At 43.7% G+C, this 72,089-nt stretch overlaps 1 protein-coding gene and 2 pseudogenes across 2 annotated transcripts; all 3 read right to left on the bottom strand.

Annotated features, from left to right (window-relative positions):
- Positions 1 to 15,371: 15,371 nt before the first annotated feature.
- On the bottom strand, positions 15,372 to 17,288 carry LOC103889820 (uncharacterized; annotated as a pseudogene).
- On the bottom strand, positions 15,372 to 59,270 carry ACBD3 (acyl-CoA binding domain containing 3). Of its 2 annotated transcripts, XM_063716399.1 has the most exons (9): positions 58,917 to 59,270; positions 36,696 to 36,837; positions 35,615 to 35,755; positions 35,458 to 35,532; positions 32,375 to 32,533; positions 30,052 to 30,226; positions 25,311 to 25,497; positions 22,998 to 23,282; positions 15,372 to 17,502 (listed from the first exon to the last, which is right to left on the bottom strand). In XM_063716399.1, exons 1-9 carry the CDS (start codon positions 59,200 to 59,202, stop codon positions 17,291 to 17,293), a joined length of 1,662 nt encoding a protein of 553 aa, XP_063572469.1. In that variant the 5' UTR covers positions 59,203 to 59,270; the 3' UTR covers positions 15,372 to 17,290. The 2 variants fall into 2 exon arrangements, with proteins under 2 accessions (XP_063572469.1, XP_002809430.4); XM_002809384.5 differs by lacking the exon at positions 35,458 to 35,532 and having other exon boundaries at positions 58,917 to 59,269.
- A 2,115-nt stretch (positions 59,271 to 61,385) lies between these two features.
- Positions 61,386 to 61,738, bottom strand: LOC112129074 (large ribosomal subunit protein eL34-like; annotated as a pseudogene).
- Positions 61,739 to 72,089: the final 10,351 nt, after the last annotated feature.

Raw genomic sequence — 72,089 nt, 5'->3', positions numbered from 1 at the left:
ATCTGATTCAGCAGGTTGGAGGTGGGGCCCAGGCACTGATATTTTCAAGAGCCCTGGGTGATTTGGATGCCGATAGCACTGGCTACATGCTGAGAAACACTGCCGATAGCATCATCTTCCACAGAAGGCCACCCAGGAAGAGGTGATGAAGTGACAGAACTTCATCACCCAACTCAAGAAGGCTTGGGAGGAAGGGGTAATTTATTGGTTCTAAGCCCAGACCATGGACAAAACAGAGTGCTATGGTTCAAATGTCCCCAGCAATGTTCATGTTGAAATGTAATTGCCATTGTGATGGTGGCATTGGCAGGTGGGGCCTTTGCAAGGTAATTAGGTTATGAGGGCTCTGCCCTCAGGAATGGATCCATGCCATCATCTCTGGAGTGGGTTCTTGATGAAAAGGATGATTCTGGACCACTTTGCTCTCTGTCTCACATGCTCACCTCTGCCTTCCATCCTTCTGCCATGGTGGGGCCCTCACAAGATGCTGGTGCCATGCTCTTGGACTTTCCAGCCTCCAGAACCGTGGGAAATCAATTTCTTTTCCACCCAGTCTGTGGAATTCTGTTTTAAATTTTTTATATTATTATTACTATTATTTGAGATGGAATCTTGCTCTGTCACCCAGACTGGAGTGCAGTGGTGCAATCTCTGCTCACTGCAACTTCCGCCTCCTGGATTCAAGCAATTCTCTTGCCTCAGCCTCCCGAGTAGCTGGGATCACAGGTGTGCGCCACCATGCCCTGCTAATTTTTGTATTTTTAGTAGAGACGGGGTTTCACCACGTTGCCCAGGCTGGTCTCCAACTCCTGGGCTTAAGTGATCTGCCAGCCTCAGCCTCCCAAAGGGTGTGAGCCACCGTGTCTGGTCCACTCTGTGGAATTCTGTATGGCAGCAGAAAATGGACTAAAAAGCAGTACAGAGATGTCACTCGGCTTCATGCACAATGGGAGCTGAGGCCTGGGTTCTCCGGTCTCTCCAGGCTAATTTCCCCACCCAGCTGGGAACAATCACCCACAAGGTCCATCTTCCACCAGAGGAACTCACTCACTGCCAAATTAAAAAACCCTGGGAGACAGCCAATTGGGTTAGGTGCTTCTTCCTGGACCAATGAACTGTGATCAGGTGAGTGGGCCCCACATGGGCCAGCTCTGAGTCAGTACCACTCAGGGTCTAAGGGAGGGAAGGGTGGTGGAGAAGGGGTAAAGCCTCACCAGTTTTATTGTTTTTTAAAAACAGTTGGCCAGGCATGGTGGCTCACACCTGTAATCCCAGCACTTTGGGAGGCTGAGGCGGGTGGATCATGAGGTCAGGAGTTCAAGACCAGCCTGGCCAACGTAGGGAAACCCCGTCTCTACTAAAAATACAAAAATTAGCGGGGCGTGGTAGCGCGCGGCTGTATTCCCAGCTACTCAGGGGGCTGAGGCAGGAGAATTGCATAAGCCTGGGAGGCAGAGGTTGCAGTGAGCCAAGATCTTGCCACTGCACTCCGGCCTGGGCAACAGGGCGAGAGTCCGTCTCAAAAAAAAAAAAAAAAAAAAGTTAACACATAAAACTTGTATATATTTATAGTGTACAACATGATGTTTTGATATATGTATACACTGTGGAATGACTAAATCAAGATAGTTAACATATCCATTCCATCTCCAGAACTTGTTCCTCCTAACTGAAACTTTGTATCCTGTGACCAGCATTTCCCCACTGCCCCTAAACTCGCTTACCAGATTATTGGTTTCCTTCTGTGGAGGCTGCTCTCAGCCACTAAGAGTCTGGGCTGGAGACTCGGTGTGGTAGCTAGTCTCTAAGGTGACCCCATAATTCTTGTCTCCTGGTATTCACGTTCCTATGTAGTGCCTCCTACATTGAGCAGGGATGACCTGTGTAATGAATAGGATATTGCAGAAGTGACAGAGTGTGTCTTCCAAGGCTAGACCATAAAAGACATTGCCGCTGCTTCCTGGCTCTCTTGGACCACTGGCTGTGGGGGAAGCCAGCTGCCATATTGTGAGGACACTCAAGCAGCGCTATGCAGCAGGGCTGGGACCAGGGTGAGGTGAGTGAGGCACTTGCCTCAGGCACAAAATGTAACAGGATGCCAAAAAAGTCAGTAATCAAGATAGATAATGCAATATTTTAAAAATAAAAATGAAAACAAATCTATGATGAAAAAATATTGAAACTTTACTTAAAGACAGTCTCAATAACAGTACCATGTTAAGCTGTATTGGAGCCTGACCAATAGGAAAAATCAGTGGTGCTGGTCCTGAAAGCAGGTATAGGAACCTACCAGGAGTTTGGGAGGTCATGGTCCCAGGACTGAAGACTTACTTCCTTAAGAGGTGACTGGACAAGGAGAAGAATGCACACGTGTTCTCCTGGCTCCAGTAAGAAGGCAAACCCGGGGCCAGGTGCAGTGGCTCATGTCTGTAATCCTAGCACTTTGGGAGGCCAAGGCAGGTGGATCACCTGAGGTCAGGAGTTCCAGACCAGCCTAGGCAGCATGGTGAAACCCCAGTCTCTTCTAAAAATACAAAAATTAGCCAGGCGTGGCGGCACATGCCTGTAGTCCCACCTACTCGGGAGGCTGAGGCAGCAGAATCGCTTGAACCCAAGAGGCGGAGGTTGCAGTGAGCTGAGATTGTGCCACTGCACTCCAGCCTGGGTGGCAGCGCAAGACACTGTCTCAAAAAAAAAAAAAAAAAGGAAAACCCAGTAGTGCCTCAGACCTAGGGGTTCAGCTGTGGGCCCTGTGTAGCAGGGAAAGAAGGGTGCTGAGTGGAGGGGTCCACCTAGCTCAGTTTCCTTCCAGCTAAACCTCAACAGGCCAGTTCCAGGGCCATGATGACCATGAATTACCATCATGCATCGTGACGGCCACACCTGCCGAATGCTTCTCATCAGGCCCTCTGCCCGGCACCTTCCATGCATTCCCTCTCCTTCAGAACAACTTTTGAGATAGGTTCTGTTATCAACACCCTTTCACAGAAGAGGAAACAGAAGTTTAGAGAGCTAAGTCACTTGCCCAAGTTTTCAGAGTGAGTGATGGAGTCAGGATTTGACCTCCGGCAGTTTGACTCTGGAAACCTTCATCTTAATTTCAGGTGGAGATCTGGAGCCGGACAGCCCTGAAATGGACTCTCAGGTCTGCCAGTTATTTGCTGTCTATAATCTATATTGGGTAAATGGCTTGACCTCTTTAAGGCTCAGCGTCCCGCTCTGTAAAATGGGAATAAAAAGTGAAAGCATGTTGAAAGCACTTAGCACCACAGTTGGTAGGAAGTAAATGCTCAATGTGCGCCTCTATGATTATTCCAGAGGGTGGAAATGAACATGAGACAATAGCCCCCTGCCCCCTCACCCCGCATTGACAGCTCCCTCCAGTCTCCCCTCACTGGCCTGGCTGACCACCTGCCCTCACTTTGCAGGGACTGCTTGGCCTCTACTCCGGACCTATCCTCATGCAGTGAATCTTAAAAACCCAGGAAGAGGGCCAGGTGTGGTGGCTCACGCCTGTAATCCCAGCACTTTGGGAGGCCAAGGTGGGTGGATCACGAGGTCAGGAGTTTGAGACCAGTCTGGCCAATATGGTGAAACCCCGTCTCTACTAAAAATACAAAAATTAGCCGGGCGGGGCCCCGGGAGGCGGGAGTTGCAGTGAGCTGAGATCACATCACTGCACTCCAGTCTGGGCGACAGAGTGAGACTCTGTCTCAAAAAAACAAAACAAAACAAAAAAACCTAGAAAGAACTATGGGATTCTGGGGAGAGACTGGCAGGAGTCGGGGTATAGGGACAGGAGAGTGAGCCAGCTGGGGAAGGGCATGGCCCTGGGGCAGGAAGATCCCCCAGGGAGAGTCCTGTGGGGCCTCCAGAAAGCAAATTTGATCCTGTTTGCTCACGTAGCTGACCCTCAGGAAAGCTTCCTGAGCATGCACCCCGCTGACACCAATCCAGGGTCTCCTTCCAGTTCCACCCGCAGGCTGCTGCCCCGGCGGCTCCCAGGGCCTCACTAGGTGGGAATGGAGACGAAGGAACAAAGGCCAGGCTGGGACACTACCTAGGACACTGGCTTGAGCCAATGGAAGAGCCACCTCTGCACCTTCTTTCCTTGCCACCGTCCTCAAATTCATGCTTACAGAACAGCTGTGTGGGCGTGAGCTGAGGGCCACTGACCCTGTGTGCCACCAGTGTGCAGGCTGCTGTGAGCGGGCAAAGCTGTCCTGGGCAGCCTCTGCCCACGCAGCGCCCTTCAGCTCTTCTGGTGCCACCAAAGGAACCTGTCACAACCTTCCCCAGCCTGGCAAGTTTCCTGGAAAGACTGGTTCCTCTGTTCTCTTAGTGACCCTCCGCCTCCTCCCTTCCTGGGAAGGGGCTGGTGTTCACCGTATTATTAATGTCCTGTTGCTATGTCAGGAACCGCATGAGACACACACGAAAGACGGCCCTGCCCTCCAGGGCTCGCCAGATCCTTGGTTCCTGTCGTGGAAGAGAGGGGCAGGTAAGAACCAGTGTGGTCCAAGGTCAGGGCTGCGGTGAGAAGCTGTGTGAGGACAGGGGCCCTGTGCTGTGTGCAGAGGGGGTCCCTGGGCCTCTGTGAAGGGAGGACAGAGTCCTGAAGGTCAAGTTAGTCGGAAGGGCGAGGCCCAGGAGGGTGACTGATGAATTTGGGGGCATGTCCTGGAGGCAAATTGGGAGCAGTGAGGAGGCCTGGGAGGAGGAGCTGGAGCTGATGCTGCGCTTTGGAGTGACCTCTGCTTAAAAGTATGGCTTTTGTCTAGAATTTTTTGGGGACTGAAGAGTTTTAAGCTGGGGAGAGACATTAGATCTGCCTTTTGGAAAGCTCCCTGGCTGTGTTGCAGAGACTGGATGGATGAGGAGGCTGGGCAGCAACTCAGCAGAGAACTAGTGAGAGCCCGGGGAGGGAGAGGAGCTGGCTTAAGAGTCCTTGGGAAGTGGAAGCAATAGGACTTGGGCGCTGATGAGGAGGGAGGATAGAAAGAGGACACCACTCACAGACACAGGGATCCAGGAGGGTGGATTTGGGGGCAGTTTTGGACAAAGTTGAGATGCCAGTGGGACTCCAGTAGAATCCAGGACAGCTCAGCGTAACCTGGCCATCTCCGTTCCCATCAGCAATAAGGGGAGCAGCCTCCATTACGTTTCCAGGTACATCACGCAGCCCTCCCTCCAGCACCGACAGGAGATTCCCCTTCCCTTCCCCACGTGTCTTCTCCCAGGTGACACCAACCCACTCAGTGTACAGGGTGAGACCCACTCTGATGGAGTGAGACCCACTCAGTGGACAGGGAGAGACCCGCTCAGAGTGCAGGGACGGACCCACTCAGTGTGCAGGGACAGACCCACTCAGTGTGCAGGGTGAGACCCACTCAGTGTGCAGGGTGAGGCCCGCTCAGTGTGCAGGGTGAGGCCCGCTCAGTGCGCAGGGTGAGACCGTGTACAGGTGTGGTGGCCATGGTCTCAGGCAGAGGATCCAAAGGACTTTTCAACACTGCTCAGGACACCACGTGGGGGGATGTTCAGCATAAACGGTGGCCCAGCAGCACCCCAAACATTGCCACTCGAGACAGGTCCTGTCACCTGTCAGCTCTGTCTCCAAAATGTATCCTGCATTTGACTCCCGTCTTCACTGCTCCAGCCTAGTTCAAGCCACCAGAGCCCCACCTGGACCACCGCCCTCACCTCCTAACTCATCTCCCTGCATCTACTTCTGCTTCCCCACTCTCTATATAGCAACCAGAGAAATGTTTTCAAATAGAAGCCAGATCACGCCCTTCCTGGGCTTCATGCCTCCCCCACAGTCCCCACCACACCTGCAAAGGAATGATGTGCCCTGCTGCTTTCTCCGATCTCATCCCTGCTATTCCCCCCGCCTCTCACTTTGCACTTCACCGGCCGTCGTCCTCCACACACACAAACGTGTTCCTACCTCAGGGCCTCTGCACTGGCTGTTCCTTCCTGGAAGGCTTTGTCCACATCTTCACGGGGCTAACATCGTTCAGGTCTCAACAGCCCCTCCTCATAGAGCCTTTCCTGACCTCTCAAGCTAAGGTAGTGGACCCCGTATCATCCCTTCACTTTTCTCACTGCTTTTCGTTATCTGTTGTTTCCTTTCCTTATTTGGTCTGCCTCTGGCCAACAGGATGTCAGTTACTTGACAGCAGGGCCCGTGCTGGGCTCCATGCCCAGCTTCGCCCGCGTCTGGCGCCGGGAGCGCAGGTGCTCCAAGAGTGTGTGTTCAATGAATTGTTACTGAATGCTGCAGAACCCTGCTCCATGCTGCTTCCTCGCCCTGGCGTTTGGGAGCCTGATGACAGCCCTGCCCCTGAAGACCGCACCTAGGGACAATGTCAGGCTGAGGAGTGAGCCCGGGTGGCCCTGGCTCCGATGCTGCTGCCCTCTGTGCACTGGGCCCTTCTCCTGCGCAGGCTGGGCCCAGGGCAGGGTGCCCTCACAGCCTCCGTGCTAGGCCTGGCCTTCCGCCAGCACTTCTCTCCTCTCCCAGTGCCAAAGTCCACTCTCCTTCCTGCTGTGGGGAAAATGGCACTCCTTTTAGGGGAAACACCCACTCCCCACTCAGCTTGGAGCTGGGCTCAGGAGCCAGTGAGAGCTGCAGGAGGGGAGAGAGACCAGCCGGATGGTGCAGAGCAGTGGACACTCACTTCTTTGGTCAGCATCCTTTGAGAACAGGGTAGAAACTGAGAAAAGGCCTAGGTGTCCACATCCTGCACTGAGGTTTCCAGGGGGTTCACACATCACCACAGCCGATCCACAGGGTTCCAGGAAGGACCGAGGAGCCCTCCTTCCCCCATTGTCTAAGCTGTCAACACGGGTTACCAAAGGCGTTTTACACACAAGGATGCTCAAAACCCTCAAACAACGCTTTGCAGGGGGTGCTCATGTTTCCCGGACTACAAGAGAGAAGGCTCCCAAGCCAGCGGGCCGGGTGGGAGCGCACAGGGGAGGGAGAAGAGGGCTGCAGCCGTTGAATCCCAGGGACCTGCGTTTCGGGGACAGGGCAGGAGCCAGGGAGAGGGCGGGAGAGTGCCCAGGGAGGCAGCAGGGAATGGAGAGCACCGGGTGGAGCCGACTTTCAAGGAGGAAGGGGCAGGAAAGAGGGTGAAATATTGCAAAGCAGCCCAGGATACAAAGGTGTCAAAGGTTTTATCCACAGAAACTGCTGGTGATCTTTGGTGAGGGCAGAAGCCAGCCTACTGGGTTGACAGGACAGACGAGGGGTGTAAGACGTTGCTGAGCAGCCTGCGTCTGTGCGACAGAAAGGAGATGCAGCAAAAGCTAACGGGGGCCAGGCTCCGGGCACATTAGTTTTTTTCCACCTAAGATGAAACTTGAAGGCTGGGCGTAGTGTGGTGGCTCACACCTGTAATCTCAACACCTTGGGAGGCTGAGGCGGGCGGATCACTTGAACCCAGGAGTTTGAGACCAGCCTGGGCAACACAGCCCCCTGCCCCCTCACCCCGCATCGACAGCTCCCTCCAGTCTCCCCTCCGCTGGCCTGGCTGACCACCTGCCCTCACTCTGCAGGGACCGCTTGGCCTCTCATGGGATGGTACCTACTCCCCACCTATCCTCATGCAGTGAAGCTTAAAAACCCAGAAAGAGGGCAGGGTGCGGCGGCTCACGCCTGTAATCCCAGCACTTCGGGAGGCCGAGGTGTAGTGGCGCGATCTCGGCTCACTGCTACCTCCGCCTCCCGGGTGCAAGCAATTCTCCTGCCTCAGCCTCCTGAGTAGCTCGGACTACAGGTGCACGCCGCCACGCCCAGCTAATTTTTCGTTTGTATTTTAGTAGAGACGAGGTTCACCGTGTTGCCCAGGTTGGTCTCAAACTCCTGAGCTCAGGCAATCCGCCTGCCTCAGCCTCCCAAAGTGCTAGGATTACAGGCGTGAGCCACTGTGCCCGGCCAATTTTAACTGTTCTTAAAGGTCAAGTGTTGGGGCATCAATTTTGAACAGCGGAGACCCTGACAAGAGGAATCACAGTCACCCACACACTTTCCCAGGATGGGCCTCCAGTGGTACAGAGCAGGAGGCTAGGGAGAGTCACCCTTGGCAGCACAAACAAGCAGAAATGATCAGCTGATCCCAAGGACAGGCAGGAAAACCCTTTCCCGGAACCCTTCTTTTCTATGAAACAAAAACTTTAAACCACCGGAGAAGGGAAGCAAACCCCTCACATAAAAGATCAGGCAAAAGGGCCGGGTGCGGTGGCTCACGCCTGTAATCTCAGCACTTTGGGAGGCCGCGACGGGCGGATCACGTCAGGAGATCGAGACCATCCTGGTTAACATGGTGAAACCGCGTCTCTACTAAAAATACAAAAAAATTAGCCGGGCGTAGTGGCAGGCGCCTGTAGTCCCAGCTACTCGGGAGGCTGAGGCAGGAGAATGGCGTGAACCGGCAGGCGGAGCTTTGTAGTGAGCTGAGATCGCGCCACTGCACTCCAGTCTGGAAGAATGAGTGAGACTCCGTCTCCAAAAAAAAAAAAAAGAAAAAAAAATCAGGCAAAAATCTACTCTTAAACTACTAGGGAGGAAATGAAATATATTGCTATAATGTTCTTTATTTTTTTTGAGACTAAGTCTTACTCTGACGCCCACGCTGGGGTGCAGCGGCATGATCTCGGCTCACTGCAACCTCCGCCTCCCGGGTTCAAGCGATTCTCTTGCCTAAAGCTCCCGAGTAGCAGGGATTACAGGCACCCGCCACCACGCCTGGCTAATTTTTTGTATTTTTGGTACAGACAGGGTTTCACCATGTTGTCCAGACTGGTCTCGAACTCCTGGCCTCAAGCCATCCACCCACCTCAGCCTCCCAAAGTGCTGGGGTTACAGGTGTGAGCCACCATACCCGGCCTGTTGTAATGTTCTTATGCTGTATGTGAAGTAGTGTAATATATTTCAAAGTAGTCTGTGCTGTGTTAAAGATATATATTTTGGATCCAAGCACACTAAAAAACAACAAAACTAAAAATAAAACAGAAGAACTAATGTAATAAGTCAACAAGAGGAGAAAATAGATCTACAAAAAATACTCAATCCAAAAGAAGGCCATACAAGAGGGAAAAAATAATCCAAAGAACAGATGGGGGCTGGGTGCGGTGGCTCTCGCCTGTAATCCCATCACTTTGGGAGGCCGAGGCGGGTGGATCACCTGAGGTAAGGAGTTTGAGACCAGCCTGACCAACATGGAGAAACCCTGTCTCTACTAAAAATACAAAATTAGCTGGGCGTGGTGGCACATTCCTGTAATCCCAGCTACTTGAGAGGCTGAGGCAGGAGAATTGCTTGAACCCATGAGGCAGAGCTTGCCGTGAGCTGAGATCACGCCATTGCACTCCAGCCTGGGCAACAAGAGCAAAACTGTCTCAAGAAAAAAAAAAAAAGAACAGATGGGACAAAGAGAAAATAGCAAAACTGTATATTTAAATCCAATCACATTGATAATTACATTAAATGTAAATTGTCTAAACATGCCAATTAAGAGAAAATGACTGTCAGATTGGATTTTAAAAAGACTCAAATTATATGCTGTCAACAAGAAACCCACTTTAAATATAAAGACATAGATAAGTTAAAAAGTAAAAAGATGGATAGGTTGGGCACGGTGGCTCATGCCTGTAATCCTAGCACTTTGGGAGGCCAAGGTGGGTTGATGGCTTGAATCCAGGAGTTAGAGACCAGCCTGGGCAACAAAGTGAGACCCTGTCTATACAAAAAGTAAAAAAAAATTAGCCAGGTGTTGTGGTGCAAACCTGTAGTCTCAACTACATGAGAGGCTAAGGCAGAAGAACAGCTTAGAACCTAGGGGGTCAAGGCTGCGGTGAATTATAACTGCACCACTGGGTATAACTCACCGCAGCCTTGATCTCCTGGGCTCTAAGCTGTCCCCCAGCCTGGGGGACAGAGCAAAACCCTGTCTCAAGAAAATAAAAATAAAATAAAATAAAAAATAAAAAGATGGAATAAGATATATCATGTGAACTTTAATCAAAAGAAAGCACGAGTGGCAACACTAATACCAGATGAAATGGACTTCAGAACAAGGAATATAACTAGACATGAAGAGATATGTTACATAATAATAAAGAGTCAGTTCATCAAGAAGCCATACAATCATAAAAGTGTATACACCAACAGAAAACTTCGAAATAAATAAAGCAAAAATGGCCAAACAAAAGTAGGGGGCAGGGGGAAGGAACAAATCTACAATTTAGTTGAATAATTCAAAACTCCTGTTTTGGTAACTGACAGAACAAGCAAACCTTACCATCACTACCAACTTAACTTGGCTGACATTTACAGAACATTCCACCCAATGACAGCAGACTACACATTCTATTCAAGTGAACATGGAACATCCACTAAAAGACACCATTCTGGGACATAAAACAAGCCTTGGTAAATTAAAAAAAAAAAAATGAAATAATGAAATTAAATTAGAAATCAACAGAAAAACACTTGGGAAATCCTCAAATGTATGGAGCCTAATACACTTCTAAATAACCTATGTAACAAGGAAGAAATCACAAAGGAAATTAGAAAATATTTTAAACTGGGCCGGGCTCGGTGGCTCATGCCTGTAATCCTGGCACTTTGGGAGGTTTAGGTGGGTGGATCACCTGAGGTCAGGAGTTGGAGACCAGCCTGGCCAACATGTGAAACCCTGTCTCTACTAAAAATACAAAATTAGCTGGGCATGGTGGCATGTGCCTGTAATCCCAGCTACTCGGGAGGCTGAGGTAGGAGAATCGCTTGAACTCGGGAGGCGGAGGTTGCAGTGAGCCAGGATCACGCCACTGCACTCCAGCCTGAGCAACAGAGTGAGACTCCGTCTCAAAAAAAAAAAAAAAGAATTTTAAACTAAATGCAAACGAAACCCCAACATATCCAAATTTATGAGATGTAAAAAAGCAACACTCGAAAGTTTTTAGCTTTGGATTAAAAAAAAGGGAGGCTCAAATCAATAACCTAAGTTTCCACCTGAAGAATCTGAGGAGCAGGGGAAGCCAAGCACAATGGCTCACACCTATAATCCCAGTACTTTGGGAGGCTGGGGTGGGAGGGTCATTTAAGCCCAGGAGTTCAAAGCTTGTACCAGTGTACTCCAGAGAGACCATGTCTCAAACAGAATATATGGAAAGCTCAAACCACAAAAGTTTAATAAATCTAAATGAGGGCTGGGTGCGGTGGCTCATGCCTGTAATCCCAGCACTTTGGGAGGCCGAGGCAGGTGCATCACCTGAAGTCAGAAGTTCCAGACCAGCCTGGCCAACATGGTGAGACCTCGTCTCTACTAAAAAATACAAAAAATTAGCCGGGCATGGGGGTGGATGCCTGTAATCCCAGTTACTTGAGAGGCTGAGGCAGGAGAACAGCTTGAACCTGGGAGGTGGAGGTTCCAGTGAGCCGAGATGGTGCCACTGTACTCCAGCCTGGGCGACAGAGTGAGACTCTGTCTCAAAAAAAAAAAAAAAAAAAGGCTGGGTGTGGTGGCTCACACCTGTAATCCCAGCACTTTGGGAGGCTGAAGCGGGCAGATCACTTGAGGTCAGGAGTTCGAGACCAAAAACGCAAAGTGTGGCACCAATTATTTATGATGCACACGACCAAAAAGACTGTAGTATCCAGAATATTTAAAGTACGCCTACAAATCAAGACACGTACAACAGAATAATGAACAAAGGATAAAAATATACAACTCACAGAAGGCCAGTAACATATGAAAAGATGGTTATCCCCGCTGGTTATTTTTTATTTATTTTTTTTGAGATGGAGTCTCACTCTGTTGCCCAGGCTGGGATGCAATGGCACGATCTCGGCTCTTGCAACCTCTGCCTCCTGGGTTCAAGCGATTCTCCTGTCTCAGCCTCCTGAGTAGCTGGAATTACAGGCACGTGCCACCAGGCCCGGCTAATTTTTGTATTTTTAGTAAAGACGGGATTTCACCATGTTGGTCAGGCTGGTCTTGAACTCCTGACCTCAAGTGATCTGCCCACCTCGGCCTCCCAAAGTGCTAGGATTACAGGCATGAGCCACCGTGCCCAGCACCACTGGTTATTAAGAAAATATAAATTGAAACCACAGATGAGATTTTGTTTTACACCCCACCAAACTGGTACAATTACAAAATCTGACAATTCAGCAAAGATATGGAAGACAAGAACTCTTTTACTATTGGCAGTTTAAATTGGCACCACCTTTGAAGAGCAGTTTTGTATTGTCTAAAATAGACCTACATAGTTACGGCTTAACAATTCTGCTTCTTGCTATATACACTGGAGAAACTTGCCCATGAGCATAAGTAGACATGTATAAGAATTTTTTTTCTTTTTCAGAATTTTGTTTCTGAGACAGAGTCTTGCTCTATCACCCAGGCTGGAGTGCAGTGGTGCCATCAGCTCACTGCAGCCTTCAACTCCTGTGCTCAAGTGATCCTCTGGCCTCTGCCTCCCTAGTAGTTCAGGAAGGAATAAATTTATTTCTTTATAAAATAAATAAAAATGCCAAGAATTTATGATCCAGTATCCATTTTTTTTTTCTTTTTTTGAGGCGGAGTCTCACTCTATCACCCAGGCTGGAGTGCAGTGGTACGATCTCATCTCACTGCAACCTCTGCCTCCTGAGTTCAAGCCATTCTCGTGCCTCAGCCTCCCAACTAGCTGAGATTACAAGTGCCTGCCACCACGCTCGGCTTATTTTTTGTATTTTTAGTAGAGATAGGGTTCTGCCATGCTGGCCAGGCTGGTCTTGAACTCTTGGCCTCAAGTGATCTGCCCACCTCAGCCTCCCGAAGTGCTGGGATTACAGGCATGAGCCACCACACCTGGCCCAGTATCCACTTCTTGGTATATACTTTTGAAAACCTCATGCAGATTTGCGGGGAGACAAATAACTGGAACATCACTTCTAATAACATAACAGAAAAAATCAGAAGTAACCTAAATGTTCAATAACAGAAAACCAGCCAAAAAGACATTCTATGGAAGAACACACAGTTGATTAAAAGAACACGATAGAACAATATTTAAAAGTTCTCCAGGCTGGCTGCGGTGGCTCATGCCTGTAATCCCAGCACTTCGGGAGGCTGAGGCGGGTGGATCACGAGGTCAGGAGATCGAGACCATCCTGGCTAACACGGTGAAACCCCATCTCTACTAAAAATACAAAAAATTAGACAGGTGTGGTGGTGGGCGCCTGTAGTCCCAGGTACTCGGGAAGCTGAGGCAGGAGAATGGCGTGAACCCAGGAGGCGGAACTTGCAGTGAGCCGAGATCGCGCCACTGCACTCCAGCCTGGGTGACAGAGCGAGACTCTGTCTGAAAAAAATTAGAAAAAAAAAGTTCCCCAAAACACAACCTGGAATTTTAAGTTGCAAAATGTAGACCTTATGAAAAACATGTTCACATTTCCATACTTTGCCATGCCCAAAAAAGGTGTGTTACCTTTAACTGGAGACATTTAAGTTAATGACCTTGGAAAAAGATAAAAATGATTTTTATTGGCCTGGCACGGTGGCTCACGCCTATAATCCCAGCACTTTAGGAGGCCTACACAGGCAAATCACCTGAGGTCTGGAGTTCGAGACCAGCCTGGCCAACATGGTGAACCCCCATCTCTACTAAGAATATAAAAATTAGGGTGGGGTGCGGTGGTTTATGCCTGTAATATCAGCACTTTGGGAGGCTGAAGCGGGTGGATCACTTGAACCTAGGAGCTTGAGACCAGCCTGGACAACATGGTAAAACCCCATCTCTACAAAAAATACAAAAATTAGCCAGGCATGGTAGTGCATGCACCTATAGTCCCAGCTACCAGAGAGGCTGATGTGGGAGGATCGCTTGAGCCCAGGAGGTCAAGGCTGCAGTGATCTGTGATTGTACCACTGCACTTCAGCCTAGGTGACAGAGACAGACCCTGTCTCAAAAAAAAATAAAAATAAAATAATTTTTTTTAAGAAAACTGAAGAACTGAGATATACATGAGACAAAAGTCCAATACTGATAAACATGTAATTTGAAAAGCTAATGAATGGAAATGAAGATCTGCTCTACCCCAAGTAGATACACAGGCACACGTTTAGGTTGCAGACAGTGTTGAACTGAGAAAAAGCCAGAGAGAGAAGCAAAGATGGTTTTGGTTGTAGATTGTTGAACTTTATTTTTTTTCCCCCAAGACACAGTCTTGCTCTGTCGCCCAGGCTGGAGTGTAGTGGTGCAATCTGGGCTCATTGCAACCTATGCCTTCCAGGTTCAAGCGATTCACATGCCTCAGCCTCCCGAGTAGCTGGGACTACAGGTGCGCACCCCCAAGCACGGCTACTGACTATTGAACTTTTATTTATTTATTTATTTTTAGACAGAGTCTCGCTCAGTTGCCCAGGCTAGTGTAGTGGTGTGATCTCGGCTCACTGCAAGCTCCGCCTCCCAGGTTCACACCAGTCTCCTGCCTCAGCCTAGCTGGGACTACAGGCGCGTGCCACCACACTCAGCTAATTTTTTGTATTTTTAGTAGAGATGGGGTTTCACCATGTTAGCCAGGATGGTCTCGATCTCCTGACCTCGTGATCCGCCTGCCTTGGCCTCCCAAAGTGCTGGGATTACAGGTGTGAGCCACCACGCCTGGCCCCTGACTGTTGAACTTTAAGCCCTAATGAATTATTAGCAATTATTTATTATTTTGAACCGGTTGCTTCTCCTGCTCCAAAAGACAGATGGTCAAGACTCAGTAGCATGGTTTCCAATATGTGCTTACCTCAACTGCTCTCCTTAACGCGTCTTCAGTCTGGCTTTATGGTATCCCACACAGCAAAAATACCAAGATGGTCACCTCATCTGTCTCCCCAGATTTCAAAAGAAAAAAATTACGCCGGTCACCCTGCCTATCAGTGGGGCCATCTGGATGTAGCAACCTCATTCTGGGACTCCATATCACACTGATTGGGCACTTCCCCACAAGTGCTCTGCAATCATCCACCCTGAGCAAGCGAGGGCTCTGCCTCTGGAGATCCATTGAAGTGTGCAGGGTCCACATATTTCATGGAACATACTACATACATGGTAGTGTAGAGAAACAACTTTATAACCTAGTCATTTTCAATAAGAAAAATCAGTGCTAGCCTTTGCATTTAAAAGTGTGGAAAAATTTAAATCTATTTTAACTCAGTAAGGTAATTAATAGTAAAACTAAATAATCGGCCAGAAAGAGTTATTTTTCAACTAGAGCCTTTTAAAACAAAACAGATGTTTGAAACATTTCTTTTTCTCCTACCCAAATGTTGAAATACTGTACTAATGCTTCAGAGTAACTATATTAATGAAACATCAACAAGTTACAGATAAACATTTTAATTGATTAAATATATTACTTTCAAGATCTTTTTGAAATTGCACTTGTACTGTACTAATCAACAGCCAAAGGCAATAAAAAAGTTTAAAACCAAAAATATTCTGACATGAACACATGACAGGAACCGCTGCTATGTAAAGTAACATACACTGCTCCTAAGAACAATGATATTTTTAGGAGATAATTCATCTTAACATGTGCAAGGACAAATTTGTAATCAAAGGCTGGAAGAAATATATATTAGTGCCTGCTTTTTAAAAGTTTATTTTACATTTTAAATACAGTATTTTTCTCATAAAAAAAAATCCAGGAAGTGCCTAACTCCATGGTTTCTATACCATATGTACATGACAGCTGACAGAGAGCCTGACAAATGTTCTGGATGTAACAATATGAACACCTATGAGCTAGGACTACTTCTGAATCAAAATTAAAAAACACAAATTAAGCACTGCTTAAGAAAAAAAAATCCAGTTTCTGAACAACCAAAAGAGAACAGAGTTAGATATGTACAAAACCAGGTATTAAAAAACAGAAAGAAATACAGCACACAAAAAAACAACCCATATGTAGTGAACTGTATATACTGCAGTTAATGAAAACCCTCCTACAAGAAGTGATTTAGGATTTGAAATTTTAAAAATCTAAGTACTTCAGTAACAACATATAATAACAACATTAAGTGTATATTGCCATCTTTGTCATTTTCTATCTACACCACTCTCCCTTCTGAAAACAAGAATCACTAGCCAATCACTTATACAAATTTGAGGCAATTAATCCATATTTGTTTTCAGTAAGGAAAAAAAGATGTATCTCTTCCCGTCAATAAAGAAATAACACAAATTAAAGCTATACAATTTAAGTATGGGCATATGTATTTCCAATTCTCCTTAAAAAGTAATTCCAAACTGGAATAATGTGGGGTTTGTGACTAAATAGTAACAAATTAAAAGAAAATAGACTGTCTCTGGCAGTGATTTCCATATTAGTGCAATGTTACTTCCCATATGCTGAATTATATTTAAATGATTTTATGTATTTTAATTCAGGAGGTGCCAATTTGAGTTCATAAAATCCCTAATTTTATTCTTTGTGCAGAAAAGTTTCAACTTGAGATACTCTATGAAGCCAAATCAAAACAAAACAAAAAACCCGTATTTTGCTACTAGTAGTATGAATACCAAATAAAGATACAAGGATTCAAAGTTTGTGGAAGCTCCTGAAAAAAAATCTCTGAGGTGTTCTACGTATCTTGATACTTCAATTATCAATTAGTTTTGAACATTCTAGTTTAAGATTATCTCAGAAAATAATTCTCTGTAATATAACTCTGAACTAAACAGCTGCACCCAAAGCAGAAACAATCTGGGTCATTCCAAACAAGATCAAACTGAGGCCATTTCTTTTTCTATTATAATCTGTGAGGTCTTGAGTTTTTAAGTTTTAAAAATGACCTTTAATCAAAGCCAGCTGCACCTGATATAGACTTATTAACTTGTGGATTTCAAATTAGAGGGCACTGTAACTACGGGCTCTCATAAGACACATGGAGCAGGCAGCAAGGGGCTAACCATCAGCCGGGTAAGGTCAACGTTGGGGTGTTTTATTTTGGAGACTTTAAATATTTAACATGTAGCTCATGTAACTTCAGTATCCACTAGTGACTCTGCTGGTCAGCACCCAAGGGCTGGATGAGTCTGAGGAATCTCCTTTAACCCCAAAGTATGAATGCTAAAGAGTCTCAAGGAAATTTTGATTCCCAGCAAGAGTTCACAAACCATCAGACTAATATCAATAAGGTAAACTCTGACTCTAATGCTCCACAAAAGTAAAAAGAAATTTCCAAATTAAATGTCATCTTCTGCCCAACCCTAGACTCCAGACTTTGTAACAACATTTTTATCTAGTATAATAGACTCTGTAGTAGACTGATTTTGACCTCCACAAAGAGTAGGAGTTGTCAAACTTGAGGAGATAGACTCCTCTCCCTGGATATTGGTGGCTGCCAGCATACACCTCCTCATGACAGTCCCGTCGGTACACAGGCACAATCTCATCCAGCAGAGGCTTGTTGGCATTCTTTTTGGCTTTCTCTTCACAACTGATGTTTTCTGTAAGAACAGAGACAAGTCAATGATTCAGGAAAACCACCCTTGCATCAAGCAATTAAAATCTATCCTTTTTTTTTTTTTTGGAGACAGAGTCTTGCTCTGTCAACCCAGGATGGAGTGCAGTGGCATGATCTCAGCTCATTGCAACCTCCGCCTCAGTTTCCCAAGTAGCTGGAATTACAGGCACGTACCACTACACCCAGATAATTTTTGTATTTTTAGTAGAGATGGGGTTTCACCATGTTGGCCAGGATTGTCTCGATCTCCTGACCTTGCGATCCGCCTGCCTCGGCCTCCCAAAGTGCTGGGATTACAGGCGTGAGCCACCGCACCCAGCTTATCCTTTCTTTGAGAAACTGCTCTTGTTGGGAATTCTGTTGAACCATTTAACAAGTTATGTGCATGTGAGCATTTATTAGTTCGTTCATTCATTCATTCATTCATTCATTCATTCACTCACTCATTCAAATACCTGAGTATGTGCTATATACCAAACCCTGTTCTGAGCCCTGACAGCCCAGTGATGAACATCTAGTGGTAGCAGTGGTCAGCATCCTATCTCTTTCTGTGCTTACTACCATTCCTATTTCTAGGTCCCATTTTCCCCTTTCCATAGCCATTCAATTCCTAATTCATCCCCAGGAATTTCACTCATCTGAGTAACATGAAAATGTTGCTCTCATCATCCTCCTTCTGACCAACGAGTCCTCCCCATTTTAAAAAGATGGAAGATGATTTGTGAGGACTACTGCTTTCTGTATATCTTAAATATAAGCAGTAAAATGAAAAAAACATAGTAGAGAGATAGGCATTCAGAGATACTCTGAAAATTCAATTATATTCACTAGGCCAATTTAACCCAGAGATGATCTAAGTGGCAAAAAATGGGCTCTGAAAGGTTTGCCCCCGTTAATAGTTATCTGAACTGTAATGCTATGAGGTTAGGAAAAAAAATGCCTCTAGAAACCTACAGGAATGAGAAAATTATGAACCAGCTTCAAAGTCTCAGTTTAACATATTTAATACAAACCGGCTCAAAGAAAAGAGGTCAAGGCAGTATTCAGCATAGAAGACAAGACTTTCAGGTTTATGCTTTTTTTGTTTTTTGTTTTTTTTTAAGAGACTGGGACTACAGGCATGGATTTTCAGGTTTATAACATGGCAGAGTGAATTCTGGCAACACACTGAGTGATGCTTGTCAATGGCCACTATCAGGAATTTAAAACAAGGTAAGTTTGAGAAATTCTCACCGTCTATAGCAGATTATGGAGATATGATGACTGACTATAATGTGGCATCCTGGAATGGATCTTGGAACATTAGGTAAAAACTAAAAACATCTGAATAAATATGGACTTTAGTTAATTAATGAATCAATGTATCAATATTGTTTCATTAGCTGTGTTGAGTGCACCACAGTACAATGTAAGATGCTAACAACAGAGGGAACTTGGTGCAGGGTATATGGGTACTCTTTGTACTATCTTTGTAACTTTTCTGTAAATCTAAAACTATTCTAAAATTAAAAGTTTATTTTAAAAAAGCAGATGGCACTCTTATAAAGGTAGGTCAAAACCAGATTTACTTTACCACAGAAATACCTATAATTAAGCATGTTTCACGTGCAAATGAGAAATACAGAACCATCCAAAATGTACACTATTGTTGACATCCAAGAAATAGACTGGTCCATTGATTCAAGACTCAAATTTTGTTCTAAATCTATAAAACTAAAGATTACTGGGATAGATGAAAAGTCATCTTTTATGAATTTAAGCCAAGGTTTAGGACCTGTAAACAATGAAGAAAGTGGAGAATTAAAACAGGAGGATGTGTTACCATCCATGCTTCTTCAGAGAAAGCAAACTCCTCTGTCTACCTTTCAAGACCTAAGGAAGAAAAACCAAACCAAAAACCAAAAAACTCAGACTCTTCTACCATATGAAATACAAGACACGGTAGGACAGTAGCTTCGAAGGCATATGGACAAATACAGTTTGTGAGCTAAATCTTTAAATGGGATAAAGTGACGCTCACGTAATGAACAATTCTTAGGAATGATAAAGCTTCACTGCTGTGAGGCTAAAATGTTTTAGCTGCAAATCATTTTATGATTAGGAATGGTACAAGTATAGGGAATGCCATCTTTCATTTGAGGGACATATTAGAACTAAGATCAAGGATATTAAGGTTCTCACCTCTAGAAATGAACCCCTGCCATTTTCACTAGTGATCTTCCCAACACCAATATAACCCCAAAACTATCATCAGCTGAGGGTTCAAACGAGGCAGTAACCCCCTTTTAGAAGCTCTCTAATAGGCAAGCCAGGAGAAATACATTACCTCAACCAACTTCTGAACAGAGAATTCTTATTCACAAAGCTCTTTCGTTTTTTTTTTTTTGAGACGGAGTCTGGCTCTGTCGCCCAGGCTGGAGTGCAATGGCATGATCTCGGCTCACTGCAATCTCCATCTCCCAGGTTCAAGTGATTCTCCTGCCTCAGTCTCCCAAGTAGCTGGGATTACAGGCATGTGCCACCATGCCCGGCTAATTTTTGTACTTTTAGTAGAGATGGGGTTTCACCATGTTGGCCAGGCTGGTCTTGAACTTCTGACCTCAGGTGATCCACCCGCCTCAGGCTCCCAAAGTGCTGGGATTACAGGTGTCAGCCACTGCCCCCGGCCATCTTTTTTTTCTCCTTTTTTTTTTTTTGAGATCGGATCTGGCTCTGTGGCCCAGGCTGGAGTGAAGTGACTTGATCTCAGCTCACTGCAACCTCTACCTCCTGGGCTCAAGCAATCTTCCCACCTCAGCCTCCCAAGTAGCTGAGACTACAGGTGCACGCCACCACGCCCAGCTAGTTTTTTGTATTTTTGGTAGAGACAGGGTTTCATCATGTTGCCCAGGCTGGTCTTGAACTCCTGAGCTCTAGCAATCCATCCGCTTTGGCCTCCCAAAGTGCTGAGATTACAGGCAGGGGCCACCATGCCTGGCCTCAAAAAGCTCTTTGTAAGTACAGTAATTTGTACGCATACAAAAAACTTTCCTTCCCAGACATGTGCAGAGAGTCTGACTTTAATGAGTCCCTGTGATGCAACAGAAAGGACAGAACAGGTTCTGATGTTGTTGAAGGTCACATGAGAAAACAGTAGCGCCCCCTGGCTAATCTGCTACAGTCCTGCTCTCTAACTGCTTTTTGTTTTTTTTAATTTTTTTTTTTTTTTTTTAGAGGGAGGGCCTAGCTCTGTTGCTTGGGCTGGAATGCAGTGGTGTGATCATATAGCTCATTACAGCCTCGAATTCCTGGACTCAAGTGATCTTCTTGCCTCAGCCTCCCATGTACCTGGGACTACAGGTACATGCCACCACACCCAGCTAACTAAAAAAAAATTTTTTTCGTAGAGATGGGGTGTCACTCTACAAAACGGGTTGCCCAGACTGGTCTTAAACTTCTGGCCTCAAGAGATCTTCCTTACTTGGCCTCCCCAAAAGCTGAGATTATAGTCGTGAGCCATCATGCCCAGACAGGCTTTTTCTTTTTTTTATTTTTGAGACGGAGTCTCGCTCTGTCACCCAGGCTGGAGTGCAGTGGTGTGATCTCGGCTCACTGCAACCTCTGCCTCCCAGGTTCAAGTGATTCTCCTGCCTCAGCCTCCTGAGTAGCTGGGATTACAGGCACCCGCCACCATGCTCGGTTAATTTTTAAATTTTTAGTAGAGATAGGGCTTCACCATGTTGGCCAGACTGGCCTCGAACTCCTGACCTTGTGATCCGCCCACCTCGGCCTCCCAAAGTGTTGGGATTACAGGCGTAAGCCACCGTGCCCAGCCCAGGCTTTTTCAATCTTACATTTTTTCTTTCTGTCTCAGTCAGTATTATTTATGGGCAACGCTTTACTTTGCTGGTGGTACTCAGGAATAAAGACTGATGAAAACAAAATGCCATGTAAGACAAAGCAGCTCATGCTTCCATATTTACCAGTTAGAATCTGGACCTGTGGTATAATGAAGGATTTTAAATCTGCTACTGGGGTAAAAGTCAATCTGCAAGATGTACTGAAATTTCTGGGATACTCTGATGGTTCATGTAGATAATGGTACGGAATTATTTTTGGATTATCTTTTGATTAGCATTAAATATTAACTGTTAAATTGAATATTAAACTTAATTTCAAGAAATGTTACGGCACACCTACTGTGTATGTTTCTGTAGATAGCCCCAGAGGCCCCAGGGTGTTGCATGGTATGGTAATATGATTGGACAACTCCGTATTTCACAAGCTGATACAACTTTCAGGCTTATTCCATGTACTTTCAACCATATCGTTTTAACTTTATCCCACTGTAATGTGTAAAGCAACATTGCCAACCCTCTTCAAGAACAAGCAGTCTGTTTACAAGCCACCTGCAAGGTCAGTTAGTCTGGAAGAACTGAGACATGGTGCTTTTCCATTCTCACAGGGCATGCATTCCATATCACTTTCAACCAAGTCAACAAATAAATTAAGTGCTTATTAAGTGTATATAAACAAACCCTACATTCTAACTTTCCTGGGTAACAAAAATAAAGAGACCATCTTCTCAAAAAGCAATACATTTATAACCTATTTCTTAGACCAAGATATTTTAGACTGTCCTTTAAAACACCCAATTTTGTCTACTTATTCAGAGGAAGTAAAAAAAATTCCACTCTAGCAACATAGGGATTTCCAAATGGAAAAATAATTGAAATTTTTTTAAGTGGAATGTTCTGGTGAGTTTCTGTATTTACATAAAAAATTTTAGAATAATGACCTAAAAAGCTAGTATCAACAATATAAACTTAAATAAATGCCAGGGTTGACAGGAATTCTTACTTGCTTCTTTAAAATTTTTCAAAGTGGGCCGGGTGCTGTGGCTCACGCCTGTAATCCCAGCACTTTGGGAGGCCGAGGCAGGTGGATCACAAGGTCAGGAGTTCGAGACCAGCCTGACCAACATGGTGAAACCTCGTCTCTACTAAAAATACAAAAAATTAGCTGGGCACAGTGGTGCGTGCCTGTAATGCCAGCTACTCAGGAGGCTGAGGCAGGAGAATCGCTTGAACCTAAGAGGCCGAGACTACAGTGAGCAGAGATCACGCCACTGCACTCCAGCCTGGGCGACAGAGTGAGACTCCATCTCAAAAAAAAAAAAATTTTTTTTTGAAGTGATCTTGCATATTTGGCTTTTCAACACACAAGGTTAGAAGTAAAACAGTATTCAGAAAGGAGTAAAATAGCAAATTGCCAAATAGATTTTCCTGGCATTCAGAAAAATTCAGGTTCAGGCCCCAGTGCCCTACAGGAAGGAGCCTGTTCTCACAACATTTTCAGCCCAAGGTCCCACTAATGAAGAAAGTGTTCCCTAGCATGAAGTGTTAGTCTGGAAGAATAAGGCTGGGTGACACCTGAACTATGTACCATTTCTGCCAACACACAACCCAGCAGCTACTGAATATGGACCAAGGGTTCTACCTTCTTCCTCCTCGTCGTCATCGCTGGACTCACTGACATGCACGCTGACAGCAGTGTTTGGAGAGTCTGTCCATTCAAAATACACCCCAAACCCAATGTCATAATTGTCTGTAGCAAATTCCCAAAAGAGATATGATCCTTCTTCATGGGTGGGTACTCGAACAGTGACCACTTCTCCTCGGCCCACTGTAATCACGGAATCTGCATCCTGCTGAATCTTCTCTTTGAAGTCTTTGATCTGAGGTCGTGTCCACATGGATGGAGCTGCTATTACTGGAAGAGATTCTAAAGGCAACAGGAATTAAAAAGCTAAAGAAAAAGAGCCTTCACCCTGCAGGTAGCCACATTTTCATAGGACTACCTGATCAGTTGTACTCAGGCACCAAGTACAATATGGTCTAGCTTAGATCAAGGACTTAGAGGAATAAAAAAGCCTCCCCATGGGAGTCTCTCCAGATTACTATGTTTAACAATGTTGCAGGCACTCAGAGGTCATCATACTTCTTCAAGTAACAATGGCAGCCCACAATTTTAGAAACGAATTTTTTTCAACACTCCCTCTATGGGGATTCAAGAATGACCTTGGGAAGGCCCCAGGTGGAGTGAGGGAAATATTCTAGCAAGGAAGAGAGATTCTGACTTTAGGAATAAATTACTCTTGTGGATGTGAACAAAGAAAGCTGGACTTTGACTTCAGCCTGTCTGTTGAAAAATTCTTCACCTCCAACTATCCCAAAGTTCTAGGGGCTATTCTAAAGGAGCTCAAAGAAACAAAAACTCGGACAGGATTAGAACCACTAGGGATTGAGAAAAAGGGATAAAGTCTTGTTACTGAGCAGTATCTATGTGCACTTGACTATGCAGTAAGTTTTTCAAAGTTAGTCACAGAGCCTTTGAAATATTTTCTCTCATTTGAAAATGCTAGTATAATCCCTTGATTAAAAAAAAAAAAGGGAAGGGGGCAGTAAACCAAGGGATTTCAAAGCCTTTTCTGAAGCAATTATTACTTGTTCTAAACAGACAAGGAAGATCTCTGAAACCAAATTTCTTATGAACCATACCACCATCCCTGACCACTGTCACTGAAATGCTCTCCTCTTCCTCCTTACTTAGTTAACTCCTCTTGCTTCAGATATCTCAGGTCAATTGTCCCTTCCTCTGCGAAGCCTCTGGTGGCCTCTCTGCCTAGGTCACACTTCCGTGTTTTACATTCTCTCAAAGATAATGTACCTCTCTCTCCATCACCATACTTATCACAGCTACAGTCTATATTTTCTGTGTGTTATTTTGCCTCACCACTGTACCCCTAGCACTCAGGAAACCAACTAATTGCTGAATGAACAAATGAGCTGCCCATGGAAAGCTAGTAGAGCTTTGAAAATGCAGTTATTTTCTAGGTAACATGATACGTTAGTCTCAAAAATATATCTATTTATATGGTAGCCAGCCTTCAAGATGGTCCCCAGGGATCCTCACCTCTGGGTCTTCATGCACTTGTGAGGTCACCACCCACAATATATTAGGATTGGTATGTGTGACCAACAGAATATGCTGGGAGTTCCAAAGTCAAGGCATAAAAGACACTGCCACTTCTGCTAGGGGAAGCCAGTAACTATTTTGAGGACCCTCAAGAAGCCCTATGGAGAGGTTTCATGGGGCCAGGAATTGAGCTTCTGGCCAAAAGCCAGCCATGTGAGAGAACCATTTTGGAAGCAGATCTTCTAGTCCTGGCATCAACATCTTGACTGCAATCTCATGAGGGAGCCTAAGTCAGAGCCATTCAGCTAAACTGCTCCTGAAATCCTGACCTGTTGAAGCTGTGCAAGATAGTAATAATGTTTGTTGTTATTTCAAGCTACTAAATTTAGGTGTAATTTGTTTTTGTTTTTGTTTTTTTTTTTGAGAGAGAGTCTTGCTTTGTCACCCAGGCAGGCGGAATCATAGTTCACTGCAGCCTCAAACTCTTGGGCTCAAGTGATCTTCCTGCCTCAGCCTCCCAGAGTGCTGGGATTACAGGTATGAGCCACTGCGCCCAGCCTGTAATTTGTTATGCAGCAATAGATAATTTATATATATATGATAAGACAAAACATAACTTTTGTCTTAAAAGTGTCCAAAGACATCTGATTTGCTCTTCTACACTGGTCTATGAGTCACCAGAGCATCAGATTCAGACTAAAAAGAATAAAAAAATGTTCAACTCTCACAAATATGTAATTGTTCTCAAAAGCTAATCATAACCTGACTTCACGACTTTTGCCTTTCACAGATTCGGAATTATGACATCTGAACAAACACGTATGCAAAACCTACCTTTTGGTCCATTCTCCAGGGCTTCTTCTGCAGCTTCTGGTTCCAGTTCTTTTTCGGAGCTGTCAGTGTGTGTTTTGGCCTGTCCATTAACTGACATCATATTACTTGGTACAGTTGCATTCACTTTTGATGATGTAGGCAAGGAAGACCCAGCCACTACTACTTCCTGTTGTTTCTGTAATGCTGCCTACAAATCAAGAGAAAGTGAAGACACACTGACCAGGAAGGCTAACAAATAGGACATCTGCCCTGGAGTACATCTGATACCATGCTTTTGCCCTACCAAAGTGCTATGCTCAAGAAATTACTAATAAATTTTTATCAGTTTTTATCCTGTCTATAATGAATATTAGTAGTACAATATCAAACTGACAGCTAAAAATAATAAAAAATCAATAAAAATTAATGTGGACAAAAACCTGCAACTAAGGCTCACATTTCTGTGATCTGAGAATCACCATAAAAACTAACCAGGAAAAATTAAAGTAAGTAAGGCCAGGCAAAGTAGCTCACACCTGTAATCCCAGCACTTTGAGAGACTAAGGTGGGTGGATCATTTGAGGTCAGGAGCTCAAGACCAGCCTGACCAACATGGTGAAACCCCGTCTCTACTAAAAATACAAAATTAGCTGGGCATGGCGGCGCACGGCCTGTAATCCCAGCTGCTTGGGAGGCTGAGGCAGGAGAATCGCTTGAACCTGGGAGGCGGAGGTTGCAGTGAGCTGAGATCGTGCCATTGCATTCCAGCCTGAGCAACAAGAGCAAAACTCCATCTCAAAAAAAAAAAAAAAAAAAGTAGAAATAATCAACCCAAAATAAAACTATTAAAGGCAAAAACTGAACACAGTAACATGTGCTCTTAAAATTGATGGAAGAAAAAAATCTTGATAAACTTTAAATACACAAAATTTGAATTAGAAAAATTAAATTAAACTTGGTGGGAATAGTCACAGAAGAAAATTCACAAAGGCAGAAGCTATAATTGGCAAAATCTGGTATGGGCCCCCAAAGTAATAAAAAAATCAAATATGGACAATTATTCTAACATAATTGACCCCCAAAAAATCAATAAATTAAAACTTCAGGGAAAAATTATGATCACAATGAAACTGAAAATTGGTAATGTTGTAAAATGCTGACCTAAGAATTTTTTTTTTATTTAATTTTTTATTATTATTATACTTTAGGTTTTATGGTACATGTGCGCAATGTGCAGGTTAGTTACATATGTATACATGTGCCATGCTGGTGCGCTGCACCCACTAACTCGTCATCTAGCATTAGGTATATCTCCCAATGCTATCCCTCCCCCCTCCCCCCACCCGACCTAAGAATTAAACAGACTTACAGGATGCAATTTGAGGTTAAAAATATTTTCTCAATGAAAATTTGTCACTGTTTATATAGTTATGATTGAAATGTGTATTCATAAATATAAAATCAAAATGTCCTCTGAGTCAAAATGGCAGTAAAAACATCTAAATCCAAAGGACTATTTTGGGACATTCCTCTTCTAAATCAATATGGACAGATACTACTTCAAATATCTGAGTATTACTTAGGTAACTTTGGTGGGGAACTATAAATTGAATTACAACATACATGTAGAAAAGTGTACAAATGATATTACACAGCTTGATCAATTTTCATAAATCAAACACATCCATGTAACTAATACTCAGATCAAGACAGTATCTGCATCCAGAATATTCCCTGGTACCACTTTCTGGGCACCTGCCCTGAAGGGTAACAACTATTTGACTTACAACACTATAGATTTGCTTTGTCTATTTTAAAACTTTAAAGAAATGGGTTGTATAGTATACGTTCTTTTTTGTGTCTGGCTACCTTCACTCAGCATTACTTTTATAAGCTACATCTATAGGATCACAAGTAATTGTATTTTGTTGTTTGCATTACTATTAAGTTATTCCCTCATGAAAAGATAAAATCTATCCATTCTACTGTTGATGAGCATTTGGGCATGTAAGCAATGTTTTAAACTGAAACACTGTCACAAGTAAGCAAGTACGCATATGTTCACTGCAGGAAAAAAAATACACACATACACACACACACACACACACACGGAAAAAAGCCTTTATGATCCCATGGGGTAGGGATAACGATATATTTTGGCATATCTCTACACACATTTCATTGAATGTATCATTTACAAGCCAATTACTTAAATGAATAGCAATGCCTCTCTTTGCTGCTAATACAGGTTAATAACACGCTTAAGATTTTAAGATATCTTCTTCCAAGGTCTGGATTTTCAATAATTTCCACATCAATTTTCTAGAAGGGATACTAGCTTCCAGAAAAAGTACCTAAAATCAAAACAAGTCAGCACACTCAGAACATTCACTGCATGACAGGAAAGCAAAAGAGCATTTTTGATGATCAATAAGCCCAGCTCAAATGGTCCCTCTCCTCCACTAATCCTTTCTTGAAAGGCTCTAGCAGAAAAACAACTTTCTCTGGGATCCCCCGACCATGAATCTATTGTACTACATGTAACAGATTGTAATGATATATTTACATACTCTCTTCCTGTTATTAGGAAGTTTAAAAAAGCACAGAAAGGTATAAAAGCAACATAACAAACAACCACAAATGTATCTACACCCCAAAATTAACAAATGTGTTCATTTTGTTATTTATATAAAAATTAATATTTTATAAGAGTAAAGTTCCCTTTGTTCCTTCCCCAGTCCCTTTCCTTTTCTCTTCTCAGAAACAACCAATCAATTTGATAAACTGAGTTTGATCACTCTAATCTCAATTATGGCTTTTTTTTTTTTTTTTTTTTTGAGATGGAGTTTCGCTCTTGTTGCCCAGGCTGGAGTGCAATGGCACAATCTTGGCTCACCGAAACCTCCACCTCCTGGGTTCAAGTCATTCTCCTGCTTCAGCCTCACGAGTAGCTGAGATTACAGATGTGCACCACCATGCCCGGCTAATTTTGTATTTTTAATAGAAATGGGGTTTCTCCATATTGGTCAGGCTGTTCTTGAACTACCAACCTCAGGTGATCCACCCACCTCAGCCTCCCAAAGTGCTGGGATTACAGGCATGTGCCACCGCACCTGGCCTATGGCTTTTTTTTTTTTCAAGACAGGGTCTCACTCTGTCACCCAGGCTGGAATGTAGTGGCGCCATCATAGCTCACTACAGCCTCAAACTCCTGAGCTCAAGTGATCCTCCCGCCTCAGCCTCCCAAGTAACTGGGACTAGAGGCGTGCACCACCGTGCCCAGCTAATTTTTTTTTCTTTTTTTAAGAGATGGGGTCTCCCTATGTTGCCCAGGCTGGTCTCAAACTCCTGGCCTCAAGCAACCACTTTGGCCTTGGCTTCCCCAAGTGCTGGGATTAAAGGCATGAGCCACTATGCCCAGCCTCCATTATGGCTTTCTAGTTTTGTTTCAAAGATTTGTGGTTTTGTCCTATTTGACTTTCTTCTCATTAAATGATAGCAACCTATAAACAGGACGGAGTGTATGTGCTATTAAAAATGATCTCACTGCCTATCAAAGAAGCAGGAAAATGGAAGTGAAACTAAAGTAGAAACAGGCTTCAGAGGAGAGAGAATAAATCTCTCAAAAATACCACTTATCTTGAATAAACTCTGGTTTGGCATCTTTTCCTCCTCTTCAGGATTACAAAAAACTTGCAGTGCTTTTTAACTTCTAACTGATGCCAAAGACTCAGGAGAAAAGGTTGTTTAGTAAGAATACACATTTTCAAGGAATTTAAAGAGTTTGGCAAAAACAACAAAGATTATTTCATGCAGTAAGAAATGCTGAGCAACTATAATGTAACACTTTTCTTCACTCAGATTTTTTGACAGGTGGTAACTGCTTTATAAGTGAAAATTAAGTAAGTTAAACTAAGCTACATTAAGTTTAAGGAGGTATTTTATGCCTGCACAAGATGTAAAAAAATGAATGTAAAATTAGTGTCTTCCACAAGTACAAAAATCATTCACAGGGTAACTCTTTTCTCATTTGACTCCTCTGATAGTCCTGTGAGGTTAACAGGACAGGTGCTTTGATTTTATATCCTATTGTTACGGACTGAAAGAAAGGGTAGAACAATCAGAGCAGTAATAACTTGTCTGAGATCAAACAAGGTAATGTCAAAGCCCGAAGAGAATCCAAGTGTTATGAGACTCCCAGTCCCATGTTCTTTTACCTAAACCAACCTCTCCTATGTGGAAGCAAAATATTTGGGGGCAGGCAGTTGGAGGAGGAATAGCAACGTGCTGTTATGAGCACTGCCTAACTATGCTGCCTAACACAAAGTCAAATGGACCCAAGCTAGCTCTGCAGAACCAGCCCATAGTCTTAGGGCAGAGGAGTCCTCCCATTGGAGGCTGTCCGAGCCTCTGACAGTGCACAGCCTGAAGGACATCTCTGAACTATGGCTAGTTACTCAGGTCCTCATGTTCCAGGACCACTATTAGGGTCTATGCCAGACTCACAGTAAAGACACTCAACCCATACAACTCCCAAATACCCTTATGACAATATAACATCATCGGTTGCTTCGATAACACATATTTTCTCTCACAATTGCCTGTGCAATTCTCAAGTCTGCCTAAAAGATCACCCAAAAGTTACTTTACACCTTAGAGGCTAACTAATGCAAAATTCATTTGCGACTGTTAAAAAAGAACTTGGGTTCCAATGAAACTAAAAACTCTCTCTAAGGCTGAATTCTAGGGTTGTCTATCGTACCTGTTGCTGTGCAAGCTGGACTTGATACAACTGCTGCATATACTGCTGATAGTGTTGCTCCTGCAACTGGCGGATGAGAATTTGCTGCTGTTCGTAGTTCCCTGGATACTGTTGGGCTGCATACTGCTGGAACTGCACGGCAGTCTGGGAGTTTAAAGCTGCCATTATCTGCTGCCTAAAAACATTAAAAATATATATACTAGTCTGGCTACAGGAGATTGTTCATGACAAAATAAAATGTCCTTATTACTTATTTTTATAGTCTGTAACTCTTAAAAACAACTAAGCTAGTAATGTACACCAATTAGTATGTGTTCTGGGTCCAGAAGAAAGATTTAAGAAAATAAGCCTGGCCTCTAATTTTTTACTTAGGATTTTCCAGGAAAATTCGGGATAGAAGATAAGCATATGATCATCACCATCATGACCACCATCATAATTATTAACATTTATTGTGCCCTTACTATGTGCCATGCAGTGTTGAAAGTACTCACACATACTAACCCATTTAGTCCTCATAACAACCCTATGAAAGAGGGTTCAGTAACTTGCCCAAGACTATACTGCTAGCAGATGCTAGAGCCTGATGCAAATCCAGGCAGTTTGGCTCCAGAGCTATACTAATTTACCATGATGCTGTAAGATGATGGACTGTCATCTCTGACATAGATGAGGTATTTAACTGTTGGCTATGGCTTCTGTACCTAAATACATAAAAAACAGTAAGAGGCAGAAGAATAGCTGGAAGATGTTACAGGTGGCCCTGGTAAGTATAAATAAAGCCAGTGAAAAATTAAGGGTCCACAGCATTTAATTTAAAGCCTGTCTTAATAGAGGAAATACTGAAAGTATCTTGGCATGCTTAGTTTAGAGATACTCATATTCTTTTATAGATAAACCACATGCTGTTTTTTTTTTTTTTTTGAGACGGAGTTTCACTCTGTCACCCATGCTGGAGTGCAGTGGCGTGATCTCAGCTCACTGCAACCTCCACTTCCCAGATTCAAGCGATTCTCCTGCCTCAGCCTCCCAAGTAGCTGGGATTACAGGCACCTGCCACCACGCCTGGCTAACCTTTTTATTTTTAGTAGAGACGGTTTCACCATGTTGGCCAGGCTGGTTTCAAACCCCTGACCTCAAGTGATCCACCCGCCTCGGCCTCCCAAAGTGCTGGGATTACAGGCATGAGCCACCACGGCCAGCAACCACATGCTTCTTAACTTACTTATGTGACCAACTTAACAGAGACCTCAAAGCCATCTATTAATAGATAACAAAGCAAATCCTCACAAAGTCCTGCATACAGCACGACACTCGATCCACCTAGGACAACCTCCCCCAAAAAAGAGCTGCATTCATAGTCTTTCTCCAAAGTTGAATGAGGCCCTGGATTAGTTTGAGGCTAGCACTAAACCTTTTTCTGAGGAACTACCCAGAAATAATGAGAAGAAATCAATGGACTCTCATGTTCTCTGGTTTAACCTACAAGTCATGCCACCCCTACAAATTCAGACTGACTTCCCACAGCTCCCTCCTTATACTCACTGCCTCCTTATACCCACAGCTCCCTCTTGAAGAACCTGTCAGTCCCTGAGTCTCAAAGCCCTTACTGAGTAAGCAATAGTTGCAGCCTCCAAATCTTGTACTAAGGACTATAAATGGATATCTGACATAGACTGGACCAACAAGATTCTCTGTCCTGGGAAACTGCAACTGGGTCTCACAGATTCCAGCCAGTCTCTGTCAGATGCATGGAAACATAGACCAAATAAATCCTGGGATAGCCTTGCATATGCCAAAGCAGACAATGACAATTTGCAGAGAGCAAGAATGAAGCAGAGACATAAGCTGAGAGAAGCAGAGACAAGAAACAGAGAGCGCAACCAAGCAACCTCAGCTCCTGCTTCCAATCTCTGGGTTCTGCAAGTGAACGCCAAAACCTTCTAATACATTCCTTTTTTTTTTTTTTTTGAGACGGAGTTTCGCTCATTACCCAGGCTGGAGTGCAATGGCGCGATCTCGGCTCACCGCAACCTCCGCCTCCCGGGTTCAAGCGATTCTCCTGCCTCAGCCTCCTGAGTAGCTGGGATTACAGGCATGTGCCACTGCGCTCAGCTAATTTTTTTGTATTTTTAATAGAGACAGGGTTTCACCGTGTTAGCCAGGATAGTCTCCAACTCCCAACCTCAGCTGACCTGCCCACCTCTGCCTCCCAAAGTGCTGGGATTACAGGCGTGAGCCACCACACCTAGCCCACTCATTTCTTATTTTCTATTTTTTTTCCATTTCTCATTTTAAAACATAAGCCATATAATAAACTTACTTTTGCTGCTCCAACCGAAGCCTCTCTTCTTCTATCCGTCTCCTTTCTTCTTCCTCCCGTCGAAGCCTTTCCTCTTCTTCTCTCCTACGTTTCTCTTCCTCCTTTTGCAGACGTTCTCTTTCTTCCTCTTCACGCCGCCTTCGCTCCTCTTCCTCCTTCCTACAAGGCAAAGAATAGAGAATGAACCCTATATGTTGAATCCCGTTTAAAAATAAAACTTTAGTTCCCAGGGAAAACTGACATGACCTTTTTAGAGAACAATGTGGATATATACATCAAAATTTAAAATACATACACTTTACTAGCAAAAACTTACAGGGAATCAATCTCACAATATACAAATCACATCAAGAATAATTATTGTTGCATAGCAACAGAAATGTGTCCACCATAAGACACTATTTAAATCATTATGATATTCCTATACCCTGAAGGATCCCCTCTAATATAGGCTCACAGCACTAAAAAGCTTTTCCTTCATAATACCTGCTGTCATTATAATTAAATTTGTGTGATACATTCAGCAATAGATCTGCATTACCCATTAAAGTAGATGCTCCACAGGGGAAGAGACTGCCTATCTCACACTACTACATCCTCAGGGCTTAGCACAGTGCTGGAAAGAACAAGCACTCGACAAACATGTATAGAAGTAAAAAATCCACCCTGAAACATCGCAAAGCCAAAGGATAGAAATACATGCCTAATATGTAAAGACATTTAATACATTTGCTTAATAAAAAAAAAAAAAGGTGAACACAAAGGAAAAGATCTGGAAGGATATACCCTAAGTTTATCAGTTATTATCTATACAGAGGAGAGTAGAATTAAAAGAAATGTGGGAAAAAAGATTTTTTTCAGTTTGTGTTTCACATACTGCCATAAATGAAAATCTTTATATTGCATATATTTGTGTATTATTTCTGAAATTAAAATTTTTGTAAAGCTTTTAATTTAAAAAAGAAAAGAACGGTTAACCTCTCAGGGCATCCCTTGCCCAGCTTTCACCCACCCCACAAGACCCTTCCAAAAAGAACAGATCCTATTGTGCTAGGAATGGACATCTTCAGGGTCTGAGAGTGGTATGGTGTTCAGGGAGGCTGCAGACAGGATGAAAGAGAAGATTTCTAAGGAGTATCAGATAAGACACCATTTCTTGGTCCTACCACGAGAACTGTCTGGACTACCTCACCTTTCTCCTCTCTAACTCCTAAGTGATTAACAACTACATGAGCCACAGCCAAGTCTCAAAATATAGCAATAACATGACCTACTTTTTTTTTTGAGACAGGGTCTCACTCTGTCACCCAGACTGGAGTGCAGTGGCACGTTCTTGGCTCACTGCAACCTCTGCCTCCCAGGCTCAAATGATCCTCCCACCTTAGCCTCCTGAGTAGCTGGAATTACAGGAACCTGTAACCACACCCGGCTAATTTTTGTATTTTTTTGTAGAGACAGGGTTTTGCCATGTTGCCCAGGCTGGTCCTGAACTCTTGGACTCAAGTGATCTGTCCGCCTCGTTCTCCCAAAGTACTGACTGAGATTACAGATGTTAGCCACCACAGGCGTGAGCCACCACACCTGGCCATGACCTACTTTTAATGTGTCACAGCTGGTACAGGGCAAGAAGGTTCACAAGCCAGAGCTTAAGCTTCAGGATAGATGAAGTCTACTCTTAAACACTTTAAAATAATTCTATATGGACTTTATCCCATGACAAAAGTATATTTTTAAAAAGAAAATGCAGCTCTATATGTTGAGTAGTAACTTTTGACAATGCTTAAGAGAAATATGCATATATATCATTAAAATAAGAACTTACAAAGCAATATATAGATACTTCTATAGACATCCTAGCGATACCTGATTGATCCAACATCACTACACAATGGACTGCAGGACATAAATCAATTTTCCAGTTAAATCTCATTCTATTCTCCTAAGAATCAAAACCTTTCCTTTGGATTAAAAAACTTTCTTTGGATAACTATCTTCTGAAAATGTAATCAAGCAATTTCCTATTATCTTAAACAGGAATAAATAATATCTAATGTTCCATCTCTTGATGACTCAGGGGTTACAGCTATAAACATAAAAATTGTACATCATACTATTGTAATGGAGAAGTTTACCTTCATATTACTTCATATTAAATGACCCCTGACTGCCATGCTTTTATAATTCTCGTGTCTATTTTTCATGCTTTCTGTTATGTCCCTAATTATCTAGCTATTTTCTCTTCTAATCTGTTATTTCTAATCCAGGTTAAGGTAGGAAACCAGAGAATCAATTGTTTTTAAAGAATAACATCAGCTGGGCGAGGTGGCTTACACCTGTAATCCCAGCACTTTGGGAGGACGAGGCGGGTGGGTCACCTGAGGTCAGGAGTTTGAGACCAGCCTGGCCAACATAGTGAAACCTCATCTCTACTAAAAACAAAAATTAGCTGGGTTGGTGGCAGGCACCTGTAATCCCAGCTACTCGGGAGGCTGAGGCAGGAGAACTGCTTGAACCCAAGAGGCAGAGGAGCGTCTCACTGCACTCCAGCCTGAGCAATAGCAACAGAGCAAGACTCCATCTTTAAAAAAAAAAAAAAAAAAGTATAACATAATCTGAAGAAAAATTGGTTTTGTAGCATCATTTTCATCACCTAAAATTTTAGATAGTCAAAATTGATGAAAATATAGCCACTAAATAAATAAGGTGTAACTATAATTCTAATTCACAACTACAACAGAGAATCCCATAAGCATAAACAGCACATTCAGTAGCTCCTCCTCCAAAACTTAAAAATAATCAATAAGCCAGCTGGAAGCCAAAGCCAACATGAATGTCTATATAAGGTAGCATAGATGCAAACCATGAAACGGAGCATAAGTATTCTAGAAGCTCAAGGGAGACTGCAACAAAGGGTATGTCAGACCAGAGGATAGGGAGGAAGGAGTGGTTGAGTTTATGGTGGGGCTTATTCAGAAACTTAGTGTCATAAAACAAAAGGAAGGCTGCCATGATGGATGGGAGGTTCCTTTTAAAGGCACGGCCAGTAGGAAGCAGTCCTCCCTCCCCCCAAAACTTATAAATACCTGCTCACATCAGGAAGTTTGAACAATTGCCACAAGAAGTGGGGATCCAAGGAAAGCAAGACATCTGATCTAGAACTAGAACAGACACTCTATAAAACAAAAGCATCAGTACACCGGGATGCGCAGCAGTAAAGTATTCCATGCCCTCAAACTTCACCTTTTTTTTTCTTGCTCTTCCTTCTCTATTTTGTGGGACGCAACGTATGTTGAAAAGAGATGGCAACATCTATTTAAGAGCTTGACAAACTCCACCATGGCATCCTCTTTAGACATGTTTCCCAGGGCTGCCCATTCTCTCCTGTAAGGAATAACAAGAAAAGTTACCTCCCCTTCTTAGTAGAATCAGAACTTTTAAATTTAAACATAAATATGAATAATTCTCAATTGTAACTAAAATGAAGAATGATTCTACTGGAAGCAAAAGGCTCAAAACTTCAAGTTTGAACAAGTATGTATTGATTTACTAAATTAGATATGCCACATACAATCCAAACAACTGCATTGCTGATGATTCCCATATAGCAAAAGGGTATCAATTTTTCTTTTTTTTTTCTTTTTTCTTTTTTTTGAGACAGGATCTCACTCTGTTGCCCAGACTGGAGTGCAGTGGCGCGATCTTGGCTCACTGGAACCTCCGCCTCGCAGGCTCAAGTGATTCTCCTGCTTCAGCCTCCCGAGTAGCTGGGATTACAGGCGTGTGCCACTACTGCCAGCTAATTTTTTTATTTTTAGTAGAGATGGGGTTTTACTATGTTGGCCAGGCTGGTCTTGAACTCCTGACCTCAAATGATCCACCCACCTCGGCCTCCCAAAGTGCCGGGATTAAAGGGGTGAACTGCCACACCCGGCCTATTTTTCTTATATAATATTTGAGCCTTAATTAAACAAAAATACTCAATGTATTCTTTTTTTCTCACAATTTTTTTTATGCCTCAGTAAGGGAATCAATTACTATATATTTTAAATGGCTACTTTTAATATTATTTGGGAAGAATCAAATGAAGCTCTACTTGTCTTACGTTCATAATCAGATGAATACAGTTCTTCCACAATATTTAACCATAAACATCTCTAAGCTAAAAACAGATAAATATCTGAAGACTCCAGAAGCTGCAAGCAAAAATGTTCAGTTCTTATTCCAAGCTAATGAACCAGCTATTCACGTCTTAACCAACACACATTGTACCTTTTGCCAACATTATTCTCATTAAATTCACTATACAGAAAAACACTGTTACCTCCTGTCATTCCCCAACACATCAAAGAATCCAACCTCAGGACAAGTGTCTGGATTATATGGGCCCAGAAGAACCTGCTTATGCAATGCCACAAGCTTCAATTTTTCTTCATAAGTTGGATGAAATGCTTTGCCATCTTTTTCTATAAGAAAAAGAAACACAAAGAAAACAATCAGCACAGGCAAAATACACAATTTTCAGCATTATATACTAAAGCTTTGCTACAAAGTATGTCACAAACTGCCTGTAATAGACACAAACACTAATAGTGAAATTTTTATTTCAATTACTACTTAAAAAAATTTTTTTTTTAGACAGAGTCTCACTCTGTTGCCCAGGCTACAGTGCAATGGTGTGATGACGGCTCACTGCAGCCTTGACTTCCTGGATTCAAATGATCCTCCCACCTCAGCCCCTCAAGTAGCTGGACTACATGTGCGTGCCACCAAACCTGTCTTTTTGCAGAGACAGGGCTGCCCAGGCTGGTCTCGAACTCTTGGGCTCAAGCAAGCCTCTCGTCTCAGCCTCCTTTTCAAAAGTGCTGGGATTTGAGGCAGCATGCCCGGCCCAATTACTACATTTTATTAATAACAAAACCTAAGACAGAAATCCTGTATGCTGATTTTTTTATTTTATTTTTTGAGACAAGGTCTCGCTCTATTGCCCAGGCTGGAATGCAGTGGCACGATCACAGCTCACTGCAGCCTCAACCTGCTGAGCTTAAGTGATCCTCCCACCTCAGCCACCCAACTACCTGGGACTACAGGAGCATGCGCCATCATACCTGGAAAATATTTTTATTTTTGTAGAGACAAGGTCTCACTATGCTGCCCAGGCTGGTCTCGGACTCCTGAGCTCAAGTGATTCTCCCGCCTCAGTCTCCCAAAGTGCTGGCATTACAAGTGTGAACCACGATGCCTACCCTGAATTAGGTTGTAAAAATAAGCCAACTATCAATATTTATGCTAAAGCTGCTACAGAAAAACCCATCTGTCAAGCTGCAGTCAGGCTGCAGCCTTGACCTCCCAGGCTTAAGCAATCCTTCTGCCTCAGCCTCCCGAGAAGCTGGGACTACAGGCACGTGCCACCACATCTGGTTAATTTTTTACTTTTTGCAGAGATGATGTCTTACAGTGTTGCCCAGATTGGTCTTGAACCCTGGGCTCAAGCAATCCTCCTGCCTCAGCCTCCCAAAGTGCTGGGGTTACAGGTGTGAGCCACCATGCCCAGCCCAACAATCGGTTTTTAAAATAGCTTTTAAAAATAATTTTTAGCCAAAAGAGAAAAGAAAAACTTAAAATAATTTTATATTAGTCCCTTTTAACATGATCATGCATAAGAGATTACATACACTTTGAAAGGCTGTATTCAAAAATGTATCCATCCCACTGAGGCAGTATGATGTGGTGGAAAAGGCTTTGGAATTGGATGGCCTGGGTTTAAATCTCAGCTGAGACACTTCTTAGCTATGTGACCATTCAACCTCTCAGTTTATTCATCAATAAAGAGAGGGTTACACTTCAGAGGTTGCTACTTCAGAGGTAATAGGATTATTATTATTAATAACTATTAATGCTTTTCTTTCCTTCATCTGATTGGCTCTGGTAGGTTTCCATATAGGCAATTAAGAGTGCGACCGGCTTGATCTATAAAGACCAACTGCTATCAACATTTAAAAGCCGTATGAAATTGGGTTCTGGTAAAATGGGAAATACTCAGAGAACAGTTCTGCTTCTTTGATAAATGGTAGCATTAACTACTGGTTGATTCCAATGACAACAGACTACCAAATTTAAAGAAAACGGGGAGGGCGCTTGAAAGTAGTATATACTACCTATATGTCTCATTCATGTATATAGTGGTGAAATAAAATCACTAATGAGTGAGAAGAATATGGGTTAAAGAACAGCAGGAAACTCAGAGAAGAAAAAATATAGAAGCTGCCAATAAACATCCAAAAAGATACTCAACCCCACTAGTCAAGAAATATAAATTAAAAGCATTAGATACCAAGACCCCACCTCCCATCAGATAAACAAAAAACATAACATCTAAAGTTATTAAGATCTTACAAACAGGTACCCATTCTCATATATGAATGCTGAAAGTATAAACTGTTATAGTTACCTTGAAGGGCAATTTGGCAATACACAACAGTCCCTATCTTATCCCCAGTGGATGCTTAAAACTGCAGATAATATTGAACCCTATATATATTATGTTTTTCCTAAATGTACATACCTGTAATTTATAAATTAGATACAATAAGAGATTAACAATAATAAAATATAACAATTATATAACAATATACAACAGTAAGTTATGTGAATGTGGGATCTCTCTCTCTCTCTCAAAATATCTGACTGTACTCTACTCACCTACTTTCAGACCTTGATTAACCCCAGGTATCTGAAACCAGGGAAAGCAAAACCATGGACAAGGAGAGACTCCTGTATTTCAAAATTATAAATGTGTATGCCCTATGATCCAGTCATTCCAGTTCTCATTACATATGCTTGACAAGCACTCCCAAATATATAGAAGGAGGCAGATACAAGGACATTCATTGCAGCACTGTTTTCTTGTTACTGGCAATAACTTAAAAGGTTATCAATAAGGGAAAGTCGAAACAACGTGGTACAGTCATGCTCTGCATAATGGCATTTCAGTAAAGGACAGATTGTTTATATGACTGTAGTCCCATAAGATTATTATAATGGAGCTGAAATTCTCCTATGGCCTAGTGGTGTGGTAGCCACCATAACATGATGCAACATGTAACTCAAGTATTTATGGTGATGCTGGTGTAAACAAACCTACTGTGCTGCCAGCTGTATAAAAGTATATACAGCACATACAACACATAATACGTGATGACATTAATCATCAAATACTTGATAAGGATATTAATCACCAAAAGTTTTCTTATACTACTATGTCACAGGTAATTATTAGAGAAACAGCCCAGAACAACTTCCTTCTCACTTTTTTTTTGAGACGGAGTCTCGCTCTGTTGCCCAGGCTGGAGTGCAGTGAGTGGCACAATCTCGACTCACTGCAGCTTCCGTCTCCTGGGTTCAAGTGATTCTCCTGCCTCAGCCTCCTGAGTAGCTAGGACTACAGGTGTGCGCCACCACACCCAGCTAGTTTTTATATTTTTAGCAGAGATGGGGTTTTACCGTGTTGGCCAGGCTGGTCTCCAACTTCTGACCTCAGGTGATCCACCCATCTCAGCATCCCAAAGTATTGGGATTACAGGCGTGAGCCACTGTGCCCACCCCCTTCTCGCTTTTAACAAATGGTGATAATTTGAAAAATAGCTCCAGCTTCTGATCTTAGCCTTGTGATTTAGAGTTTTTTTTTTTTTTTCTTGAGACAGAATCTCGCTCTGTCACCCAGGCTGGAGTGCCGTGGCGCGATCTCGGCTCACTGCAAACTCCACCTCCCGGGTTCACGCCATTCTCCTGCCTCAGCCTCCCGAGTAGCTGGGACTACAGGCGCCCGCCACCAAGCCCAGCTAATTTTTTTTGTATTTTTAGTAAAGACGGAGTTTCACTGTGTTAGCCAGGATGGTCTTGATCTCCCGACCTCATGATCCACCCGCCTCGGCCTCCCAAAGTGCTGGGATTACATGCTTGAGCCACTGCGCCCGGCCTGCCTGGCTAATTTTTCTTTTATTTTTTAATTTTTTGGTATTTTTAGTAGAGACAGGGTTTCACTGCGTTAGCCAGGATGGTTTCGATCTCCTAACCTCATGATCGGCCCGCCTCGGCCTCCCAAAGTGCTGGGATTACAGGTGTGAGCTGAGTTTTTGTTTTTTAAAACAAAAAAAAAGGGCATTAAGCAGCCGGGCACAGTGGCTCACACCTGTAATCCTAGCACTTTGGGAGGCCAAGGCAGATGGATCACCTGAGGTCATAAGTTCGAGATCAGTATGGCCAACATGGCAAAACCCTCTCTCTACTAAAAATACAAAAACTAGCTGGGTGTGGTGGTGCAGCACATCTGTAATCCCAGCTACTCAGGAGGCTGAGGCAGGAGAATCGCTTGAATGAGATGGAGGTTGCAGTGAGCCGAAATCATGCCACTGCACTCCAGCCTAAGCAACAGAGCAAGATTCCAATTAAAAAAAAAAAAAAAGACATTAACTTATGTCATTTTATCTTGAGCCTATAAAAGAACATATGCTGCCAATGATTCAAGAAAAAAAGATGTGGTGGGCCTGAGAGTGCATTTTTCCTTTCTCTTTTTAAGAACAAATTCAATTAAGTGGTTTTATCTAAATAAATGTCAGTAAAGATAAAATCACACGGAAACTATTCACCTGAAGACCACTTTTCTGATTAGTCATGCAAAGTAGCAATTTCGAACATACACACATACAAAATTATTTTTTTGCTGCAAGAAGCTGATTTGAACTAATAGATGGGGCAAGTGGATATGAAAAAAATTTTTTGAAATCTCTGACTATTGCTATAAAGTTATCTGTAAAATACTGCTATTTGGGTTTTCTACTAATGAGGGGAGGGTTCATTTCCTACCAGATGATAAGTTTGCTTCTTTTTGAGACAGGTTCTCACTCTGTCACCCAGGCTGGAGGGCAGTGGCACGATCACAGCTCACTGTAGCCTTGAACTCTTGGGCTCAAGGGATTCTCCCACCTCAGCCTCCTGAGTAGCTAGAACTACCGGTGAGTGCCACTATGCCCAGTTAATTTTTGTGTTTTTGTAGAGAGAGGGTTTTGCCATGTTGCCCAAGTTGGTCTCGAGCCCCTGGCCTCAAGTAATCAATCACCCTAGCCATCCAAAGTGCTGGGATTATAGACATGAGCCACCATGCCTGGCCAACTTGCTTCTTTATTTCAAGCATTTGATAATGTAAACTAGGTGCAGGGGCTTTGAGGGATGGTAAGTAAAAAATTTTTTTTTTGTTTTTTTTGAGACAGAGTCTCGCTCTGTCACCCAGGCTGGAGTGTGGTGGCACAATCTCAGCTCACTGCAACCTCCATCTCCCAGGTTCAAGCGAATCTCCTGCCTCAGCCTCCCAAGTAGCTGGAATTACAGGCATGAACCACCATGCCCGGCTAATTTTTATTTTTTAGTAGAGACGAGGTTTCACCATGTTGGCCAGGCTGGTCTTGAACTGACCTCAGGTGATCCACCCGCCTTGGCCTCCCAAAATGCCGGGATTACAGGTGTGAGCCACCGTGCCTGGTAGAGTTTCAGTACTTTTGGATGTTATTTTAATATCTGCCCTTTTTACACCTGGCAGAATTAAAAATATAGTGCAAATTTAAAAAGTATTTTTATTTATTTATTTTGAGATGGAGTCTTGCTCTGTCACCCACGATGGCACACAGTGGTGTGATCTCGGCTCACTGCAACTTCTGCCTCCCGGGCTCAAGTGACTCTCGTGCCTCAGCCTCCTGAGTAGCTGGGACTACAGGTGTGTGCCACCATGCCCGGCTAATTTTTGTATTTTTCATAGAGACAGGGTTTCACCATATTGGGTTGGCCAGGCTGGTCCTGAACTCCTGACCTCAGGTGATCTGCCTGCCTCAGCTTCCCAAAATGCTGGGATTACAGACGTGAGCCACCATTCCTGGCCAATAAATGTATTTTTAAAAAGAGGAATAAGTGGCCACACACGGTGGTTCACGCCTGTAATCCTGGCACTTTGAGAGGCTGGGGCAGGTGGATCACCTGAGGTCAGGAGTTTGAGATCAGCCTAACATGGCGAAACCCCGTCTCTAATGAAAATACAAAAATTAGCCAGGCATGGTGGCACACACCTATAATCCCAGCTACTTGGGCTGCTAAAGCAGGAGAGTTGCTTGAACCTGGGAGGTGGAGGTTGCAGTGAGCCGAGATTGTGCCACTGTACTCCAGCCTGGGCAACAAGAGCAAAACTCTGTCTCAAAAAAAAAAAAAAAAAAGAGGAATACGTTTTCAGTGTTAGTCCTGGTCAGGCAAACAGATTCATTGACCTCTGTGAACTTCAGTGCTTAAGCCTACGTTTTTGTTTACAGGCCTTCATCAAAAAACACGCCCAGCAAATCTCACAAAAGAAATTGACTTTATGGGTCAACTACTATGAGAATGAACAAAACAGTATATCCATTCTTGTGAACTGTCCTGGCATTCCCATTTACTCTTTTATGCACTTACTAGTTTTAAGAATTGCTCTATCGCCAGCTGCAGTGGCATGCACCTGTAGTCCCACCTATTTGGGAGGCTGAGTCCGGAGGATCATTTGAATCCACAAGTTAGAATCTAGCCTGGGCAATCCATTGAGATTCTGACTCTGAAGAAAATAAAAATAATTGCTCTATAATCCTTTCTTTAAATCTTACTACTGAATCTCCAAATTAATAATTTTTCCAGATGAGAGCCAAATTTGTCTCAAAAAAAAAAAAAAAAAATCAAGAAAACAAACAGCCAGGTGCGGTGACTCACGCCTGTAATCCCAACACTTTGGGAGGCTGAAGGGGGAGGATCACTTGAGTCCAGGAGTTTGAGACCAACCTGGGCAACACTGCAAGACCCCCATCTCTACAAAAAACTAAAAAACAGCTGAGTGTGGTGGCATGCGCCTGAAATCCAGGCTTCTCTGGAGGCTCAGGATTGCTTGAGCCTGAAGGTCGAGGCTCCAATAAACCGTGAAAGCACCACTGTACTCCAGCGTGGGTGACAGATGAAGACCCTGTCTAAACGAACAAACAAACAAACAAACAAACAAACCCAGCTGGGCCTGGTGGCTCATGCCTATAATCCTGGCACTTTGGAAAGCTAGGGCAGGTGGATTGCTTGAGCCCAGGAGTTTGAGACCAGCCTGCGAAACATGGTGAAATCCTGTCTCCACACACATACAAAAAACCCAAAAATTAGCTGGGCATGGCGGCGTGTACCACAGTCCCAGCTACTAGGGTGGCCAAGACGAGAGGATCCCTTGATCTTGGGCATTGAGGCTGTGGTGAGCCATGATGGTGCCACTGCACTCCAGCCTGAGTGACAGAGTGAGACCCTGTCTCAAAATGAAACAAAACTCAAATGTTAATACTAATAATTATTTTTAAAAGACTGTATTACAAATTAATTTTATTTATTCATTTTTTATTTCCCCAAGTTTTCAGTAAGCATATGTACTTTGTAATCAAACACACATACACATTATCTTTTTTAACACACATTTTTAAAGTCAAAGCAATGTATTTTCAGCCTTTGGGATGAGGTTAAGAGATTATTCTCCCAAGGAATATACAAAACCCAGGAGGCTGTGCTAATCCCTACCACTTTTGGTATAGCACAGTTCACACAGTACTGAAGTTCTAAGCTTAAAAAAAAAAAAAAAAACCAGAAAAATAAAAATCCTTCACAATCTATATTGTTATGCAGACTATTAGTATTACACAAAAGGTTGCTTCTCTCTTACTCTTCAGGTGGCTCTGGTTGACACATCACAAGAGTTTAGTCTTTTAAATCAGATGAGAGTAATTTTCTTTTTTTTTTCTTTTTTTTTTTTTGAGACAGAGTCTTACTCTGTCACCCAGGCTGGAGTGCAGTGGGACGATCTCGACTCACTGCAACTTCCGCCTCCCAGGTTCAAGTGATTCTCCTGCCTCCGCCTCCCCAGTAGCTGGGATTACAGAAGTGCACTACCACACCTAATTTTTTTATTTTTAGTACAGATGGAGTTTCACCATGTTGACCAGGCTAGTCTCAAACTCCTGACATCAGGTGATCCGCCTGCCTCAGAGTCCCGAAGTGTTGGGATTACAGCATGAGCCATCATGCCTGGCCAAGAATAATTTTCTTCTAAATTATTTCTGGTACCATAAACGTTAAATGTAGTTAGCAGGAAAGTAATAAGTACCACTAACTGCACAGACACAAAAAGCCTTGTAGAAACTCAAAAGTCTTTAACCAGGGCACTATTCCTAAAGGAAAGTTCTATTTCAGTCCTCCCAGAAGGGAACACAGGCATCATCCTTGGCTCTTGCACTCATTAATTATTACTATTACAAAGTTATTTAATTCAATCAATTTTGGAATTCTGCTTTCTATGGCAAACAAAACCAAAAACAAATTCTGCTTGGAAAAGAAAACATGCAGATAAACCTCCAGTTAAACATGATAGATTGAACACACACAATTACCTCTGATCCTTAATGAAATCCCACTAAAAGGAATAAGGAAGCCAATTTAGAGAACCCTGGAAAGGGCCGAGTGTGGTGGCTCACGCCTGTAATCCCAACACTTTGGGAGGCCAGGGTGAATGGATCACCTGAGGTCAGGAGTTCGAGGCCAGCCTGACCAACATGGTGAAACCCAGTCTCTACTAAAAACGCAAAAATTAGCTGGGAGTGGTGGTGCATGCCTGTAATCCTAGCTACTTGGGAGGCTGAGGCAGGAGAATCGCCTGAACCCGGGAGGCAGATGTTGCAGTGAGCCAAGATCGTGCCACTGTACTCCAGCCTGGGCAACAAGAGCAAAACTCTGTCTTGGGGAAAAAAAAAAAAGAGAACCCTGGAAAGGTTCACAAACTGAAGGCATCAGGTTCTTTAAAAGCTGAAGTGTAGAAGAAAATAAGAATCTGGTTTAAAGTCTATATAAGATGTAAGGAGCCATCCTCCCTCCTACTGTGTTTGGCAACCCCAAGCAGGCAGATGGCTACCCTGCCCCTACTCAGTAGAGGGCTGGATATTTACTACAGAAAGTAAATCAGGGATGCTCCAGATGTTAGGACACTTGGCTTAGAGTATACTATTAGATTAATGAAATGTTTCCCCAGTAAATGGTAAGTACCTCCCACTCATCCCCACTTCTCCTGCCTAGTTCCTGAATGTTGGCAACCAGATTCATATATCCCATGCAGGAGATAGGAGTATTTTCTTGAAAAACTGGCCCCAAATAAAGACCTACAGACACTGATTTGAAAGATGCTGATATTTGAGGGTTCTTCTACAAAACTTCCATCTCATCACCTTAGAAAAAAGGTTTCTACTTTAATGTTACAATTAGGTGTTCTGTACCTTATCCTTTAACATGAAATACTCAAGGATCACCAGACATTTGAGGAAAGCTTCCAACATGGAAACAAAAAAACTAAAATAAATTTTAACAGTGAAATAACATTCAAAATTTATAGTCAATATCCTCAGAAACAGAAGCTAATGCATCCATGAAGCAAAACCAGATACTTAAAAAAAAAAAAAAAAGACAATTCAGAGAAAAAAGAACTCTTGGAAATTAAAAATGTAAAAAAAAAAAAAAAAAAAAAAAAATTAAAAAATCTAGAAGATGGAGCTGAGGATATTTCCTAGAAAATAGAGCAAAAATATAAACATGAAAAATAGGGAACAAAAGCTAAGAGAATTAGCAGTTTAATCCAAAAGATCGATTATCAGTACCAAAGAGTGAAAACAGAGAAAATTACCAAAGAAATATGGCCGGGCACAATGGCTCACGCCTGTAATCCCAGCACTTTGGGAGGCCGAGGCAGGCGGACCACCTGAGGTCGGGAGTTCGAGACCAGCCTGATTAACATGGAGAAACCCCATCTCTACTAAAAATACAAAATTAGCCGGGCACATGGTGGCACATGCCTGTAATCCTAGCTACTTGGGAGGCTGAGGCAGGAGAATTGCTTGAACCCAGGAGGCAGAGGTTGCAGTGAGCCGAGATCACACCATTGCACTCCAGCCTGGGCAACAAGAGCGCAACTCTGTTGAAAGAAAGAGAGAAAGAAAGAAAGAAAACAAGAAAACAAGAAAATTTCCCTGAAATGAAGGGCCCAAGTTTCCAAACTGAAAAGACTATCAAGTATTCAGCAAAATCACTGAAAACAAACAAGGAGACAATAATTCTCTAATTTTTTAACATGGAGATTAAACAGGAGATCCTACATACTTCTAGAAAGAAAAACTGGTCACATACACAAGATAAAAAATCAGAATGACTATAGACTTCTTGAGAATATGAATATTGCTGAGTGCGGTGGCTCACGCCTGTAATCCCAGCACTTTGGGAGGCCAAGGCGGGTGGATCACAAGGTCAGGAGTTCAAGACCAGCCTGGCCAAGATGGTAAAACCCCATCTCTACCAAAAATACAAAAATTAGCTGGGTGTGGTGGTGGGTGCCTGTAATCCCAGCTACTCGGGAGGCTGAGGCAGAGAACTGCTTGAACTGGGAGGCGGAGGTTGCAGTGAGCTGAGATCACGCCACTGCACTCCAGCCTGGGTGACAGAGCCAGACTCCGTCTCAAAAACAAACAAACAAACAAAAAAAGAATACTGAATGCTAGAAAACAATGAGCAGTGGCTCAGGCCTGTAATCCCAGCACTTTGGGAGGCCAAGGCAGGCGGATCACCTGAGGTCAGGAGTTCAAGACCAGCCTGACCAACATGGTGAAACCCTGTCTCTACTAAAAATAAAAAAAAAAATTAGCGGGGCATGGTGGCATGTACCTGTAATCTCAGCTACTCAGGAGGCTGAGACAGGAGAATAGCTTGAACCCAGGAGGCGGAGGTTGCAGTGAGCCAAGATCGCCACTGCGCTCCAGCCTGACAAAAGAGTGAGACTCCATCTCAAAAAAAAAAGAAAAAGAAGAAAGAAAACAATGAATGGAATAATGCCTTCAAAATTCCGGAGGGAAATTATTTCCAATCTAGACTTTTATGCCCAATCAAATAAATCAAAAGTGACAGTAAAACAAACACATTTTTGGAAAGGCATGGTCTCATGTACTCTTTTCACAAGAAGATATTAAGGGGTGTGCATTTCCAAAGTAATGGAATAAATAAAAACAACAACAAAGGAAAATAAGTGATTCAGGGAAAACAGAATCTAACACAATAGGAAAAGGTGAAGGTAATTTCCAGGATGACAGTTGGGCAGCCAACTTAACTAAGTCTTACCACAAACACTAAGACTGGTTCAAGAATTTAAGGACATTTAAGATATATGTCTTTATAAAAAGGTTTGCACAAGAACAAAAATGTAATCAAAGTGTATAATCTGTTTCAGCAATGAATAACATAAAATCAAACAGCAGACAACAATTTAACCACAAAACAAAATTAGGAGTCTGAGAGGAGGAAAGGAGAAAGAGAGATATAGACATACATTAGAATTTTTTTCTTTTAATTAAAACAGCAGTAGGAAAATGGAAGCAAATACCAGAAGAAACAGTTAAAATAATGGAAAGCCGCCGCTTCTGGGGAGAGGGCCTAGGAAATGGGAAAATCACCAGAAAACAGGATGACTATTTTTCATTATAAATGTCGTAGTACAATTTCACCTTTTCAATTGCTCTGGTTTCCATTTTTAATAAAAAGGTAAAACGAATAAACTCATGCACAATTTCAGTAATCAGTTCATAAGCTACTACGACACAAGTGGTGGGCAGAATAATGGCTCCTCAAAGATGTTTAACTTCTGGAACCTGTGAATGTGTTAGGTTACTTGCAAAGGCAGAATTAAGGTTGCAGTTGGCCTTTTCCTGAACTACTCATGTGGGCCCAATGTAATCATAAGGGTCCTTATAAATGGAAGGGGAGAAAGAAGAGTCAGAGATTTGAAGAAGCTATGGTGGCTCTGAAGATGAAGGAAGGGGCATAAACAAAAGCTTGCGGCCGGGTGCGGTGGCTCACGCCTGTAATCCCAGCACTTTGGGAGGCCGAGGCAGGTGGATCATGAGGTCAGGAGTTCAAGACTAGCGTGGCCAACATGGTGAAACCCTGTCTCTACTAAAAATACAAAAATTAGCTGGGCATGGTGCATGTGCCTGTATTCCCAGCTATTCGGGGGGACTGAGGCTGGAGAACTGCTTGAACCGGGACAGGGAGGTGGAGGCTGCAAGGCTGCAGTGACCAAAGATCGCGCCACTACACTCCAGCCTGGGCTACAGAACAAGACTTCGTCTCAAAAAAAAAAGCTTGCAGGTGCTCTCCAGAAGAAACAAAGCCCTGCTGACACCTTGATGATTTTACTCCAACAGGACCTATCTCTAATCTACAGAACGGTAAGAGTGTGTGCGTGGTTTTTTGTTTGCTTTGCTCGTGGTCATATTTATTACAATTTTTTACACCTTCTTTAACAATAGTTGTGACCCTGGTGGTCTCTGGCAAGAGGGCACTCAGAAAAGCACGATTTAACTTTTGGTATTATGAGTGAATGGGAAATTACTATCATAAAAACTGTGACTATACGAATATGAAAAGTAAAATATACATGAAGAAAAAAATGCCTCAAGTTTTGTGAATACTGACTCACAATGTCAAATAATCAGCAAAATTATAAGGCTAATTATAAAGTTTATCTGATTCATGACTGTCAATAAGATAGTTTAATATTTCTTCTCAGTAAATTAAAAAAATATTTGTTAGTAGATAAATTGCTAGAAATTGCTTACTAACTGCTTTCGAAGAAACATGTCCAGCAACTTTGAGGAAAAAATGTGCACATTATTTTTAATCACATACAATCAAACATAATTGGTAATGTACTGAAGATTACATTCAGCAGTGAGTAACAGGAAACACCCACAATATTCCTGATATGAGGAAAGTGCTTATTCTCACATCAAAGTACTGGGTGAAACCAGTCACTGCACAATGCGGCAAAGGAACAAACTCCCATGTAACTGTTTTTTTTCTTTTTTTTTGAGATGGAGTCTTGCTTTGTCGCTTGAACTGGGACTGGTTCAAGTGGTCCCGGTTGATGCTGGAGTGCAGTGGTGTGATCTCGGCTCACTGCAAGCTCACTGCAAGCCTCCCAGGTTCACGCCATTCTCCTGCCTCAGCCTCGCGAGTAGCTGGGACTACAGGTGGCCACCACCACTCCTGGTATTTTTTTTTTTTTTTTTTTTTTTTTTTTAGTAGAGATGGGGTTTCACCATGTTAGCCAGGATGGTCTCCATCTCCTGAACTCATAGATCCGCCCGCCTCGGCCTCCCAGAGTGCTGGGATTACAGGAGTGAGCCACTGTGCCCAGCCCCATGTAGCTGTTTTTGACAGTACCATTGTAGCTGTCATCTTGAATCAGGAACAGTCAATACCAGTATGAACAGAGGAGTTTACTATACAAATCAGATCTTCTATCAATTTAATCCATAGACTATGGGAGTCAGATCATCAGAGGATATTCCCAACCATGAGAGTCTGAACAGGTTGTCCGGTACACATGTTAGGGCTTGCAAGAAAATCTTAAGTGCAGATGGATTTTTAGTATGAGTTGTTTTAAGCCACTATTTGTTTGTTTTTTTTTTTAGACAGGGTCTTGCTCTGTAGCCCAGGCTGGAGTGCAGTGGCACGATCTCACTCACTGCAACCTCTGCCTCCCAGATTCATGTGATTCTCCCACCTCAGCCTCCTGAGTAGCTGGGGCTACACGTACAAGCCACTAAGCCCGGCTAATTTTTGTGGGGTTTTTTTTGCAGAGATGGAGTTTCCCCATATTGCCCAGGCTGGTCTGGAACTCCTGAACTCAGTGATTCACCTGCCTCAACCTCCCAAAGTGCTGGGATTACAGACGTGAGCCACTACACCCAGCCCAAGCCAATAAATTTGTGGTAATTTGTTACAAGAGCAATAGGAAACTAACATGATATACAAAACACATTTTTTAGGCAATTAAAAACAGATAATGGGATCTACATTATGTTCTTACTAAACTTACAAGTATTTAACTTTACAGTTCAAATAGGACAGCATAATTTGATACCAAGTCCAAAGCTCTGAAAGATGACAGTTAAGTCCCTCCCACCTGAAATTAAGTATACAAAAGACTATTAGGGGCCGGGTGCGGTGGCTCACACCTGTAATCCCAGCACTTTGGGAGGCCGAGGGGGGCGGATCATCAGGTCAGAAGATCGAGACCATCCTGGCTAACATGGTGAAACCCTGTCTCTACTAAAAATACAAAAAAAAAAAAATTAGCCTGGCATGGTGGCAGGCGCCTGTAGTCCCAGCTACTCGGGAAGCTGAGGCAGGAGAATGGCGTGAACCTGGGAGGCGCAGCTTGTAGTGAGTCGAGATTGCGCCACTGCACTCCATCCTGGGCGACAGAGCGAGACGCCATCTCAAAAAAAAAAAAAAAGACTATTAGGCTCACACCTCAATTGCTATTTTATAGGAGAAATCATATTTTTTCTCTTCTCTCTGGAGGCAAAGGAAAGTACCAAATTATTTCAATGTCCCTTCTTGCCTTCATTTAATGAAAGAAGGCCATAAAATCTATGGCTTGGAAGGGATGTTAAAGATAGGTGATTGAACTGCAAACTAAATCTCAAATCCTCTCTACAATATCCACCCAGCAATTGCTAACCTATGCTTGAATACTTCCTGGTGATAAGAACTCACTGTCCCAAAGCAGTCTAATCCATATTTGAATAGCTGTGATTCTTAGCTCTTTATTCTGAGGTGGTATCTCTCAACTCCATCCACAGGGTTTATTTCCTGTCCTCAGCATTAACTAAAACAAATCTAACTAATTAGACCTCAAGAAAGTCACAAAATACGTATTGTGTTTGCCCTGAGTTCTCTATTCTCTTGGCTAAACATTCCCAGCTTAGTCAATCATACCTCAAATTTAAATTCCCAGCTCTGCTATTAAGTATATAACATGGACAAGTTATTTAATCTTTTGAAATCTGTTTTGTTATCAATAAAATAAATACTGCTCCTTAGGGTTCATGTGAGGGTTAGAAATGTGTTCCAAAATCTTGGTATAGTGCCTGCATAGAGCAGACACTGACTAAACAGCAGCCATTATGATAATAATGGCAGGGATTTGAATTCCCACTAGGTACAAGTTGCTCTCTTCTGAATGAGCTCCATTTTGTTTTTAACCCTAAAGGATGATGCTTCACACAAGTAGTATCCAGGGCTTGTTTGAGGTGTACTCCTTGGTGCAGAGGAGAGCAGGACTCTCTCTCTCTTTCCCTCATCGTAGGTACCATATTTCCACCAAAGCAGCCTAAGATCAAATCTGTTTTATTTCATGGCCATATCACACTGTTGCCTCACAGAGAATACACTTTGATTAAAATCCATCTTTTAGAAATATTAAAACTGGGCCAGGCGTGGTGGTTCATGCCTGTAATCCCAGTACTTTGAGAGGCCGGGTGGGTGGATCACCTGAGGTTGGGAGTTTGGGACCAGCCCGTCTCTACTAAAAATACAAAAATTAGCCGGGTGTGGTGGTGCATGCCCGTAATCCCAGCTACTTGGGAGGCTGAGGCAGAAGAATCGCTTGAACCCAGGAGGCGGAGGTTGCAGTGAGCCGAGATCGCACCATTGTACTCTAGCCTGGGCACCAAGAGTGAAACTCCGTCTCCAAAAAAAAAAAAAAAAAACAAATATTAAAACTGAAAAACCAACCGGGTGCAGTGGCTCACGCCTGTAATCCCAGCACTTTGGGAGGCTGAAGTGGGTGGATCATGAGGTCAGGAGTTCAAGACCAGCCTAGCCAACATAGTGAAACGCCGTCTCTACTAAAAATACAAAGATTAGCTGGGTGGGGTGGCACGTGCCTGTAGTCCCAGCTACTCAGGAGGCTGAGGCAAGAGAATCATCTGAACCCAGGAGGCGGAGGTTGCAGTAAGCCAAGACTGGGCCATTGCACTCCAGCCTGGGCAACAGAGCAAGACTCTGTCTCCAGAAAAAAAAAAAAAAGGATAATACAATGCAGTATTCCTGAATCAATGAGTAGGAAACACTCTGGGAATTGCCTAGCATATACTAACTGCTTAGTAAAAGTTTTAAGACTTCCCCTCCATTAACTCAAAACATCCATAATCAATTCTCAGAAGTACCTCCTTTTTAACAACATAAGCAGCCACAAAAATACCAATAGCCAGGCATTCTGCTAAGAGTTTATATATATAATTTCTTATAATTCATAAAACAACCCTTTAAGTACAGGAAAGCACAAAAAGTTAACAAAATTAAGTGGCAGAGCAAGGAAAACAAACACACCCTAAAGAGTGTTGACTCCAGAGCTTACCTTTCTAAATACTAATTCACAGTTGCTCTTGTATTAGTTAACTAATAAAACATCTGCTCCTGGGCATTGGCTACACTGTCCACCTCGTGAAAACTCATCAAGCTACACACTTAGTATTTGTGTACTTTAGTGCACTGCATGTGTGATAAAGGGAAGCCTCAGGAAAATGTTAAAATCACTTACACTAAAAACATATACACACTGGGCACAGTGGCTCGCGCCTGTAATTCCAGCACTTTGGGAGGCCAAGGCAGGTGGATTACCTGAGGTCAGGAGCTTGAGACCAGCCTGACTAACATGGTGAAACCCCGTCTGTACTAAAAATACAAAAATTAGCCGGGCGTAGTGGCATGTGCCTGTAATCCCAGCTACTCGGGAGGCTGAGGCAGGAGAATTGCTTGAACCCAGGAGGCGGAGGTTGCAGTGAGCTGAGATCGTGCCATTGCACTCCAGCCTGGGTGACAGAGTGAGACTCCATCTCAAAAACAAACAAACAAAAACAACAAAAAAACAAAAAACAACAACAATAAAACAACAACAACAACACATACACATCCCTGAATCCAGTCAAAGAAAGTTTTGGTTCAGCTCAAATTTAACATGAACTTGGTGGCTATAATTGTTTTTCTGTTTTATATCTGTCTCTCTTAGGTCTATATATCCTCCTACAGTATTACATACTTACGTCTAAAGGTAAAGATAATAAAAGGGAAAAAGAACTCTAATAGATGTTCCATAGTAACAAACTTGAAATTATCTGAGGATAGACCACTGAAGTCCAGAAGGCACACTAATTTTTTTTTTTTTTTTTTGAGACAGAGTTTCGCTCTGTCACCCAGGCAGACAGAGTACAGTGGCACGATCTCGTGTTCAAGCAATTTGCCTGCCTCAGCCTCCCGAGTAGCTGGGACTACAGGTGCCTGCCACGGCGCCCGGCTAATTTTTTGTATTTTTAGTAGAGGCGGGGTTTCACCGTGTTAGCCAGGATAGTCTCGATCTCCTGACTTCTTGATCCACCCGCCTCGGCCTCCCAAAGTGCTGGGATTACAGGCGTGAGCCACCGCGCCCGGCCCGAGGCACACTAATTATATATGTTTCCAATGAATAAATTACAGCTGTACAGTATTTTAAAACATTAACGAAGCCATTTATAAATGCTCTTGTAGTTGTCTGTTTAAAGACAAGAGGAAATGGAACCATTTCAGTTGTCCATTTGTTTGCTATCATTAATATAATTCTCTCCCAACATATAATACTCTGCTATCAGTAACATAATTGGGTATAATCAATAGCAATGCTAGTAGAATTAACTATTCCATAAAGAAAATGAGTCCAAGACTTACCTTCCAAATAACTGAGGGGCCTGAGGCAGGATCCTTAACTCAGAAATGGGGTTAATACCCTTACAGAAGGCCTCTTGGAGGATTAAACAAAATACTGTATATACAGTTTTTGGCATAGTACCTGAGATTTAGTAAACATCTACTCAATAACTATTGACAATTATTACTCTGAAATTTTAAATTAATGTAAACAATCTACCAGCTTAATGTAATACAGTAATAAAGTATTAGAGAAGGGAAAGTCCACCCCAAAGAACTCTAAAAACCAAAATACAATTCCCCAGGTCAACTCCATCCAAGAAGTAAAAAGTCCATAATAAAACGAACCCACTGGATTCCTGTGGGTCCTTAACCCATGGAGATAAGAAAACCTAGCTTAACACTGCTAAAATAGAACTGGACAACTCTGGCCGGGCGTGGTAGCTCATGCCTGTAATCCCAGCACTTTGAGAGGCCAAGGCAGGTGAATTGCTTGAGCTCAGGAGCTCAAGACCAGCTGGGCAACAAAGCAAGACCTCTGTCTCTACAAAAAATACAAAAATTAGCCAGGCGTGGTGGCTCGTGCCTGTGGTCCCAGTCACATAGGAGGATGAGGTGGGAGGATGGCTTGAGCCTGGGAGGCATAGGCTGCAGTGAGCCAAGATCGCACCACTGCCCTCTAGCCTGCGTAACAAAACCATTGTCTTAAAAAAAAAAGAATTGAGCAACTTTGCTCTCTCTTTAAAAACCTCCAGTGGTTCATCTTCTAATTTACTGACAAAAAGGCCGAACTATTAATATTTACATGGCCAGGCGTGGTGGTTCACGCCTGTAATCCCAGTGCTTTGGAAGGCCGAGGCGAGCAGATCATCTGGGGTCAGTTCAAGACCAGACTGGCCAACATGGTGAAACCCCATCTCTATTAATAATACAAAAATTAGCTGGGTGTGGTGGCACAAGCCTGTAAGCTCAGCTACTCAGGAGGCTGAGGCAGGAGAATCACATGAACCCAGGAGGCAGAGGTTACAGGGAACGGAGATCACGCCACTGCATTCCAGCCTGGGTGACAGAGCAAGACTCCGTCTCAGAAAACAAAAAATTACAATGGCATGCAAGTCCGTCCAAGAATTGAACTCAGTTACCTTCCCAACTCTCTCCATCAAACTGCTTTCTATTTTCAATTTTGCAAACACACATGCTTTGACTTTTCATGGCTTTCATGGCTCTTGGCCTTCCCCCCCTCTGGAATGGCATCTGCTCCCTCAGGCCTCCACACTGTATTGCAGTTGTCACTGGGTCCTTAACTCCTCTTTTGGATTCTAAGCAAAAGATAATGTACTATTCATTTATAGTTGTAACCTAATATAAAACTATCCATACTGAGGAGTTAATAATGTCCAAAATTTAGATGGTAAAATGCTAACTTACATTTACCCTTATCTCCATCTATTTTACTTTTACTGTCATAAAAAATTAAGAGTAGTTGACATAATCGATTCAGTCACTGGCCTATTACCACCCTGACAAGGATGGAATAAGAAACAGGGCTTGTCATTTCGAATCCAAGCTATTTGCAATGGAAAAATATATCCATGCTTTCAAGATTCATATTTATTCCACAGTGGAAGAGAAAATGTAATGTTCTTTCCTTTATTTATTTATTTATTTTTGAGACGGAGTCTCGCTCTGTTGCCCAGGCTGGAGTGCAGTGGCGAAATCTTGGCTCACTGCAAGCTCCGCCTCGAGGGTTCAAGTGATTCTCCTGCCTCAGCCTCCCAAGTAGCTGGGACTATAGGCGCCCGCCACCACGCCCGTCTAATTTTTTGTATTTTTAGTACAGATGAGGTTTCACCATGTTAGCCAGGGTGGTCTCGATCTCCTGACCTTGTGATCTGCCCACCTTGGCCTCCCAAAGTGCTGGGATTACGGGCAAAAGCTACCGCACCCGGCCGAAAATGTAATGTTATTTCTAATTCTCGTGAAATACTGGTACAAAACCATATAATAGCAATTAAAAGTCTTTGCAAGACTGACAAAACACCAAGTGTTCCACTAGAAAAATCCACACATTAAAACAAAGGTGCCAGGCACGGTGGCTCATGCCTATAATCCCAACACTTTGAGAGGCCAAGGTGGGCAGATCACCTGAGGTCGGCAGTTCGAGACCAGCATGGAGAAACCCCGTCTCTACCAGAAATACAAAATTAGCTGGGCGTGGTGGCACATGCCTGTAATCCCAGCTACTCGGGAGGCTGAGGCAGGAGAATCACTTGAACCTCGAGGTGGAGGTTGCAGCGAGCCGAGATCGCGCCATTGCACTCTAGCCTGAGCAACAAGAATCAAACTCTGCCTAAAAGAAAAAAAAAAACCAGGCTGGGCACGGTGGCTCACACCTGTAATCCCAGCACTTTGGGAGGCCGACGCAGGAGGATCATGAGGTCAGGAGATCGAGACCATCCTGGCTAACACGGTGAAACCCCTTCTCTACGAAAAATACAAAAAATTAGCCAGGCGTGGTGGAGGGCACTTGTAGTCCCAGCTACTTGGGAGGCTGAGGCAGGAGAATGGTGTGAACCCGGGAGGTGGAGCTTGCAGTGAGCCCTGAGATCGCGCCACTGCACTCCAGCCTGGGCGACAGAGTGAGACTTGGTCTCAAAAAAAAAAACAAAAACAAAAACAAAAAAAACAAAGGCAGCATTACTTGGCTCACTCCACATACATTCCATAACTCTTCTGACTGCTTTTACATCCTTCCCTTTCTTTTGTCAGTTAGTGTCTCATATACTAACAGTCTCCAATGATACATGCAGAAAGGTAGCTTTTAATTGCTACACAGCTATTTCTCCTTTTTAGTACCTGGATATTGCTTTGAGAACTTAATTTAGGAAGCGAGTGAACCACACCTATCAGTGTAGCTATATTCTCTAAGGTGACTAACACCTAGGCCCCAAGTTATAAGTTTCCCCAGGATTCCTACCACTCGAGACACGTTAAAATAATCTGTTAGGTTAAGACCACTGAATCTTAAATCTGAGACATCATATTTCATCGAATCCAGCTCCCTTTATACATATGAAACTGATTCTGGAAAAGTTAATTGTCTAGTTTACAAGGTAACTAGAATCCAGAGCTTCCTGACTCTCCAAACAATGCTAAGTGTACTACATGTTACAGTGTTTTAATCTTTCTTTTTCTTTTTTTTGAGACAGAATTTCACTTTGTCACCCAGGATGGAGTGCAGTGGCATGATCTCGGCTCACTGCAACCTCTGCCTCCCATATTGAAGCGATTCTCTTTTTTTTTTTAGACAGAGTTTTGCTCTTGTCGCCCAGGCTGGATGGAGTACAATGGTGCCATCTTGGCTCACTGCAACCTCTGCCTCCCGGGTTCAAGTGATTCTCCTGCCTCAGCCTCCCTCAGTCCTGCAACAGAGCAGGACTCCAGCTCAAAAAAAAAAAAAAAAAAAAAAAAAAAAAAGGAATTAGTTCATTTCTACACTTACTCTCTGCTACAATATACTTTACTGAAAAATAAGTTCCAAGAATAAAAATTTAAGATGGAATGTAGCTATATGAGTTGTACAGAAACCACCTGATTTTTATAAAGTGGTAATATATCATCACTACAGCAAACTCTAAATTCAAGCCGGTGATCTAAAAGTCAAATGATCCAAAACCCATTAGCCATTACCAATTCCCCAAGCTAGTTAGTACACAGAGGGCTCAACTCATTGTGCAATGACCACGAATATGTCATTGAATGTGAAATGATCAAATGTTCTGGAAAATTTATAAAACTTTCACTAGTTTGCACAATTAAAGTTATTTTGAGAAAAACAACTTCCGTGTGTATCATTACATTGAACTACTCAACTTCGGCTAGTAAAATATGTACTCCAAAAGGTACTCCCTCTGGGCAAAGTGTCATAAATATGCTGTTCTGGAATGTACGTGGAACCTAGCAACCACTTCTAAAGTTTCATTTGCTGATGTCCCTCCCTGTCCATTTGCCCTACAAGACTAAGTATCTTTAAGAATCAAACTAACGGGCTCTTCATCAGTTTTTCCCACTGACAAAAATCATGTGATTGGTCTCTCCACCATTTGCCTAAGTGAATCACCCAATTAAAAAAAAAAAATCCGCACACTACAATCTTGCTCTAAGACAAGAGACATTTAACAATTTATTATGCGAAAAGCACAGAACGTACTGTTAGGCCTTACTCTGAGAATTCACTCTTCCACATTGCTTACAATGTAAAATTTTAACCACCTAGAAGTTACTAGAACATAGTGGACATCTCTCCTCAAGAGTTTGACAAGCCGGAGGGGATGATGAGCTTAACACTTTACTTCCTCCTCTCTGCCACATCAATCTGCCAGGGGATCAAGTCCTATTCCAGTTTATGGTTCCCAAGAATGGCTGGAAAGGCTATGTATGGAACCTCTTGACAGATTTCTTCCATTAAGGGTAAAAATCGGCGACTCCTGATGTGATAAGCCATGGGAAACAGGAAAAGAAAAGCGTCAGTTAAAAAAATAATAATAATAAAAGGCAATCCCAGAATGGGATCCTTTGGAAGAAAGTGGGCTCATTCTTCCACCGGGGCTCCTGGAAATCCCAGAAGCTAAATCAGGTAAAATGTTCCGGTAACCTCTGGGAGGCGGGACATGACTGCTAAACCAAGGTTGCAGGCCCTTCAGGGGTGTGACCTAGTGGCCAAGCGGGTAGTGACAAACTTCGAGTACCGCCAAGGAGGGAACCCCGCTTGAGTCACCACAGCCCAGTATGAGTGGGTGAGGGCAAGTCTGGTCCAGTCACCCTGGGGACCACAGCCCATGCCGGGCTCCCGGGGCCGGGCAGAAGTGGCGGGGGTGGGGCTGCCCCGGCTCACCTTTGAAGAAGCGCAGTGCCAGGCCGTACAACTCCTCCAGGCCGAAACCCCAGCGCTGCTCCAGCCGCCGCGCCTCCTCCGCCGCGCCCCCAGCCGCCGCCTCCCCGGGCTCGGGCTGCTCCCCTGAGGCGCCCGGGCCGCGACCGGATCCGGGTGGCGAGGGCGGTGGCAGCGGTGGCGGCAGCAGCGGGGCGCCCTCCGCGCCAGGCCGCTCCTCCGGGTCCGGGCTGAGCGTGAGGCCGTCGACGGACACCTCGAGTCGCTCTGCGTTCAGCACCGCCGCCATCTCCGGCTGCTGCACCTCCTCAGCGGGGACAGGCGGCGGCCACGTATCGACTTCCTGCTGACCTCTGACCTCCGCTTACCGACACCGGAACTTCCGCTGCTGAGGAGGCTGGAGGGCTCCTGGAGAGGGGCTGAGGCCTGGTGCCCCACCCCCTCCGGAACCGTCAGTTGCGCTGGCTCCGCGACCACTCTTCAGGCTCCCCAACTCCCGTTGGTCCCGAACTCCCCTCCCCCCCCACCCCATCCTTTCCTATCCCAGTTGCTCCAGGTGGGCGGGTGCTACCACCCCCACCGCTCGGTTCGGTACTGCGGCTGTCAGTGCCCAGCAGGGGCGGGGTCAGTGGAGCCCCGCGCGGGGGTTGGAGCAGGGAGGATTGACGAGGTCGGCCAGCACCCAACCCTCGAGGTCAGAGGCCCTTCACATTTGCGGGGGCCTGCGTGGTTGGCAGAGCTCTTTTGCCCACCACCATCTCGTTTGGCCTTCACAGCAACTCTAAGGAAATGCAGGGCAAATTCCCAATTTTTTTAAAAGGGGAAACTGAGACTGCAGAGAAATTCAGTGACTTTGAGGTTGCAGATGGGGCTGATCCTGGTTTTGGAGGAAGCGCATCTCATACAATTTGTGGGGACCCTCATTAGGAAAGAGTACAAAAAGTTAGCGCAGAAGGGTAGGAAAGTGCATGTATATTTAGAAAGAGAAAGAAATAACAAATGACATTTTAAAAGTTAACAAAACCCACAAACATCACACACATAACCATAATATTTTCATTGACTGCCTGATATTCTTCTACAGGGCGTCTGAGAGCCCAGAAACCTATTTTTTTCTAAAAGATTGAAGTCGCCCCAGACATTATGTATATTCACCTGTGTTTCCAGACTTTGGGAGCACCATTTATGATCATTTTTCCCACCTTTGTTTTGGCCACGTACTTTTGATTGCCTTTTCCTATAACAATTATTTTGTAACTTTTTTTTTTTTGGAGACAGTCTTGCTGTGCCACGCCGGCTGGAGTGTAGTGGTGCAATTTCGGTTCACTGCAACCTCTGCCTCCCGGGTTCAAGCAACTCTCCTGCCTCAGCCTCCCGAGTAGCTGGGATTACAGGTGCCCACCACGACGCCTGGCTGATTTTTGTAAATTTAGTAGAGTCAGGATTTCCCCATGTTGGCCAGGCTGGTCTCAAACTCCTGACCTCATGTGATCTGCCCGCCTCGGCCTCCCCAAAGTGCTGGGATTACAGGTGAGAGCCACCGCGCCCAGCCTATTTTGTAATTTTCTATAAAGAAAAGAGAAGATCAGTCTTTTCTCCAGCATGGCTGATCAAATTTGTTTCTTAGTAATTGTTTATAAGTTTATTTCAGCATCACAACTCATTACTGATATTGTTACGTACTTTTTTAGGGTTATTGTTCAGTTTGGGAAATCTCAAGTTTCACAGATGTGCTATGAGATTTTTATGGCCGTTTGGCTGCTTCAGTGACAATTTTGTGTGTGGTTTTTACTGAAGCCCTAGAGAGTTTTTTTCTTTTTCTTTTTCTTTTTTTTTTTTTTTGAGACAGAGTCTCTCTCTGTCGCCCAGGCTGGAGTGCAGTGGTGCGATCTCAGCTCACTGCAAGCTCCACCTCCCGGTTTCATGCCATTCTCCTGCCTCAGCCTCCTGAGTAGCTGGGACTACAGGTGCCCGCCACCATGCCCGGCTAATTTTTTTGTATTTTTAGTAGAGACGGGGTTTCACCGTGTTAGCCAGGATGGTCTCAATCTCCTGACCTCGTGATCTGCCCGCCTCGGCCTCCCAAAGTGCTGGGATTACAGGCGTGAGCCACGCGCCCGGCCGAGAGTTTTTTCAGGACAAGATTTGTATTCCACATTCAGACAGGATCTGATCCATTACAGTGGATAAGACATACAACTTCACATACAGACAGACTCACTGTAGTAAAACTATAAGTTTATGTCCCATAAACATAGGGATTCTAATCTATTCCCTTTTGCATGATTCACATAAAAACAGAAAGAAGTATGGTACAGTTATAATTGCAGATATGACTTAGATTCTCAGTGAGTCAGAAACTTCATTTTGATTAGGCATTGAGAGAATTGATCCCTCTCCTTATAATTTTCCACTTCTGATGGTTGGAAGCATATTTTTAAGTCTTTTAATTACTCAAAAAACTTCATTTTTTTATTTAGCTTTCTGACCCTGTGCTTGTGCCTTCAACAGTCACAATGATTTTCTTTTCCTTGATAAGGAAAACATGCTTGATCCTGTCACAAACACATATAGCACATGTGGAACCACCATAGGCCCTGCTGACATGGTTTTTTGTGTTTTGGACAATCTCATAAGAACTTTGGGTCTTATAACACGAACCCCTTGAAGTCTGCCTGGGTACACACCACAGTAGATTTTGGTGCTTTCCCAGCCTTCTTGGTATAAAGGTAAGCAATTCTATTACCAGGGGTTCAGGACAGCCTAGTTTTATTAGAAGCTGTATTGTAGGAAAGCCTACAACAGTATGTCAAACGCTGGACCATTCTGTGTGCCTATAGACAACGTCCCCAGAAGAGGAAAAAGAATGGAAGAATTTTACTAGCTCTTTCTTTTCTTTCAAACCTTGTTGCTCCTCCACTACCCAAGTACTTCCTGTGTCAGGCAACATAGGGTTCCTTCGCCCTTTGGCCTTGCACTTTTGTGACATGGTGCTGGCTGAATTGACATAATGGGTAGTAGGTATATTCCAGAAAGCCATTCCTACACCCATGGTGAACAATAATTTAACAACATACAGAATTGACTGCAAACCACTTAAATGCATGCCACTAACCCCAAATTAAATGTATCCCTATTCATTGTCCCCTTAGCCAAATCCCCCACAAAGCCTATAGCCATTTCAATAACTCCTAACCAGAGGAGGATGACGAAGGGAAGTTAGAAAGGAAGACAGAGGTCTTAAATATCTTACTCTCAAAACTGTTACAGAAGCGTATACTGCTAAGGCCACTCTAAGCGCCTTGGGAGGGGCCTGTGTAAGCAAGGGGCCCTGAAGCTTGAGCTTCATTAACTTTATGGTAAACCCACTTCTAGTTGTAGAGGACTAAAAACTCTAATTCTACTGCTCGTTCTTCCCACTTAGCTTGGATCTTTATATTTAGCTTTCATTAGCTTAAAACTATGCATATTATGTGCCTAACCTTCAAAATGTTTTTTATATATATGTATATTCCCCTGTGTTTAGCTCAGTGTTCTACCTTTAACATTCAATAACTGTTGGGATGATAATGAGTAGGGTAAATATAACCCTTCTTCATGAAATAATAGATTCTGTTTTCCAAGTTTTCACAATAAGCATTTCTTCTGTAATCAGAAAAAAAAGGTTATTTTTTTAAAAAGTATACAATAATTATTAAAACCTGTAGAATATACCTAGGAAGGTAGGTAAAATATGGTAATTAATTAATTACATGGACTTTTTATACAAAAATTAGCTGGGTGTGGTGGTAGACACCTGTAATCCCAGCTACTTAGGAGGCTGAGGCAGGAGAATTGCTTGAACCTGAGAGGTGGATGTTGCAGTGAGCCAAGATCTCATCACTGCACTCCAGCCTAGGTGATGGAGAGAGACTCTGTCTCAAAAAAAGACATACATTAAAAAAATTATATGGACTTTTTTATTGTTTTGTAATTTAACATATTGAATAGGCTTGGAAAACACAAACATCCTCCAGACAAAGCATCTGAACCTCTTGCTAATAGAACCATCAAGGGCCATTGTGTAGGTGGTTGCCCTTAATGACTAAAAACATTAGGGGTTTACAGTGCGTCATGCCTGTAATCCCAGCACTTTGGGAGGCTGAGGCAGGAGGATTGTTTGAGCCCAGAAGTTTGAGAACAGCCTGGGCAGCATAGGAAGACCGTGTCTCTACAAAAAATAAAAAATTAGCTGGGCATGGTGGCATGTATTGGGAGGCTGAGGTGGAAGGATCACTTGAGCCTGGGAGGTCAAGGCTGCAGTAAGCCATGATGGCGTCACTGCTTTCCAGCCTAGGCGACAGAATGAGACCCTGTTTCTAAAAACTAAAATTAAAAAATTAGAGAATATAACTTCCCTTTAACAGTTCACTGTGGGAGATGAGTTCCAGACAGGCTCACCTGAATGTCTTATTAAACTGCAGATTTTGACTCAGTAGGTATAGAGGGAGGCCTGAGAGTATACATTTCTCATAAGCTTTCTGGTGATGCCGATGCTGCTGTCTACAGACCACACTTTGAATAGCAAGTCTAGGAAACGTGTTTTTCCCATGCTTTATTGAGTATAATTGTTGTATAATAAACTGCAAATATTAAAGTTTACAATATGATGAGTTTTGGCACAGGCATATACCTGTATAACCATTACCATAAAATAACAAACATCCATTACTGTTTTGTAATTCCTCCTTCCCCCAGGACTTTTCAATAGATCTTTGTTATAATGCACTTGTCACAGTAGAATCTAACTTATATAAACAGTTCAGCGCAACTATCTGTTTTTCTTTTCTTTTTTTTTTTTTTTTGAGATGGAGTCTCGTTCTGTCGCCCAGGCTGGAGTGCAGTGGCGCGATCTCAGCTCACTGCAAGCTCTGCCTCCCGGGTTCACGCCATTCTCCTGCCTCAGCCTCCCGAGTAGCTGGGACTACAGGCACCCACCACCACACCTGGCTAATTTTTTTGTATTTTTAGTAGAGACGGGGTTTCACGGTGTTAGCCAGGATGGTCTCAATCTCCTGACCTCGTGATGCGCCTGCCTTGGCCTCCCCAAGTACTGGGATTACAGGCGTGAGCCACCGTGCCTGGCCAACTACCTGTTTTTCTATATCCCTGTCTTTTATATGTGAGGAGGCACACAGATTGATCAAAAAGGTGTATTTTTGAAACCTTTCAAATATCTTCTCCATGTCTGTTCTTTTATAAAAGAGGATACTTTTGGGTGTTCTGCCTATGGTGTACCCATTCTTTTATTCCTTTACTTTCTTAATAAACTTGCTTTCATTAAAAAAAAAAAAAAAAGGATACTTTTCTTTTCTTTTTGTTTTTTTTTTGAGATGGAATCTCACTCTTTTGCCCAGGCCGGAGTGCAGTGGTGCGATCTCGGCTCACTGCAACCTCTGCCTCCCGGGTTCAAGCAATTCTCCTGACTGAGCCTCCTGAGTAGCTGGGATTACAAGAATGCACCACCAGCTGGGCGCGGTGGCTCACGCCTGTAATCCCAGCACTTTGGGAGGCCGAGGCGGTCAGATCACAAGGTCAGGAGATTGAAACCATCCTGGCTAACATGGTGAAACTCCGTCTCTACTAAAAATACAAAAATTAGCTGGGCGTAGTGGCGGGCGCCTGTAGTCCCAGCTACTCGGGAGGCTGAGGCAGGAGAATGGTGCGAACCCGGGAGGCAGAACTTGCAGTGAGCCGAGATCGCACCACTGCACTCCAGCCTGGGTGACAGAGCAAGACTCCATCTCAAAAAAAAAAAAAGAATGCACCACCATGCCCAGCTAATTTTTGTATTTTTAGTAGAGATGGGGTTTCCCCATGTTGCCCAGGCTGGTCTCGAACCCCTGATCTCAGGTGATCTGCCTGCCTTGGCCTCCCAAAGTGCTGGAATTCCAGGCATGAGCCACCGTGCCCAGCCAAAAAAAGGATACTTTCCAATCTGCAAACTTTGCTGTGTGAATTTCTTAAGCTCCATTCCATTCAATAATTTTCCAGATGAAGTGTTTACCATTTCTGAAATGCTTTCTGAAATTTAGACTTTCCATTTATTCTCTCCACATATTTTCATCTTTTCTGTAAATATCGTGGATCACTAGACAGGGACTGAGTTCAACTTTTTGTTTCCTGCTTTTTCTGGTGAACTAATATCAGTACTCAGTAAAGTTTTGCAGTTAGTCTTATTTAGTAATGCAGTACCCTTTAGTAGTGAAAATTATTTTGTACTCCTTGACTGCAAGCACTTAGAGAGCAAGGGGCATTTCCCTGGACTTCCACAGTCCCTAGCACAGGATAGGAAACATGGTAGGCACTCGAATGTTTTACTGAGTGAATGAATGAAGGTGTAATTACAGTATTATGTACAATATCAGTTCAGCTCAACATACATGTAAGGAGTGCCTTGTATACCAGGTATTTTATTTTATTTTATTTATTATTATTATTATTATTACTATTTTTGAGACGGAGTCTCGCTCTGTTGTCCAGGCTGGAGTGCAGTGGGATGATCTAGGCTCATCACAACCTCCACCTCCCGGGTTCAAGCAATTCTCCTGCCTCAGCCTCCTGAGTAGCTGGGACTATAGGTGTGCACCACCATGCTCAGCTAATTTTTGTATTTTTAGTAAAGACAGGGTTTCACTATCTTGGCCAGGCTGGTCTCGAACTTGACCTCGTGATCCACCCGCCTTGGCCTCCCAAAGCGCTGGGATTACAGGCATGAGCCACCATGCCTGGCCATATACCAGATATTTTAGGATACAAAGGTGAGTGCTGTGGTATCTACACCCAAGGTGTTTATGGTCCAGTAGGTGAGACTGTGGCAAAAGCACCAAATTAGGGCCAGGCTTCCAGTGCTGGAATTTTACTTATCTCGTGACCTTGAGCCGGTTACGTTACTTCTGTTTCCTCCTTTATAAAATGGGAATAATAATACTATCCCCCTCTTAGGCTGTTGAGAGGACTGAATCTATGAATACTGTACATGTAAAGCACATAGAAAAGGACCTGTTTGAGGCTAGGCACAGTGGCTCACACCTGTAAACCCAGCACTTTGGGAGGCCAAGGTGGAAGGATCACTTGAGGCCAGGAGTTCAAGACCAGCCTGGGAAACACAGCAAGACCCTGTCTTTACAAAAAATTTCAAAAATTAGCCAGGTGTGGTGGTGCACTCCTGTAGTCCTAGCTACTCAGGAGGCTGAGGTAAGCGGATATTTGAGGTTATAGTGAACTATGATCATGCCACTATACTCCAGCCTGGGCAACATAGCAAAAAGGACTAGCCTGACACATACTGGGCCTTTAGTAAATTTTGTCCACTATTATATACAATGTTCCCTTACAATGTAAAAGAGAGTTTGCACACTTGGGGCTCCCAAGAGAAAGCCTACCCACTAGTATCTTTTATTTGGCTTGGAAGAATTAGCCCCTATAATGCTTTAAATTTGAATTGGTTGCTAGCATTTTAAAATCTGGAATTTTAATGTAAAAATCCAGATTTATGACTTACCTTAAAAAACTAAGAAATCTGGCAACTGTGGGCCTGACATTGGTGCTTGACAACAATGAGGTGCAGTTGTGTAGAGAATGCCTTCTTCAGGAGAGACGTGCTCTCAAGTTCTCAACAGCCCCCAGCCCATGGTGACAGACACTGTCCATGCTATCTATCATGGACCTATATTTGGTTTTGTAGAAAATGATAAAAATCAGTTTATCAGCTGGGCGCAGTGGCTCACGCCTATAATCCCAGCACTTTGGGAGGCCAAGGTGGGCAGATCACCTGAGGTCAAGAGTTCGAGACCAGCCTGGCCAACATGGCGATATCCTGTCTCTACTAAAAATACAAAAATTAGCCAGACGTGGTGGTGTGTGCCTGTAGTCCCAGCTACTCGGGATGCTGAGGCAGGAGAATCACTTGAACGTGGGAGGCGGAGGTTGGAGTGAGCCGAGATAGCGCCACTGCATTCCAACCTGGGCGACAAGAGCAAAACTGTCTCAAAAAAAAAAAAAAAAAAAAATCGGCTTATCATCTTATACAGCTCTCTATCAATTTATATTGTTACTTGCCTGACCACTGTCTTAGTCTGCTTGAATTGCTATAACAAAATACCATTTACTGGGTAGCTTAAAAACAACAGAAATTTATTGCTCACCATTCTAGAGGCTGAGAAGACCCAGATCAGGCTCCAGCAGATTCAGTGTCTGGTGAAGTCCCGCTTCCTAGTTTATAGATGGCCGTCCTCTGGCTGAGTCCTCACATGGTAGAAGAGACAAGGGAGCTCTCTGGAGTCTCTTTTATTTTATTTTTGAGACAGGGTCTCACTCTGTCACCCAGGCTGGAGTGCAGTGGCGCGATCTCACTGCAACCTCCGCCTCCCAGGCTCAGGTGATCCTCCCACCTCAACCTCCCAATTAGCTGAGACTACGGACACACTGCACCACACCTGGCTAATTTTTGTATTTTTTTTGTAGAGATGGGGTTTCTCAAGCTCGTCTTGAACTCCTGGACTCAAGTAATCCACCTGCCTCAGCCTCCCAAAGTGTTGGGATTACAGATGTGAGCCACCATACCTGGCCTGGGGTCTCTTTTATAAGGGCTCTAATCCCATTCATGAGGGCTCTCCCCTCATGACCTCATAACCTCCCAAGGGCCCCACCTCCTATACCAACACATAGGGGATTAGGTTTCAACATACACATTTTAGGAAGAGGTAAACATTCTGTCTACAGCACCACTGTAGGCATTCGTGACTCCCTAAGATAGAAAAAAGAGGAATGCACACTGTCTGGAAGGTTTGCGGATGGCTTCCACAGAGGATAGAATTATCTGATTGGTCCCTGTGCTCCTTTACATCTGAAGGATGTGGAAACAATCGGATAGGCAGAAGGAATACCATCTGCTAATGCCCTGAGGGCTAAGAGAGCCTGGCATGTTTAGTTATCCCTGGCTGGAGCATTTACTGCAAGGGTGGAGAGACAGGAGATGAGCCTGGTAGAGGCCGGCAGGGGCCAGGTGTGCAGGGCCTAGAAAGATTGGCCTGTGGTGGTCCTGTAGGTGGTGGGGAGCCAGTGAAGGATTTTATGCAAGGGAATGTCATGAAGGAGAGGCTGCAGGAGAGGCTGGCAGCAGGGAGCTCAGAATGGAGGCTCCCCTTACAGTCCAGGTGAAAATAATGAGATCCGGAAGAGGAGCAGGGTAGGGAGATGACAAGAAAGAGGAGATCAGCAGCACAGTCAATAGAGCCAGCAGAGCCAACCAGAGTAGGTGAGGGAATGGGAGTCCATTACATTTAACTGTGGCAATCTGAGACCCACTTTTTGGACCTCTGTTTCTTTATCTGTAAAAAGTAGAAACTGTTTCTGCCCTGATTTCATCACATGATGTTGATAGGTCTAAGTTAACTTATCTCTGTGAAAGTGCTCTAGAAACTTTAAAATATGATAAATAGATTAGATATGGTTTTTATAGTCGCTATCATTTCTCTCTGGACTTCATGTCCAAAACACTCTTTTTTTTTTGCTTTGAGACAAGGTCTCATTCTGTTGCCCAGGCTGGAGTACAGTGGTGCAATCACAGCTCATTGCAGCCTCGACCTCCCTGGGCTCAGGTGATTATCCCACCTCAGCCTCCTAAGTAACTGGGATCACAGGCAAACATGCCTGGCTAAATTTTTTTGTATTTTTTGTAGAGACAGGATTTTGCTATGTCACCCAGGCTGGGCTCAAACTCCTGGGCTCAAGCAATCCACCCACCTCGGACTCCCAAAGTGCTGGGATTACAGGCATGAGCCACTGTGCACAGCCCCAAAACACTCTTAAGGGCCACTGTCCATTATGAACTTATATATATTTTTTTCAGATTCAAAAGTAAAGATGATTCTAACAAAAAAAAATCAAATACCGGTGGGCAGATCACTTGAGGTCAGGAGTTCGAGACCAGCCTGGCCAACATGGCGAAATCCTGTCTCTACTAAAAATACAAAAATTAGCCTGGCGTGGTGGTACACGCTTGTAGTCCCAGCTACTCGGGTGGTTGAGGCAGGAGAATTGCTTGAACCCGGGAGGCAGAGGTTGCAGTGAGCCGAGATCACGCTGCTGCACTCCAGCCTGGGCGACAGAGCAAGGCTCCGTCTCAAAAAAAGAAAAATCAAATACTTACAGAAATTTGTTTTTTAAAAAACAAGTCTCCCAAAATCCCATAACATTGACAATGTTGGGAACGTTCTTCCACTTGTCTTGCAAACTAACATTAACATAGTAATAATAATGATAATTATTATGAAATAATATCCTCCAGTTACAGCAAGAAGACGTGAAAGGTTGGGAAAGGAGACCTCTGATTCCAAGGACTCATTCAAAAGATGCTGAGAGACCGAGGCTTAAGCTTCAGGGCACCTCGGCCCCACCTACTGGCCAGAGACGGTAGCGCTGCCCCAGCCGCTCAGTGCTTATGGGGCTGGCAGAGAGATGGGATGGGGCTGGCTGGGAAGAGGAGGCCGCTGAGGCCTCCCGCCTGGGAGCTGCAGAGCTGGGGCAAACCTGGGGCTCTGGGCAGGTCTGCCCCAGGGAGTATACTGTGGAGAATGAAACTTTTCTAAATGATCAATAAAAAAGCCAAAGTGGAGTCAGCTGTGCTGGAGGAAAGACTGAATTATCTTTCTATTCTCTCTATAGACAAATTATGAACTTATCATATGGAGACTGAAGAGTATGCAGTCAAAAAATGGAAGAAAAATGAGTACAGAGCTGTGTCACGAAGTTAAATAATACTAGCAATAATAATATAATAGGCCAGGTGCAGTGGCTCACACCCGTAATCCCAGCACTTTGGGAGGCCAAGGCAGGCAGATCACTTGAGGTCAGGAGTTTGAGACCAGCCTGGGCAACACGGTGAAACCCCACCTCTACTAAAAATACAAAATTAGCCAATTGGGGTGGCACACACCTGTAATCGCAGCTACTCAGGAGGCCGAGGCAGGAGAATTGCTTGAACCCGGGAGGTGGAGGCTGCAGTGAGCCAAGATTGTGTCACTACACTCTAGCCTGGGCAACAGAGTGAGACTCCGTCTCAAAAAAGAAAATAAAATTGGCAAGTGCAAATAGGAAGAGTAGGAACTGGGTCCCCAAGTGCTGAAAGGATGATCAGAAAGGGGCCATAATAATTGCTTAGTGTAGTTTGCGAAGGCTTCCTGGAGGAGGGGTATTTTCGAGACTTAATTAAAATCAACAAACAAAAAGATGTGAGAGGTGCAGTAAAAGGATCTGGGAGAAGGAGGTTGAACCTAAGAATGAGATATGTCAAGGAATCCATGATGACTATCGTTATCCCAGTGACTGTCATGTAAACAGAAGCTGGTCTTTTATATTCAGTTGTGCTCACAGACCTGGCCCAGTTCCTGGCACACAGGAGATGCCCAATCAGTGTTTGTTGAACAGGCTGGGCACAGGGGCTCACACCTGTAATCCCAGCACTTTAGGAGGCCGACGCAGGTGGATCATTTAAGGTCAGGAGTTCAAGACCACCGTGGCCAACATGGCAAAACCCCATCTCTACTAAAAAAATTACAAAAATTAGCTGGACATGATGGCATGCGCCTGTAATCCCAGCTACTAGGGAGGCTGAGGCAGGAGAATCACTTGAACCCAGGAAGTGGAGGTTGCAGTGGGCTGAGATCATGCCACTGCACTCCAGCCTGGGCAACAGAGCAAGACTCCATCTCAAAAAAAAAAAAAAGTTTGCGGAACAACTGAAACAGTATGCAGAATTCCTGGCATGGCAATACCAGGAAGTTATGGGGGACCAATGTCATCTCAATAGCTTTCTAACTATTAGAACTGACCATTAAAGAGTGCCAGTAATAGCTACCAAACGCCTCAAAAGTGCCAGGAGCTAGGCTAAACTCTTTATATACATTGTCTCATGTTAGCTTACAGTAGCTGTTGAAGAATCATTGTCCCTAGTTATTTATTTATTTATTTTGAGATGGAGTCTTGCTCTGTCGCCCAGCCTGGAGTGCAGTGGCGTAGTCTCGGCTCACTGCAACCTCCACCTCCCAGGTTCAAGCGATTCTCCTGCCTCAACCTCCTAAGTAGCTGGGATTACAGGTGTCTGCCACCACGCCTGGCTAATTTTTGTATTTTTTTTAGTAGAGATGAGGTTTCACTGTGTTGGCCAGGCTGGTCTCGAACTCCTGACCTCTGGTGATCTGCCTGCCTCGGCTTCCCAAAGTGTTGGGATTACAGGCATGAGCCACCGTACCCAGCTTGTCCCCATTTAAAAATAAGGAAATTCCAGGTTCAGTTCGATTAAAACATAAAAGAAAAATTAGGAAACTATCCAGGCATGGTGGCTCACACCTGTAATCTCAGCACTTGGGGTTCTGAGATGGATGATGGCTTGAGGCCAAGAGTTCGAGACCAGCTTGGGCAACATAGTGAAACCTTGTCTGTACCAAAAAAAAAAAAAGGAACTAAATTACAGAGGTGGCTGGGTGTGGTGGCTCACACCTGTAATCCCAGCACTTTGGGAGGCCGAGGCGGGCGGATCACGAGGTCAGGAGATCAAGACCATCCTGGCTAACACAATGAAATCCTATCTCTACTAAAAAATACAAAAAAAAAAAAAAAAAAAATTAGCCGGGCGCGGTGGCAGGCGCCTGTAGTTCCAGATACTCGGGAGGCTGAGGCAGGAGAATGACGGGAACCCGGGAGGCAGAGCTTGCAGTGAGCAGAGATCGCGCCACTGCACTCCAGCCTGGGAGACAGAGCGAGACTCCGTCTCAAAATAAATAAATAAATAAATAAATAAAAAATTACAGAGGTTAAGCAACGTGCATAGGGTGCATGTTATCTATTTACCTATAGATAGACTTTTGGATTTCTTCAAATTCTGGGCTAATACAAATTAAACTGCCATGAACATTTAGATACAAATCTTTGCATAGACATGATTTCATTCCTCTAGAACCTGATGTGTGTCCAAATCCCATCCTGAAGGTCTAGCAGTGCCTCCAGCCCTGGCTGGTCTTTGCCTCATGCATCTTGCTCACATGTGGGGTGAAATCCATCATTTTCCCTCCACAGATCTGATCAAGAGCATTCCTCAAGGGTATATCCTTGGAAGACCAAGGTCCATATACAGTG

The sequence above is a fragment of the Pongo abelii genome, chromosome 1 (genome assembly GCF_028885655.2).
Source record: "Pongo abelii isolate AG06213 chromosome 1, NHGRI_mPonAbe1-v2.0_pri, whole genome shotgun sequence".
NCBI lineage: Eukaryota > Metazoa > Chordata > Mammalia > Primates > Hominidae > Pongo > Pongo abelii.
This window is presented reverse-complemented; position numbering and strand designations above follow the sequence as displayed.

Coding starts and splice junctions, on each gene's coding strand:
- ACBD3 (XM_063716399.1), bottom strand. CDS start 59,202: ATGGCGGCGGTGCTGAACGCAGAGCGACTCGAGGTGTCCGTCGACGGC. Junction 36,838..58,916: donor GGCACTGCGCTTCTTCAAAG/GTGAGCCGGGGC, acceptor TTTTTCTTATAG/AAAAAGATGGCAAAGCATTT. Junction 32,534..35,457: donor AAACTTCCTGATGTGAGCAG/GTATTTATAAGT, acceptor TTTGCCTTGTAG/GAAGGAGGAAGAGGAGCGAA.